The sequence below is a fragment of the Cervus elaphus genome, chromosome 32 (assembly GCF_910594005.1).
Source record: "Cervus elaphus chromosome 32, mCerEla1.1, whole genome shotgun sequence".
Classification (NCBI taxonomy): Eukaryota; Metazoa; Chordata; class Mammalia; order Artiodactyla; family Cervidae; genus Cervus; species Cervus elaphus.
Window position 1 is genome coordinate 669,406 of NC_057846.1, and position 70,778 is coordinate 740,183.

Consider the following 70,778-nt stretch of genomic DNA (forward strand, 5'->3'; position numbering starts at 1 on the left):
CAGCTGAGGCGGGAGACCAAGGGTCCCTTTCCACGTGCCACAAGAATCCTGGGACTCCTATCAAGTTTCACGAGGAGTCAGGCATCGTCTTCCTTTGGAGGCACTGATCTCCGCGTACCTCTGGAGTTTTCAAAGGATGTTAGGCTATCGGTCGCGATGAGGTGGGGAACTAAGTCTTTCTCTCTGCTTTCCCCAGGGGATTCAAACATCCTTTCGTCCTGGGAGATGCAAGACGAGCCTGCATTGAAGTCACTGCAGGGATATCCGGCCTTATTTCGAGTCAGGGCATCGCGGTGTCCATTCCACTTGAGGCCGCAAACTCAGGGTCCCTCTCACGTACCTAGAGCTGAGAGAAGCCTCCTCTTGAGGTGCTTGTGGTAAGATGGTATTCCTCTGGAGACGAATCCAGGGACTAACCTCTCTTTTCGAGTTGATTTTTGGTCCACAGAGTTCTTTCGTGTTGCTCCAGTGACCTCAGGATCCCTCTATCCTTGAAACAGTGTTCTTGGGGTTTCTCTGGAGTGCCATCAAGGAAATCAAGGCTCCTTTCATGTGTGATGTGCAAGACGGAATTGCTCTGCACGCAGTACAGGGAAATCGGGCCTCATCTCGCATCGAGGGGGAAGTCTCATGGTTTTTCTCGAGTTGCGGCGGGAACCTGGGGTATATTCTCGAGTTACGACGGGGATGGCCCTTCCACCCACGTGTTTGTTCAGCCACGTCAGGATTCCTGCCTAGTTGCGAGGGACAACTCGGGATTCTCCTCGAGGCTTGGCAGGGCAATTGGAACGCCTCTCCAGCTGAGGCGGGAGACCAAGGGTCCCTTTCCACGTGCCACAAGAATCCTGGGACTCCTATCAAGTTTCACAAGGAGTCAGGCATCGTCTCCTTTGGAGGCACTGATCTCCGCGTACCTCTGGAGTTTTTAAAGGATGTGAGGCCTCCGGTCGCGATGAGGTGGGGAACTAGGTGTTTCTCTGTGGTCTCCACAGGGGATTCAGACATCCTTTCTTCTTGGGAGATGCAAGACGAGCCTGCATTGAAGTCACTGCAGGGATATCCGGCCTTATTTCGAGTCAGGGCATCGCGTTGTCCATTCCACTTGAGGCCGCAAACTCAGGATCCCTCTCACATGCCTAGAGCTGAGAGAAGCCTCCTCTTGAGGTGCTTGTGGTAAGGTGGTATTCTTCAGGAGTCGAAGCCAGGGACTAACCTCTCATCTCGTGTTGATTCTTGGTCCACGGAGCTCTTTCGTGTTGCTACAGTGACCTCAGGATCCCTCTAGCCTTGAAACAGTGTTCTTGGGGTTTCTCTGGAGTGCCATCAAGGAAATCAAGGCTCCTTTCATGTGTGATGTGCAACACGGAATTGCTCTGCATGCAGTGCAGGGGAATCGGGCCTCATCTCGCGGCGAGGGGGAAGTCTCATGGTTTTTCTCGAGTTGCGGCGGGAACCTGGGGTATATTCTCGAGTTACGACGGGGATGGCCCTTCCACACACGTGTGTATTCAGCCATGTCAGGACTCCTGCCTAGTTGCGAGGGACAACTCGGGATTCTCCTCGAGGCTTGGCAGGGCAATTGGAACGCCTCTCCAGCTGAGACGGGAGACCAAGAGTCCCTTTCCACGTGCCACAGGAATCCTGGGTCTCCTATCAAGTTTCACGAGGAGTCAGGCATCGTCTCCTTTGGAGGCACTGATCTCCGCATACCTCTGGAGTTTTCAAAGGATTTGAGGCCTCCTGTCGCGATGAGGTGGGGAACTAGGTCTTTCTCTGTGGTCTCCACAGGGGATTCAGACACCCTTTCGTCTTGGGAGATGCAAGACGAGCCTGCATTCCAGTCACTGCAGGGATATCCGGCCTTATTTCGAGTCAGGGCATCGCGGTGTCCATTCCACTTGAGGCCGCAAACTCAGGGTCCCTCTCACATACCTAGAGCTGAGAGAAGCCTCCTCTTGAGGTGCTTGTGGTAAGGTGGTATTCCTCTGGAGTCGAAGCCAGGGACTAACCTCTCATCTCGAGTTGATTTTTGGTCCACGGAGCTCTTTCGTGTTGCTACAGTGACCTCAGGATCCCTCTAGCCTTGAAACAGTGTTCTTGGGTTTTCTCTGGAGTGCCAGGAAGGAAATCAAGGCTCCTTTCATGTGTGATGTGCAACACAGAATTGCTCTGCACGCAGTGCAGGGGAATCGGGCCTCATCTCGCGGCGAGGGGGAAGTCTCATGGTTTTTCTCGAGTTGCGGTGGGAACCTGGGGTATATTCTCGAGTTACGACGGGGATGGCCCTTCCACCCACGTGTTTGTTCAGCCACGTCAGGACTCCTGCCTAGTTGCGAGGGACAACTCGGGATTCTCCTCGAGGCTTGGCAGGGCAATTGGAACGCCTCTCCAGCTGAGGCGGGAGACCAAGGGTCCCTTTCCACGTGCCACAAGAATCCTGGGACTCCTATCAAGTTTCACGAGGAGTCAGGCATCGTCTCCTTTGGAGGCACTGATCTCCGCGTACCTCTGGAGTTTTCAAAGGATGTGAGGCCTCCGGTCGCGATGAGGTGGGGAACTAGGTGTTTCTCTGTGGTCTCCACAGGGGATTCAGACATCCTTTCTTCTTGGGAGATGCAAGATGAGCCTGCATTCAATCACTGCAGGGATATCCGGCCTTATTTCGAGTCAGGGCATCGCGGTGTCCATTCCACTTGAGGTCGCAAACTCAGGATCCGTCTCACATACCTAGAGCTGAGAGAAGCCTCCTCTTGAGGTGCTTGTGGTAAGGTGGTATTCCTCAGGAGTCGAAGCCAGGGACTAACCTCTCATCTCGTGGTGATTCTTGGTCCACGGAGCTCTTTCGTGTTGCTACAGTGACCTCAGGATCCCTCTAGCCTTGAAACAGTGTTCTTGGGGTTTCTCTGGAGTGCCATCAAGGAAATCAAGGCTCCTTTCATGTGTGATGTGCAACACGGAATTGCTCTGCACGCAGTGCAGGGGAATCGGGCCTCATCTCGCAGCGAGGGGGAAGTCTCATGGTTTTTCTCGAGTTGCGGCGGGAACCTGGGGTATATTCTCGAGTTCCGACGGGGATGGCCCTTCCACACACGTGTGTGTTCAGCCATGTCAGGACTCCTGCCTAGTTGCGAGGGACAACTCGGGATTCTCCTCGAGGCTTGGTAGGGCAATTGGGACGCCTCTCCAGCTGAGACGGGAGACCAAGGGTCCCATTCCACGTGCCACAGGAATCCTGGGTCTCCTATCAAGTTTCACGAGGAGTCAGGCATCGTCTCCTTTGGAGGCACTGATCTCCGCATACCTCTGGAGTTTTCAAAGGATGTGAGGCCTGCGGTCGCGATGAGGTGGGGAACTAGGTCTTTCTCTGTGGTCTCCACAGGGGATTCAGACATCCTTTCATCTTGGGAGATGCAAGACGAGCCTGCATTCAAGTCACTGCAGGGATATCCAGCCTTATTTCGCGTCAGGGAATCGCGGTGTCCATTGCACTTGAGGCCGCATACTCAGGATCCCTCTCACATACCTAGAGCTGAGAGAAGCCTCCTCTTGAGGTGCTTGTGGTAAGGTGGTATTCCTCTGGAGTCGAAGCCAGGGACTAACCTCTCATCTCGAGTTGATTTTTGGCCCACGGAGCTCTTTCGTGTTGCTACAGTGACCTCAGGATCCCTCTAGCCTTGAAACAGTGTTCTTGGGGTTTCTCTGGAGTGCCATCAAGGAAATCAAGGCTCCTTTCATGTGTGATGTGCAACACGGAATTGCTCTGCACACAGTGCAGGGGAATCGGGCCTCATCTCGCGGCGAGGGGGAAGTCTCATGGTTTTTCTCGAGTTGCGGCGGGAACCTGGGGTATATTCTCGAGTTACGACGGGGATGGCCCTTCCACCCACGTGTTTCTTCAGCGACGTCAGGACTCCTGCCTAGTTGAGAGGGACAACTCGGGATTCTCCTCGAGGCTTTGCAGGGCAATTGGGACGCCTCTCCAGCTGAGACGGGAGACCAAGGGTCCCTTTCCACGTGCCACAGGAATCCTGGGTCTCCTATCAAGTTTCACGAGGAGTCAGGCATCGTCTCCTTTGGAGGCACTGATCTCCGCATACCTCTGGAGTTTTCAAAGGATGTGAGGCCTCCGGTCTCGATGAGGTGGGGAACTAGGGCTTTCTCTGTGGTCTGCACAGGGGATTCAGACACCCTTTCGTCTTGGGAGATGCAAGACGAGCCTGCATTCCAGTCACTGCAGGGATATCCGGCTTTATTTCGAGTCAGGGCATCGCGGTGTCCATTCCAATTGAGGCCGCAAACTCAGGGTCCCTCTCACATACCTAGAGCTGAGAGAAGCCTCCTCTTGAGGTGCTTGTGGTAAGGTGGTATTCCTCTGGAGTCGAAGCCAGGGACTAACCTCTCATCTCGAGTTGATTTTTGGTTCACGGAGCTCTTTCGTGTTGCTACAGTGACCTCAGGATCCCTCTAGCCTTGAAACAGTGTTCTTGGGGTTTCTCTGGAGTGCCATCAAGGAAATCAAGGCTCCTTTCATGTGTGATGTGCAAGACGGAATTGCTCTGCACGCAGTACAGGGGAATCGGGCCTCATCTCGCGGCGAGGGGGAAGTCTCATGGTTTTTCTCGAGTTGCGGCGGGAACCTGGGGTATATTCTCGAGTTCCGACGGGGATGGCCCTTCCACACACGTGTGTGTTCAGCCACGTCAGGACTCCTGCCTAGTTGCGAGGGACAACTCGGGATTCTCCTCGAGGATTTGCAGGGCAATTGGGACGCCTCTCCAGCTGAGGCGGGAGACCAAGGGTCCCTTTCCACGTGCCACAGGAATCCTGGGACGCCTATCAAGTTTCACGAGGAGTCAGGCATCGTCTCCTTTGGAGGCACTGATCTCCGCGTACCTCTGGAGTTTTCAAAGGATGTGAGGCCTCCGGTCGCGATGAGGTGGGGAACTATGTCTTTCTCTGTGGTCTCCACAGGGGATTCAGACATCCTTTCATCTTGGGAGATGCAAGACGAGCCTGCATTCAAGTCACTGCAGGGATATCCAGCCTTATTTCGCGTCAGGGCATCGCGGAGTCCATTCCACTTGAGGCCGCAAACTCAGGGTCCCTCTCACATACCTAGAGCTGAGAGAAGCCTCCTCTTGAGGTGCTTGTGGTAAGGTGGTATTCCTCTGGAGTCGAAGCCAGGGACTAACCTCTCATCTCGAGTTGATTTTTGGCCCACGGAGCTCTTTCGTGTTGCTACAGTGACCTCAGGATCCCTCTAGCCTTGAAACAGTGTTCTTGGGGTTTCTCTGGAGTGCCATCAAGGAAATCAAGGCTCCTTTCATGTGTGATGTGCAACACGGAATTGCTCTGCACGCAGTGCAGGGGAATCGGGCCTCATCTCGCGGCGAGGGGGAAGTCTCATGGTTTTTCTCGAGTTGCGGCGGGAACCTGGGGTATATTCTCGAGTTATGACGGGGATGGCCCTTCCACACACGTGTTTGTTCAGCCACGTTAGGACTCTTGCCTAGTTGCGAGACACAACTCGGGATTCTCCTCGAGGCTTGGCAAGGCAATTGGCACGCCTCTCCAGCTGAGGCGGGAGACCAAGGGTCCCTTTCCACGTGCCACAGGAATCCTGGGACTCCTATCAAGTTTCACGAGGAGTCAGGCATCGTCTCCTTTGGAGGCACTGATCTCCGCGTACCTCTGGAGTTTTCAAAGGATGTGAGGCCTCCGGTCGCGAAGAGGTGGGGAACTAGGTCTTTCTCTGTGGACTCCACAGGGGATTCAGACATCCTTTCATCTTGGGAGATGCAAGACGAGCCTGCATTCAAGTCACTGCAGGGATATCCAGCCTTATTTCGCGTCAGGGCATCGCGGTGTCCATTCCACTTGAGGCCGCAAACTCAGGGTCCCTCTCACATACCTAGAGCTGAGAGAAGCCTCCTCTTGAGGTGCTTGTGGTAAGGTGGTATTCCTCAGGAGTCGAAGTCAGGGACTAACCTCTCATCTGGTGTTGATTCTTGGTCCACGGAGCTCTTTCGTGTTGCTACAGTGACCTCAGGATCCCTCTAGCCTTGAAACAGTGTTCTTGGGGTTTCTCTGGAGTGCCATCAAGGAAATCAAGGCTCCTTTCATGTGTGATGTGCAACACGGAATTGCTCTGCACGCAGTGCAGGGGAATCGGGCCTCATCTCGCGGCGAGGGGGAAGTCTCATGGTTTTTCTCGAGTTGCGGCGGGAACCTGGGGTATATTCTCGAGTTCCGACGGGGATGGCCCTTCCACACACGTGTGTGTTCAGCCATGTCAGGACTCCTGCCTAGTTGCGAGGGACAACTCTGGATTCTCCTCGAGGCTTGGCAGGGCAATTGGGACGCCTCTCCAGCTGAGACGGGAGACCAAGGGTCCCATTCCACGTGCCACAGGAATCCTGGGTCTCCTATCAAGTTTCACGAGGAGTCAGGCATCGTCTCCTTTGGAGGCACTGATCTCCTCATACCTCTGGAGTTTTCAAAGGATGTGAGGCCTGCGGTCGCGATGAGGTGGGGAACTAGGTCTTTCTCTGTGGTCTCCACAGGGGATTCAGACATCCTTTCATCTTGAGAGATGCAAGACGAGCCTGCATTCAAGTCACTGCAGGGATATCCAGCCTTATTTCGCGTCAGGGAATCGCGGTGTCCATTCCACTTGAGGACGCATACTCAGGATCCCTCTCACATACCTAGAGCTGAGAGAAGCCTCCTCTTGAGGTGCTTGTGGTAAGGTGGTATTCCTCTGGAGTCGAAGCCAGGGACTAACCTCTCATCTCGAGTTGATTTTTGGCCCACGGAGCTCTTTCGTGTTGCTACAGTGACCTCAGGATCCCTCTAGCCTTGAAACAGTGTTCTTGGGGTTTCTCTGGAGTGCCATCAAGGAAATCAAGGCTCCTTTCATGTGTGATGTGCAAGACGGAATTGCTCTGCACGCAGTGCAGGGTAATCGGGCCTCATCTCGCGGCGAGGGGGAAGTCTCATGGTTTTTCTCGAGTTGCGGCGGGAACCTGGGGTATATTCTCGAGTTACGACGGGGATGGCCCTTCCACCCACGTGTTTCTTCAGCGACGTCAGGACTCCTGCCTAGTTGCGAGGGACAACTCGGGATTCTCCTCGAGGCTTTGCAGGGCAATTGGGACGCCTCTCCAGCTGAGACGGGAGACCAAGGGTCCCTTTCCACGTGCCACAGGAATCCTGGGTCTCCTATCAAGTTTCACGAGGAGTCAGGCATCGTCTCCTTTGGAGGCACTGATCTCCGCATACCTCTGGAGTTTTCAAAGGATGTGAGGCCTCCGGTCTCGATGAGGTGGGGAACTAGGGCTTTCTCTGTGGTCTGCACAGGGGATTCAGACACCCTTTCGTCTTGGGAGATGCAAGACGAGCCTGCATTCCAGTCACTGCAGGGATATCCGGCTTTATTTCGAGTCAGGGCATCGCGGTGTCCATTCCAATTGAGGCCGCAAACTCAGGGTCCCTCTCACATACCTAGAGCTGAGAGAAGCCTCCTCTTGAGGTGCTTGTGGTAAGGTGGTATTCCTCTGGAGTCGAAGCCAGGGACTAACCTCTCATCTCGAGTTGATTTTTGGTTCACGGAGCTCTTTCGTGTTGCTACAGTGACCTCAGGATCCCTCTAGCCTTGAAACAGTGTTCTTGGGGTTTCTCTGGAGTGCCATGAAGGAAATCAAGGCTCCTTTCATGTGTGATGTGCAAGACGGAATTGCTCTGCACGCAGTACAGGGGAATCGGGCCTCATCTCGCGGCGAGGGGGAAGTCTCATGGTTTTTCTCGAGTTGCGGCGGGAACCTGGGGTATATTCTCGACTTCCGACGGGGATGGCCCTTCCACACACGTGTGTGTTCAGCCACGTCAGGACTCCTGCCTAGTTGCGAGGGACAACTCGGGATTCTCCTCGAGGCTTTGCAGGGCAATTGGGAACCCTCTCCAGCTGAGGCGGGAGACCAAGGGTCCCTTTCCACGTGCCACAGGAATCCTGGGACGCCTATCAAGTTTCACGAGGAGTCAGGCATCGTCTCCTTTGGAGGCACTGATCTCCGCGTACCTCTGGAGTTTTCAAAGGATGTGAGGCCTCCGGTCGCGATGAGGTGGGGAACTAGGTCTTTCTCTGTGGACTCCACAGGGGATTCAGACATCCTTTCATCTTGGGAGATGCAAGACGAGCCTGCATTCAAGTCACTGCAGGGATATCCAGCCTTATTTCGCGTCAGGGCATCGCGGTGTCCATTCCACTTGAGGCCGCAAACTCAGGGTCCCTCTCACATACCTAGAGCTGAGAGAAGCCTCCTCTTGAGGTGCTTGTGGTAAGGTGGTATTCCTCAGGAGTCGAAGTCAGGGACTAACCTCTCATCTCGTGTTGATTCTTGGTCCACGGAGCTCTTTCGTGTTGCTACAGTGACCTCAGGATCCCTCTAGCCTTGAAACAGTGTTCTTGGGGTTTCTCTGGAGTGCCATCAAGGAAATCAAGGCTCCTTTCATGTGTGATGTGCAACACGGAATTGCTCTGCACGCAGTGCAGGGGAATCGGGCCTCATCTCGCGGCGAGGGGGAAGTCTCATGGTGTTTCTCGAGTTGCGGCGGGAACCTGGGGTATATTCTCGAGTTCCGACGGGGATGGCCCTTCCACACACGTGTGTGTTCAGCCATGTCAGGACTCCTGCCTAGTTGCGAGGGACAACTCTGGATTCTCCTCGAGGCTTGGCAGGGCAATTGGGACGCCTCTCCAGCTGAGACGGGAGACCAAGGGTCCCATTCCACGTGCCACAGGAATCCTGGGTCTCCTATCAAGTTTCACGAGGAGTCAGGCATCGTCTCCTTTGGAGGCACTGATCTCCTCATACCTCTGGAGTTTTCAAAGGATGTGAGGCCTGCGGTCGCGATGAGGTGGGGAACTAGGTCTTTCTCTGTGGTCTCCACAGGGGATTCAGACATCCTTTCATCTTGGGAGATGCAAGACGAGCCTGCATTCAAGTCACTGCAGGGATATCCAGCCTTATTTCGTGTCAGGGAATCGCGGTGTCCATTCCACTTGAGGCCGCATACTCAGGATCCCTCTCACATACCTAGAGCTGAGAGAAGCCTCCTCTTGAGGTGCTTGTGGTAAGGTGGTATTCCTCTGGAGTCGAAGCCAGGGACTAACCTCTCAACTCGAGTTGATTTTTGGCCCACGGAGCTCTTTCGTGTTGCTACAGTGACCTCAGGATCCCTCTAGCCTTGAAACAGTGTTCTTGGGGTTTCTCTGGAGTGCCATCAAGGAAATTAAGGCTCCTTTCATGTGTGATGTGCAACACGGAATTGCTCTGCACGCAGTGCAGGGAAATCGGGCCTCATCTCGCGGCGAGGGGGAAGTCTCATGGTTTTTCTCGAGTTGCGGCGGGAACCTGGGGTATATTCTCGAGTTACGACGGGGATGGCCCTTCCACCCACGTGTTTCTTCAGCGACGTCAGGACTCCTGCCTAGTTGCGAGGGACAACTCGGGATTCTCCTCGAGGCTTTGCAGGGCAATTGGGACGCCTCTCCAGCTGAGACGGGAGACCAAGGGTCCCTTTCCACGTGCCACAGGAATCCTGGGTCTCCTATCAAGTTTCACGAGGAGTCAGGCATCGTCTCCTTTGGAGGCACTGATCTCCGCATACCTCTGGAGTTTTCAAAGGATGTGAGGCCTCCGGTCTCGATGAGGTGGGGAACTAGGGCTTTCTCTGTGGTCTGCACAGGGGATTCAGACACCCTTTCGTCTTGGGAGATGCAAGACGAGCCTGCATTCCAGTCACTGCAGGGATATCCGGCCTTATTTCGAGTCAGGGCATCGCGGTGTCCATTCCAATTGAGGCCGCAAACTCAGCGTCCCTCTCACATACCTAGAGCTGAGAGAAGCCTCCTCTTGAGGTGCTTGTGGTAAGGTGGTATTCCTCTGGAGTCGAAGCCAGGGACTAACCTCTCATCTCGAGTTGATTTTTGGTCCACGGAGCTCTTTCGTGTTGCTACAGTGACCTCAGGATCCCTCTAGCCTTGAAACAGTGTTCTTGGGGTTTCTCTGGAGTGCCATCAAGAAAATCAAGGCTCCTTTCATGTGTGATGTGCAACACGGAATTGCTCTGCACGCAGTACAGGGGAATCGGGCCTCATCTCGCGGCGAGGGGGAAGTCTCATGGTTTTTCTCGAGTTGCGGCGGGAACCTGGGGTATATTCTCGAGTTCCGACGGGGATGGCCCTTCCACACACGTGTGTGTTCAGCCACGTCAGGACTCCTGCCTAGTTGCGAGGGACAACTCGGGATTCTCCTCGAGGCTTTGCAGGGCAATTGGGACGCCTCTCCAGCTGAGGCGGGAGACCAAGGGTCCCTTTCCACGTGCCACAGGAATCCTGGGACGCCTATCAAGTTTCACGAGGAGTCAGGCATCGTCTCCTTTGGAGGCACTGATCTCCGCGTACCTCTGGAGTTTTCAAAGGATGTGAGGCCTCCGGTCGCGATGAGGTGGGGAACTATGTCTTTCTCTGTGGTCTCCACAGGGGATTCAGACATCCTTTCATCTTGGGAGATGCAAGACGAGCCTGCATTCAAGTCACTGCAGGGATATCCAGCCTTATTTCGCATCAGGGCATCGCGGAGTCCATTCCACTTGAGGCCGCAAACTCAGGGTCCCTCTCACATACCTAGAGCTGAGAGAAGCCTCCTCTTGAGGTGCTTGTGGTAAGGTGGTATTCCTCTGGAGTCGAAGCCAGGGACTAACCTCTCATCTCGAGTTGATTTTTGGCCCACGGAGCTCTTTCGTGTTGCTACAGTGACCTCAGGATCCCTCTAGCCTTGAAACAGTGTTCTTGGGGTTTCTCTGGAGTGCCATCAAGGAAATCAAGGCTCCTTTCATGTGTGATGTGCAACACGGAATTGCTCTGCATGCAGTGCAGGGGAATCGGGCCTCATCTCGCGGCGAGTGGGTAGTCTCATGGTTTTTCTCGAGTTGCGGCGGGAACCTGGGGTATATTCTCGAGTTATGACGGGGATGGCCCTTCCACACACGTGTTTGTTCAGCCACGTCAGGACTCTTGCCTAGTTGCGAGACACAACTCGGGATTCTCCTCGAGGCTTGGCAAGGCAATTGGCACGCCTCTCCAGCTGAGGCGGGAGACCAAGTGTCCCTTTCCACGTGCCACAGGAATCCTGGGACTCCTATCAAGTTTCACGAGGAGTCAGGCATCGTCTCCTTTGGAGGCACTGATCTCCGCGTACCTCTGGAGTTTTCAAAGGATGTGAGGCCTCCGGTCGCGATGAGGTGGGGAACTAGGTCTTTCTCTGTGGACTCCACGGGGGATTCAGACATCCTTTCATCTTGGGAGATGCAAGACGAGCCTGCATTCAAGTCACTGCAGGGATATCCAGCCTTATTTCGCGTCAGGGCATCGCGGTGTCCATTCCACTTAAGGCCGCAAACTCAGGGTCCCTCTCACATACCTAGAGCTGAGAGAAGCCTCCTCTTGAGGTGCTTGTGGTAAGGTGGTATTACTCAGGAGTCGAAGTCAGGGACTAACCTCTCATCTCGTGTTGATTCTTGGTCCACGGAGCTCTTTCGTGTTGCTACAGTGACCTCAGGATCCCTCTAGCCTTGAAACAGTGTTCTTGGGGTTTCTCTGGAGTGCCATCAAGGAAATCAAGGCTCCTTTCATGTGTGATGTGCAACACGGAATTGCTCTGCACGCAGTGCAGGGGAATCGGGCCTCATCTCGCGGCGAGGGGGAAGTCTCATGGTTTTTCTCGAGTTGCGGCAGGAACCTGGGGTATATTCTCGAGTTCCGACGGGGATGGCCCTTCCACACACGTGTGTGTTCAGCCATGTCAGGACTCCTGCCTAGTTGCGAGGGACAACTCTGGATTCTCCTCGAGGCTTGGCAGGGCAATTGGGACGCCTCTCCAGCTGAGACGGGAGACCAAGGGTCCCATTCCACGTGCCACAGGAATCCTGGGTCTCCTATCAAGTTTCACGAGGAGTCAGGCATCGTCTCCTTTGGAGGCACTGATCTCCTCATACCTCTGGAGTTTTCAAAGGATGTGAGGCCTGCGGTCGCGATGAGGTGGGGAACTAGGTCTTTCTCTGTGGTCTCCACAGGGGATTCAGACATCCTTTCATCTTGGGAGATGCAAGACGAGCCTGCATTCAAGTCACTGCAGGGATATCCAGCCTTATTTCGTGTCAGGGAATCGCGGTGTCCATTCCACTTGAGGCCGCATACTCAGGATCCCTCTCACATACCTAGAGCTGAGAGAAGCCTCCTCTTGAGGTGCTTGTGGTAAGGTGGTATTCCTCTGGAGTCGAAGCCAGGGACTAACCTCTCAACTCGAGTTGATTTTTGGCCCACGGAGCTCTTTCGTGTTGCTACAGTGACCTCAGGATCCCTCTAGCCTTGAAACAGTGTTCTTGGGGTTTCTCTGGAGTGCCATCAAGGAAATTAAGGCTCCTTTCATGTGTGATGTGCAACACGGAATTGCTCTGCACGCAGTGCAGGGAAATCGGGCCTCATCTCGCGGCGAGGGGGAAGTCTCATGGTTTTTCTCGAGTTGCGGCGGGAACCTGGGGTATATTCTCGAGTTACGACGGGGATGGCCCTTCCACCCACGTGTTTCTTCAGCGACGTCAGGACTCCTGCCTAGTTGCGAGGGACAACTCGGGATTCTCCTCGAGGCTTTGCAGGGCAATTGGGACGCCTCTCCAGCTGAGACGGGAGACCAAGGGTCCCTTTCCACGTGCCACAGGAATCCTGGGTCTCCTATCAAGTTTCACGAGGAGTCAGGCATCGTCTCCTTTGGAGGCACTGATCTCCGCATACCTCTGGAGTTTTCAAAGGATGTGAGGCCTCCGGTCTCCATGAGGTGGGGAACTAGGGCTTTCTCTGTGGTCTGCACAGGGGATTCAGACACCCTTTCGTCTTGGGAGATGCAAGACGAGCCTGCATTCCAGTCACTGCAGGGATATCCGGCCTTATTTCGAGTCAGGGCATCGCGGTGTCCATTCCAATTGAGGCCGCAAACTCAGCGTCCCTCTCACATACCTAGAGCTGAGAGAAGCCTCCTCTTGAGGTGCTTGTGGTAAGGTGGTATTCCTCTGGAGTCGAAGCCAGGGACTAACCTCTCATCTCGAGTTGATTTTTGGTCCACGGAGCTCTTTCGTGTTGCTACAGTGACCTCAGGATCCCTCTAGCCTTGAAACAGTGTTCTTGGGGTTTCTCTGGAGTGCCATCAAGAAAATCAAGGCTCCTTTCATGTGTGATGTGCAACACGGAATTGCTCTGCACGCAGTACAGGGGAATCGGGCCTCATCTCGCGGCGAGGGGGAAGTCTCATGGTTTTTCTCGAGTTGCGGCGGGAACCTGGGGTATATTCTCGAGTTCCGACGGGGATGGCCCTTCCACACACGTGTGTGTTCAGCCACGTCAGGACTCCTGCCTAGTTGCGAGGGACAACTCGGGATTCTCCTCGAGGCTTTGCAGGGCAATTGGGAACCCTCTCCAGCTGAGGCGGGAGACCAAGGGTCCCTTTCCACGTGCCACAGGAATCCTGGGACGCCTATCAAGTTTCACGAGGAGTCAGGCATCGTCTCCTTTGGAGGCACTGATCTCCGCGTACCTCTGGAGTTTTCAAAGGATGTGAGGCCTCCGGTCGCGATGAGGTGGGGAACTATGTCTTTCTCTGTGGTCTCCACAGGGGATTCAGACATCCTTTCATCTTGGGAGATGCAAGACGAGCCTGCATTCAAGTCACTGCAGGGATATCCAGCCTTATTTCGCATCAGGGCATCGCGGAGTCCATTCCACTTGAGGCCGCAAACTCAGGGTCCCTCTCACATACCTAGAGCTGAGAGAAGCCTCCTCTTGAGGTGCTTGTGGTAAGGTGGTATTCCTCTGGAGTCGAAGCCAGGGACTAACCTCTCATCTCGAGTTGATTTTTGGCCCACGGAGCTCTTTCGTGTTGCTACAGTGACCTCAGGATCCCTCTAGCCTTGAAACAGTGTTCTTGGGGTTTCTCTGGAGTGCCATCAAGGAAATCAAGGCTCCTTTCATGTGTGATGTGCAACACGGAATTGCTCTGCATGCAGTGCAGGGGAATCGGGCCTCATCTCGCGGCGAGTGGGTAGTCTCATGGTTTTTCTCGAGTTGCGGCGGGAACCTGGGGTATATTCTCGAGTTATGACGGGGATGGCCCTTCCACACACGTGTTTGTTCAGCCACGTCAGGACTCTTGCCTAGTTGCGAGACACAACTCGGGATTCTCCTCGAGGCTTGGCAAGGCAATTGGCACGCCTCTCCAGCTGAGGCGGGAGACCAAGTGTCCCTTTCCACGTGCCACAGGAATCCTGGGACTCCTATCAAGTTTCACGAGGAGTCAGGCATCGTCTCCTTTGGAGGCACTGATCTCCGCGTACCTCTGGAGTTTTCAAAGGATGTGAGGCCTCCGGTCGCGATGAGGTGGGGAACTAGGTCTTTCTCTGTGGACTCCACGGGGGATTCAGACATCCTTTCATCTTGGGAGATGCAAGACGAGCCTGCATTCAAGTCACTGCAGGGATATCCAGCCTTATTTCGCGTCAGGGCATCGCGGTGTCCATTCCACTTAAGGCCGCAAACTCAGGGTCCCTCTCACATACCTAGAGCTGAGAGAAGCCTCCTCTTGAGGTGCTTGTGGTAAGGTGGTATTACTCAGGAGTCGAAGTCAGGGACTAACCTCTCATCTCGTGTTGATTCTTGGTCCACGGAGCTCTTTCGTGTTGCTACAGTGACCTCAGGATCCCTCTAGCCTTGAAACAGTGTTCTTGGGGTTTCTCTGGAGTGCCATCAAGGAAATCAAGGCTCCTTTCATGTGTGATGTGCAACACGGAATTGCTCTGCACGCAGTGCAGGGGAATCGGGCCTCATCTCGCGGCGAGGGGGAAGTCTCATGGTTTTTCTCGAGTTGCGGCAGGAACCTGGGGTATATTCTCGAGTTCCGACGGGGATGGCCCTTCCACACACGTGTGTGTTCAGCCATGTCAGGACTCCTGCCTAGTTGCGAGGGACAACTCTGGATTCTCCTCGAGGCTTGGCAGGGCAATTGGGACGCCTCTCCAGCTGAGACGGGAGACCAAGGGTCCCATTCCACGTGCCACAGGAATCCTGGGTCTCCTATCAAGTTTCACGAGGAGTCAGGCATCGTCTCCTTTGGAGGCACTGATCTCCGCATACCTCTGGAGTTTTCAAAGGATGTGAGGCCTGCGGTCGCGATGAGGTGGGAAACTAGGTCTTTCTCTGTGGTCTCCACAGGGGATTCAGACATCCTTTCATCTTGGGAGATGCAAGACGAGCCTGCATTCAAGTCACTGCAGGGATATCCAGCCTTATTTCGCGTCAGGGAATCGCGGTGTCCATTCCACTTGAGGCCGCATACTCAGGATTCCTCTCACATACCTAGAGCTGAGAGAAGCCTCCTCTTGAGGTGCTTGTGGTAAGGTGGTATTCCTCTGGAGTCGAAGCCAGGGACTAACCTCTCATCTCGAGTTGATTTTTGGCCCACGGAGCTCTTTCGTGTTGCTACAGTGACCTCAGGATCCCTCTAGCCTTGAAACAGTGTTCTTGGGGTTTCTCTGGAGTGCCATCAAGGAAATCAAGGCTCCTTTCATGTGTGATGTGCAACACGGAATTGCTCTGCACGCAGTGCAGGGGAATCGGGCCTCATCTCGCGGCGAGGGGGTAGTCTCATGGTTTTTCTCGAGTTGCGGCGGGAACCTGGGGTATATTCTCGAGTTCCGACGGGGATGGCCCTTCCACCCACGTGTTTGTTCAGCCACGTCAGGACTCCTGCCTAGTTTCGAGGGACAACTCTGGATTCTCCTCGAGGCTTGGCAGGGCAATTGGGACGCCTCTCCAGCTGAGACGGGAGACCAAGGGTCCCATTCCACATGCCACAGGAATCCTGGGTCTCCTATCAAGTTTCACGAGGAGTCAGGCATCGTCTCCTTTGGAGGCACTGATCTCCGCATACCTCTGGAGTTTTCAAAGGATGTGAGGCTATCGGTCGCGATGAGGTGGGGAACTAAGTCTTTCCCTGTGCTTTCCACAGGGGATTCAGACATCCTTTCGTCCTGGGAGATGCAAGACGAGCCTGCATTGAAGTCACTGCAGGGATATCCGGCCTTATTTCGAGTCAGGGCATCGCGGTGTCCATTCCACTTGAGGCCGCAAACTCAGGGTCCCTCTCACATACCTAGAGCTGAGAGAAGCCTCCTCTTGAGGTGCTTGTGGTAAGGTGGTATTCCTCAGGAGTCGAAGCCAGGGACTAACCTCTCATCTCGAGTTGATTCTTGGTCCACGGAGCTCTTTCTTGTTGCTACAGTGACCTCAGGATCCCTCTAGCCTTGAAACAGTGTTCTTGGGGTTTCTCTGGAGTGCCATCAAGGAAATCAAGGCTCCTTTCATGTGTGATGTGCAACACGGAATTGCTCTGCACGCAGTGCAGGGGAATCGGGCCTCATCTCGCGGCGAGGGGGAAGTCTCATGGTTTTTCTCGAGTTGCGGCGGGAACCTGGGGTATATTCTCGAGTTACGACGGGGATGGCCCTTCCACCCACGTGTGTGTTCAACCATGTCAGGACTCCTGCCTAGTTGCGAGGGACAACTCGGGATTCTCCTCGAGGCTTTGCAGGGCAATTGGGACGCCTCTCCAGCTGAGACGGGAGACCAAGTGTCCCTTTCCACGTGCCACAGGAATCCGGGGTCTCCTATCAAGTTTCACGAGGAGTCAGGCATCGTCTCCTTTGGAGGCACTGATCTCCGCATACCTCTGGAGTTTTCAAAGGATTTGAGGCCTCCTGTCGCGATGAGGTGGGGAACTAGGTCTTTCTCTGTGGTCTCCACAGGGGATTCAGACACCCTTTCGTCTTGGGAGATGCAAGACGAGCCTGCATTCCAGTCACTGCAGGGATATCCGGCCTTATTTCGAGTCAGGGCATCACGGTGTCCATTCCACTTGAGGCCGCAAACTCAGGGTCCCTCTCACATACCTAGAGCTGAGAGAAGCCTCCTCTTGAGGTGCTTGTGGTAAGGTGGTATTCCTCAGGAGTCGAAGCCAGGGACTAACCTCTCATCTCGAGTTGATTTTTGGTCCTCGGAGCTCTTTCGTGTTGCTACAGTTACCTCAGGATCCCTCTAGCCTTGAAACAGTGTTCTTGGGGATTCTCTGGAGTGCCATGAAGGAAATCAAGGCTCCTTTCATGTGTGATGTGCAACACAGAATTGCTCTGCACGCAGTGCAGGGGAATCAGGCCTCATCTCGCGGCGAGGGGGAAGTCTCATGGTTTTTCTCGAGTTGCGGCGGGAACCTGGGGTATATTCGCGAGTTACGACGGGGATGGCCCTTCCACACACGTGTTTGTTCAGCCACGTCAGGACTCTTGCCTAGTTGCGAGACACAACTCGGGATTCTCCTCGAGGCTTGGCAAGGCAATTGGGACGCCTCTCCAGCTGAGGCGGGAGACCAAGGGTCCCTTTCCACGTGCCACAGGAATCCTGGGACTCCTATCAAGTTTCACGAGGAGTCAGGCATCGTCTCCTTTGGAGGCACTGATCTCCGCGTACCTCTGGAGTTTTCAAAGGATGTGAGGCCTCAGGTCGCGATGAGGTGGGGAACTAGGTCTTTCTCTGAAGTCTCCACAGGGGATTCAGACATCCTTTCATCTTGGGAGATGCAAGACGAGCCTGCATTCAAGTCACTGCAGGGATATCCAGCCTTATTTCGCGTCAGGGCATCGCGGTGTCCATTCCACTTGAGGCCGCAAACTCAGGGTCCCTCTCACATACCTAGAGCTGAGAGAAGCCTCCTTTTGAGGTGCTTGTGGTAAGGTGGTATTCCTCTGGAGTCGAAGCCAGGGACTAACCTCTCATCTCGAGTTGATTTTTGGCCCACGGAGCTCTTTCGTGTTGCTACAGTGACCTCAGGATCCCTCTAGCCTTGAAACAGTGTTCTTGGGGTTTCTCTGGAGTGCCATCAAGGAAATCAAGGCTCCTTTCATGTGTGATGTGCAACACGGAATTGCTCTGCACGCAGTGCAGGGGAATCGGGCCTCATCTCGCGGCGAGGGGGAAGTCTCATGGTTTTTCTCGAGTTGCGGCGGGAACCTGGGGTATATTCTCGAGTTACGACGGGGATGGCCCTTCCACCCACGTGTTTCTTCAGCGACGTCAGGACTCCTGCCTAGTTGCGAGGGACAACTCTGGATTCTCCTCGAGGCTTGGCAGGGCAATTGGGACGCCTCTCCAGCTGAGGCGGGAGACCAAGGGTCCCTTTCCACGTGCCACAGGAATCCTGGGACTCCTATCAAGTTTCACGAGGAGTCAGGCATCGTCTCCTTTGGAGGCACTGATCTCCGTGTACCTCTGGAGTTTTCAAAGGATGTGAGGCTATCGGTCGCGATGAGGTGGGGAACTAAGTCTTTCTCTGTGCTTTCCACAGGGGATTCAGACATCCTTTCGTCCTGGGAGATGCAAGACGTGCCTGCATTGAAGTCACTGCAGGGATATCCGGCCTTATTTCGAGTCAGGGCATCGCGGTGTCCATTCCACTTGAGGCCGCAAACTCAGGGTCCCTCTCACATACCTAGAGCTGAGAGAAGCCTCCTCTTGAGGTGTTTGTGGTAAGGTGGTATTCCTCAGGAGTCGAAGCCAGGGACTAACCTCTCATCTCGTGTTGATTCTTGGTCCACGGAGCTCTTTCGTGTTGCTACAGTGACCTCAGGATCCCTCTAGCCTTGAAACAGTGTTCTTGGGGTTTCTCTGGAGTGCCATCAAGAAAATCAAGGCTCCTTTCATGTGTGATGTGCAACACGGAATTGCTCTGCACGCAGTACAGGGGAATCGGGCCTCATCTCGCGGAGAGGGGGAAGTCTCATGGTTTTTCTCGAGTTGCGGCGGGAACCTGGGGTATATTCTCGAGTTACGACGGGGATGGCCCTTCCACCCACGTGTTTGTTCAGCCACGTCAGGACTCCTGCCTAGTTGCGAGGGACAACTCAGGATTCTCCTCGAGGCTTGGCAGGGCAATTGGAACGCCTCTCCAGCTGAGGCGGGAGACCAAGGGTCCCTTTCCACGTGCCACAAGAATCCTGAGACTCCTATCAAGTTTCACGAGGAGTCAGGCATCGTCTCCTTCGGAGGCACTGATCTCCGCATACCTCTGGAGTTTTCAAAGGATGTGAGGCCTGCGGTCGCGATGAGGTGGGGAACTAGGTCTTTCTCTGTGGTATCCACAGGGGATTCAGACATACTTTCATCTTGGGAGATGCAAGACGAGCCTGTATTCAAGTCACTGCAGGAATATCCAGCCTTATTTCGCGTCAGGGCATCGGGGTGTCCATTCCACTTGAGGCCGCATACTCAGGATCCCTCTCACATACCTAGAGCTGAGAGAAGCCTCCTCTTGAGGTGCTTGTGGTAAGGTGGTATTCCTCTGGAGTCGAAGCCAGGGACTAACCTCTCATCTCGAGTTGATTTTTGGCCCACGGAGCTCTTTCGTGTTGCTACTGTGACCTCAGGATCCCTCTAGCCTTGAAACAGTGTTCTTGGGGTTTCTCTGGAGTGCCATCAAGGAAATCAAGGCTCCTTTCATGTGTGATGTGCAACACGGAATTGCTCTGCACGCAGTGCAGGGGAATCGGGCCTCATCTCGCGGCGAGGGGGTAGTCTCATGGTTTTTCTCGAGTTGCGGCGGGAACCTGGGGTATATTCTCGAGTTACGACGGGGATGGCCCTTCCACACACGTGTGTGTTCAGCCATGTCAGGACTCCTGCCTAATTGCGAGGGACAACTCGGGATTCTCCTCGAGGCTTTGCAGGGCAATTGGGACGCCTCTCCAGCTGAGGCGGGAGACCAAGGGTCCCTTTCCACGTGCCACAGGAATCCTGGGTCTCCTATCAAGTTTCACGAGGAGTCAGGCATCGTCTCCTTTGGAGGCACTGATTTCCGCATACCTCTGGAGTTTTGAAAGGATTTGAGGCCTCCTGTCGCGATGAGGTTGGGAACTAGGTCTTTCTCTGTTGTCTCCACAGGGGATTCAGACACCCTTTCGTCTTGGGAGATGCAAGACGAGCCTGCATTCCAGTCACTGCAGGGATATCCGGCCTTATTTCGAGTCAGGGCATCGCGGTGTCCATTCCACTTGAGGCCGCAAACTCAGGGTCCCTCTCACATACCTAGAGCTGAGAGAAGCCTCCTCTTGAGGTGCTTGTGGTAAGGTGGTATTCCTCAGGAGTCGAAGCCAGGGACTAACCTCTCATCTCGTGTTGATTCTTGGTCCACGGAGCTCTTTCGTGTTGCTACAGTGACCTCAGGATCCCTCTAGCCTTGAAACAGTGTTCTTGGGGTTTCTCTGGAGTGCCATCAAGGAAATCAAGGCTCCTTTCATGTGTGATGTGCAACACGGAATTGCTCTGCACGCAGTGCAGGGGAATCGGGCCTCATCTCGCGGCGAGGGGGAAGTCTCATGGTTTTTCTCGAGTTGCGGCGGGAACCTGGGGTATATTCTCGAGTTACGACGGGGATGGCCCTTCCACCCACTTGTTTCTTCAGCGACGTCAGGACTCCCGCCTAGTTGCCAGGGACAACTCGGGATTCTCCTCGAGGCTTTGCAGGGCAATTGGGACGCCTCTCCAGCTGAGACGGGAGACCAAGTGTACGTTTCCACGTGCCACAGGAATCCTGGGTCTCCTATCAAGTTTCACGAGGAGTCAGGCATCGTCTCCTTTGGAGGCACTGATCTCCGCATACCTCTGGAGTTTTCAAAGGATTTGAGGCCTCCTGTCGCGATGAGGTGGGGAACTAGGTCTTTCTCTGTGGTCTCCACAGGGGATTCAGACACCATTTCGTCTTGGGAGATGCAAGACGAGCCTGCATTCCAGTCACTGCAGGGATATCCGGCCTTATTTCGAGTCAGGGCATCGCGGTGTCCATTCCACTTGAGGCCGCAAACTCAGGGTTCCTCTCACATACCTAGAGCTGAGAGAAGCCTCCTCTTGAGGTGCTTGTGGTAAGGTGGTATTCCTCTGGAGTCGAAGCCAGGGACTAACCTCGCATCTCGAGTTGATTTTTGGCCCACGGAGCTCTTTCGTGTTGCTACAGTGACCTCAGGATCCCTCTAGCCTTGAAACAGTGTTCTTGGGGTTTCTCTGGAGTGCCATCAAGGAAATCAAGGCTCCTTTCATGTGTGATGTGCAACACAGAATTGCTCTGCACGCAGTGCAGGGGAATCGGGCCTCATCTCGTGGCGAGGGGGAAGTCTCATGGTTTTTCTCGAGTTGCGGCGGGAACCTGGGGTATATTCTCGAGTTACGACGGGGATGGCCCTTCCACCCACGTGTTTCTTCAGCGACGTCAGGACTCCTGCCTAGTTGCGAGGGACAACTCTGGATTCTCCTCGAGGCTTGGCAGGGCAATTGGGACGCCTCTCCAGCTGAGGCGGGAGACCAAGTGTCCCTTTCCAAGTGCCACAGGAATCCTGGGACTCCTATCAAGTTTTACGAGGAGTCAGGCATCGTCTCCTTTGGAGGCACTGATCTCCGCGTACCTCTGGAGTTTTCAAAGGATGTGAGGCTATCGGTCGCGATGAGGTGGGAAACTAAGTCTTTCTCTGTGCTTTCCACAGGGGATTCAGACATCCTTTCTTCCTGGGAGATGCAAGACGAGCCTGCATTGAAGTCACTGCAGTGATATCCGGCCTTATTTCGAGTCAGGGCATCGCGGTGTCCATTCCACTTGAGGCCGCAAACTCAGGGTCCCTCTCACATACCTAGAGCTGAGAGAAGCCTCCTCTTGAGGTGCTTGTGGTAAGGTGGTATTCCTCTGGAGACGAATCCAGGGACTAACCTCTCTTTTCGAGTTGATTTTTGGTCCACAGAGTTCTTTCGTGTTGCTACAGTGACCTCAGGATCCCTCTATCCTTGAAACAGTGTTCTTGGGGTTTCTCTGGAGTGCAATCAAGGAAATCAAGGCTCCTTTCATGTGTGATGTGCAAGACGGAATTGCTCTGCACGCAGTACAGGGGAATCGGGCCTCATCTCGCATCGAGGGGGAAGTCTCATGGTTTTTCTCGAGTTGCGGCGGGAACCTGGGGTATATTCTCGAGTTACCACGGGGATGGCCCTTCCACCCACGTGTTTGTTCAGCCACGTCAGGACTCCTGCCTAGTTGCGAGGGACAACTCGGGATTCTCCTCGAGGCTTGGCAGGGCAATTGGAACGCCTCTCCAGCTGAGGCGGGAGACCAAGGGTCCCTTTCCACGTGCCACAAGAATCCTGGGACTCCTATCAAGTTTCACGAGGAGTCAGGCATCGTCTCCTTTGGAGGCACTTATCTCCGCGTACCTCTGGACTTTTCAAAGGATGTGAGGCCTCCGGTCGCGATGAGGTGGGGAACTAGGTGTTTCTCTGTGGCCTCCACAGGGGATTCAGACATCCTTTCTTCTTGGGAGATGCAAGACGAGCCTGCATTCAAGTCACTGCAGGGATATCCGGCCTTATTTCGAGTCAGGGCATCGCGGTGTCCATTCCACTTGAGCCCGCAAACTCAGGATCCCTCTCACATACCTAGAGCTGAGAGAAGCCTCCTCTTGAGGTGCTTGTGGTAAGGTGGTATTCCTCAGGAGTCGAAGCCAGGGACAAACCTCTCATCTCGTGTTGATTCTTGGTCCACGGAGCTCTTTCGTGTTGCTACAGTGACCTCAGGATCCCTCTAGCCTTGAAACAGTGTTCTTGGGGTTTCTCTGGAGTGCCATCAAGGAAATCAAGGCTCCTTTCATGTGTGATGTGCAACACGGAATTGCTCTGCACGCAGTGCAGGGGAATCGGGCCTCATCTCGCGGCGAGGGGGAAGTCTCATGGTTTTTCTCGAGTTGCGGCGGGAACCTGGGGTATATTCTCGAGTTACGACGTGGATGGCCCTTCCACCCACGTGTTTCTTCAGCGACGTCAGGACTCCTGCCTAGTTGCGAGGGACAACTCTGGATTCTCCTCGAGGCTTGGCAGGGCAATTGGGACGCCTCTCCAGCTGAGGCGGGAGACCAAGTGTCCCTTTCCAAGTGCCACAGGAATCCTGGGACTCCTATCAAGTTTCACGAGGAGTCAGGCATCGTCTCCTTTGGAGGCACTGATCTCCGCGTACCTCTGGAGTTTTCAAAGGATGTTAGGCTATCGGTCGCGATGAGGTGGGGAACTAAGTCTTTCTCTGTGCTTTCCCCAGGGGATTCAAACATCCTTTCGTCCTGGGAGATGCAAGACGAGCCTGCATTGAAGTCACTGCAGGGATATCCGGCCTTATTTCGAGTCAGGGCATCGCGGTGTCCATTCCACTTGAGGCCGCAAACTCAGGGTCCCTCTCACGTACCTAGAGCTGAGAGAAGCCTCCTCTTGAGGTGCTTGTGGTAAGGTGGTATTCCTCTGGAGACGAATCCAGGGACTAACCTCTCTTTTCGAGTTGATTTTTGGTCCACAGAGTTCTTTCGTGTTGCTACAGTGACCTCAGGATCCCTCTATCCTTGAAACAGTGTTCTTGGGGTTTCTCTGGAGTGCCATCAAGGAAATCAAGGCTCCTTTCATGTGTGATGTGCAAGACGGAATTGCTCTGCACGCAGTACAGGGAAATTGGGCCTCATCTCGCATCGAGGGGGAAGTCTCATGGTTTTTCTCGAGTTGCGGCGGGAACCTGGGGTATATTCTCGAGTTACGACGGGGATGGCCCTTCCACCCACGTGTTTGTTCAGCCACGTCAGGATTCCTGCCTAGTTGCGAGGGACAACTCGGGATTCTCCTCGAGGCTTGGCAGGGCAATTGGAACGCCTCTCCAGCTGAGGCGGGAGACCAAGGGTCCCTTTCCACGTGCCACAAGAATCCTGGGACTCCTATCAAGTTTCACAAGGAGTCAGGCATCGTCTCCTTTGGAGGCACTGATCTCCGCGTACCTCTGGAGTTTTTAAAGGATGTGAGGCCTCCGGTCGCGATGAGGTGGGGAACTAGGTGTTTCTCTGTGGTCTCCACAGGGGATTCAGACATCCTTTCTTCTTGGGAGATGCAAGACGAGCCTGCATTGAAGTCACTGCAGGGATATCCGGCCTTATTTCGAGTCAGGGCATCGCGTTGTCCATTCCACTTGAGGCCGCAAACTCAGGATCCCTCTCACATGCCTAGAGCTGAGAGAAGCCTCCTCTTGAGGTGCTTGTGGTAAGGTGGTATTCTTCAGGAGTCGAAGCCAGGGACTAACCTCTCATCTCGTGGTGATTCTTGGTCCACGGAGCTCTTTAGTGTTGCTACAGTGACCTCAGGATCCCTCTAGCCTTGAAACAGTGTTCTTGGGGTTTCTCTGGAGTGCCATCAAGGAAATCAAGGCTCCTTTCATGTGTGATGTGCAACACGGAATTGCTCTGCATGCAGTGCAGGGGAATCGGGCCTCATCTCGCGGCGAGGGGGAAGTCTCATGGTTTTTCTCGAGTTGCGGCGGGAACCTGGGGTATATTCTCGAGTTACGACGGGGATGGCCCTTCCACACACGTGTGTATTCAGCCATGTCAGGACTCCTGCCTAGTTGCGAGGGACAACTCGGGATTCTCCTCGAGGCTTTGCAGGGCAATTGGGACGCCTCTCCAGCTGAGACGGGAGACCAAGAGTCCCTTTCCACGTGCCACAGGAATCCTGGGTCTCCTATCAAGTTTCACGAGGAGTCAGGCATCGTCTCCTTTGGAGGCACTGATCTCCGCATACCTCTGGAGTTTTCAAAGGATTTGAGGCCTCCTGTCGCGATGAGGTGGGGAACTAGGTCTTTCTCTGTGGTCTCCACAGGGGATTCAGACACCCTTTCGTCTTGGGAGATGCAAGACGAGCCTGCATTCCAGTCACTGCAGGGATATCCGGCCTTATTTCGAGTCAGGGCATCGCGGTGTCCATTCCACTTGAGGCCGCAAACTCAGGGTCCCTCTCACATACCTAGAGCTGAGAGAAGCCTCCTCTTGAGGTGCTTGTGGTAAGGTGGTATTCCTCTGGAGTCGAAGCCAGGGACTAACCTCTCATCTCGAGTTGATTTTTGGTCCACGGAGCACTTTCGTGTTGCTACAGTGACCTCAGGATCCCTCTAGCCTTGAAACAGTGTTCTTGGGTTTTCTCTGGAGTGCCAGGAAGGAAATCAAGGCTCCTTTCATGTGTGATGTGCAACACAGAATTGCTCTGCACGCAGTGCAGGGGAATCGGGCCTCATCTCGCGGCGAGGGGGAAGTCTCATGGTTTTTCTCGAGTTGCGGCGGGAACCTGGGGTATATTCTCGAGTTACGACGGGGATGGCCCTTCCACCCACGTGTTTGTTCAGCCACGTCAGGACTCCTGCCTAGTTGCGAGGGACAACTCGGGATTCTCCTCGAGGCTTAGCAGGGCAATTGGAACGCCTCTCCAGCTGAGGCGGGAGACCAAGGGTCCCTTTCCACGTGCCACAAGAATCCTGGGACTCCTATCAAGTTTCACGAGGAGTCAGGCATCGTCTTCCTTTGGAGGCACTGATCTCCGCGTACCTCTGGAGTTTTCAAAGGATGTTAGGCTATCGGTCGCGATGAGGTGGGGAACTAATTCTTTCTCTCTGCTTTCCCCAGGGGATTCAAACATCCTTTCGTCCTGGGAGATGCAAGACGAGCCTGCATTGAAGTCACTGCAGGGATATCCGGCCTTATTTCGAGTCAGGGCATCGCGGTGTCCATTCCACTTGAGGCCGCAAACTCAGGGTCCCTCTCACGTACCTAGAGCTGAGAGAAGCCTCCTCTTGAGGTGCTTGTGGTAAGATGGTATTCCTCTGGAGACGAATCCAGGGACTAACCTCTCTTTTCGAGTTGATTTTTGGTCCACAGAGTTCTTTCGTGTTGCTACAGTGACCTCAGGATCCCTCTATCCTTGAAACAGTGTTCTTGGGGTTTCTCTGGAGTGCCATCAAGGAAATCAAGGCTCCTTTCATGTGTGATGTGCAACACGGAATTGCTCTGCACGCAGTACAGGGAAATCGGGCCTCATCTCGCATCGAGGGGGAAGTCTCATGGTTTTTCTCGAGTTGCGGCGGGAACCTGGGGTATATTCTCGAGTTACGACGGGGATGGCCCTTCCACCCACGTGTTTGTTCAGCCACGTCAGGATTCCTGCCTAGTTGCGAGGGACAACTCGGGATTCTCCTCGAGGCTTGGCAGGGCAATTGGAACGCCTCTCCAGCTGAGGCGGGAGACCAAGGGTCCCTTTCCACGTGCCACAAGAATCCTGGGACTCCTATCAAGTTTCACAAGGAGTCAGGCATCGTCTCCTTTGGAGGCACTGATCTCCGCGTACCTCTGGAGTTTTTAAAGGATGTGAGGCCTCCGGTCGCGATGAGGTGGGGAACTAGGTGTTTCTCTGTGGTCTCCACAGGGGATTCAGACATCCTTTCTTCTTGGGAGATGCAAGACGAGCCTGCATTGAAGTCACTGCAGGGATATCCGGCCTTATTTCGAGTCAGGGCATCGCGTTGTCCATTCCACTTGAGGCCGCAAACTCAGGATCCCTCTCACATGCCTAGAGCTGAGAGAAGCCTCCTCTTGAGGTGCTTGTGGTAAGGTGGTATTCTTCAGGAGTCGAAGCCAGGGACTAACCTCTCATCTCGTGTTGATTCTTGGTCCACGGAGCTCTTTCGTGTTGCTACAGTGACCTCAGGATCCCTCTAGCCTTGAAACAGTGTTCTTGGGGTTTCTCTGGAGTGCCATCAAGGAAATCAAGGCTCCTTTCATGTGTGATGTGCAACACGGAATTGCTCTGCATGCAGTGCAGGGGAATCGGGCCTCATCTCGCGGCGAGGGGGAAGTCTCATGGTTTTTCTCGAGTTGCGGCGGGAACCTGGGGTATATTCTCGAGTTACGACGGGGATGGCCCTTCCACACACGTGTGTATTCAGCCATGTCAGGACTCCTGCCTAGTTGCGAGGGACAACTCGGGATTCTCCTCGAGGCTTGGCAGGGCAATTGGAACGCCTCTCCAGCTGAGACGGGAGACCAAGAGTCCCTTTCCACGTGCCACAGGAATCCTGGGTCTCCTATCAAGTTTCACGAGGAGTCAGGCATCGTCTCCTTTGGAGGCACTGATCTCCGCATACCTCTGGAGTTTTCAAAGGATTTGAGGCCTCCTGTCGCGATGAGGTGGGGAACTAGGTGTTTCTCTGTGGTCTCCACAGGGGATTCAGACACCCTTTCGTCTTGGGAGATGCAAGACGAGCCTGCATTCCAGTCACTGCAGGGATATCCGGCCTTATTTCGAGTCAGGGCATCGCGGTGTCCATTCCACTTGAGGCCGCAAACTCAGGGTCCCTCTCACATACCTAGAGCTGAGAGAAGCCTCCTCTTGAGGTGCTTGTGGTAAGGTGGTATTCCTCTGGAGTCGAAGCCAGGGACTAACCTCTCATCTCGAGTTGATTTTTGGTCCACGGAGCTCTTTCGTGTTGCTACAGTGACCTCAGGATCCCTCTAGCCTTGAAACAGTGTTCTTGGGTTTTCTCTGGAGTGCCAGGAAGGAAATCAAGGCTCCTTTCATGTGTGATGTGCAACACAGAATTGCTCTGCACGCAGTGCAGGGGAATCGGGCCTCATCTCGCGGCGAGGGGGAAGTCTCATGGTTTTTCTCGAGTTGCGGCGGGAACCTGGGGTATATTCTCGAGTTACGACGGGGATGGCCCTTCCACCCACGTGTTTGTTCAGCCACGTCAGGACTCCTGCCTAGTTGCGAGGGACAACTCGGGATTCTCCTCGAGGCTTGGCAGGGCAATTGGAACGCCTCTCCAGCTGAGGCGGGAGACCAAGGGTCCCTTTCCACGTGCCACAAGAATCCTGGGACTCCTATCAAGTTTCACGAGGAGTCAGGCATCGTCTCCTTTGGAGGCACTGATCTCCGCGTACCTCTGGAGTTTTCAAAGGATGTGAGGCCTCCGGTCGCGATGAGGTGGGGAACTAGGTGTTTCTCTGTGGTCTCCACAGGGGATTCAGACATCCTTTCTTCTTGGGAGATGCAAGATGAGCCTGCATTCAATCACTGCAGGGATATCCGGCCTTATTTCGAGTCAGGGCATCGCGGTGTCCATTCCACTTGAGGTCGCAAACTCAGGATCCTTCTCACATACCTAGAGCTGAGAGAAGCCTCCTCTTGAGGTGCTTGTGGTAAGGTGGTATTCCTCAGGAGTCGAAGCCAGGGACTAACCTCTCATCTCGTGTTGATTCTTGGTCCACGGAGCTCTTTCGTGTTGCTACAGTGACCTCAGGATCCCTCTAGCCTTGAAACAGTGTTCTTGGGGTTTCTCTGGAGTGCCATCAAGGAAATCAAGGCTCCTTTCATGTGTGATGTGCAACACGGAATTGCTCTGCACGCAGTGCAGGGGAATCGGGCCTCATCTCGCAGCGAGGGGGAAGTCTCATGGTTTTTCTCGAGTTGCGGCGGGAACCTGGGGTATATTCTCGAGTTACGACGGGGATGGCCCTTCCACCCACGTGTTTCTTCAGCGACGTCAGGACTCCTGCCTAGTTGCGAGGGACAACTCGGGATTCTCCTCGAGGCTTTGCAGGGCAATTGGGACGCCTCTCCAGCTGAGACGGGAGACCAAGGGTCCCTTTCCACGTGCCACAGGAATCCTGGGTCTCCTATCAAGTTTCACGACGAGTCAGGCATCGTCTCCTTTGGAGGCACTGATCTCCGCATACCTCTGGAGTTTTCAAAGGATTTGAGGCCTCCTGTCGCGATGAGGTGGGGAACTAGGTCTTTCTCTGTGGTCTCCACAGGGGATTCAGACACCCTTTCGTCTTGGGAGATGCAAGACGAGCCTGCATTGAAGTCACTGCAGGGATATCCGGCCTTATTTCGAGTCAGGGCATCGCGGTGTCCATTCCCCTTGAGGCCGCAAACTCAGGGTCCCTCTCACATACCTAGAGCTGAGAGAAGCCTCCTCTTGAGGTGCTTGTGGTAAGGTGGTATTCCTCTGGAGTCGAAGCCAGGGACTAACCTCTCATCTCGAGTTGATTTTTGGTCCACGGAGCTCTTTCGTGTTGCTACAGTGACCTCAGGATCCCTCTAGCCTTGAAACAGTGTTCTTGGGGTTTCTCTGGAGTGCCATCAAGGAAATCAAGGCTCCTTTCATGTGTGATGTGCAACACGGAATTGCTCTGCACGCAGTGCAGGGGAATCGGGCCTCATCTCGCGGCGACGGGGAAGTCTCATGGTTTTTCTCGAGTTGCGGCGGGAACCTGGGGTATATTCTCGAGTTACGACGGGGATGGCCCTTCCACACATGTGTTTGTTCAACCACGTCAGGACTCTTGCTAGTTGCGAGACACAACTCGGGATTCTCCTCGAGGCTTGGCAAGGCAATTGGGACGCCTCTCCAGCTGAGGCGGGAGACCAAGTGTCCCTTTCCACGTGCCACAGGAATCCTGGGACTCCTATCAAGTTTCACGAGGAGTCAGGCATCGTCTCCTTTGGAGGCACTGATCTTCGCGTACCTCTGGAGTTTTCAAAGGATGTGAGGCCTCCGGTTGCGATGAGGTGGGGAACTAGGTCTTTCTCTGTGGTCTCCACAGGGGATTCAGACACCCTTTCATCTTGGGAGATGCAAGACGAGCCTGCATTCAAGTCACTGCAGGGATATCCAGCCTTATTTCGCGTCAGGGCATCGCGGTGTCCATTGCACTTGAGGCCGCAAACTCAGGGTCCCTCTCACATACCTAGAGCTGAGAGAAGCCTCCTCTTGAGGTGCTTGTGGTAAGGTGGTATTCCTCAGGAGACGAATCCAGGGACTAACCTCTCTTTTCGAGTTGATTTTTGGTCCACAGAGTTCTTTCGTGTTGTTACAGTGACCTCAGGATCCCTCTATCCTTGAAACAGTGTTCTTGGGGTTTCTCTGGAGTGCCATCAAGGAAATCAAGGCTCCTTTCATGTGTGATGTGCAAGACGGAATTGCTCTGCACGCAGTACAGGGGAATCGGGCCTCATCTCGCATCGAGGGGGAAGTCTCATGGTTTTTCTCGAGTTGCGGCGGGAACCTGGGGTATATTCTCGAGTTACGACGGGGATGGCCCTTCCACCCACGTGTTTGTTCAGCCACGTCAGGACTCCTGCCTAGTTGCGAGGGACAACTCGGGATTCTCCTCGAGGCTTGGCAGGGCAATTGGAACGCCTCTCCAGGTGAGGCGGGAGACCAAGGGTCCCTTTCCACGTGCCACAAGAATCCTGGGACTCCTATCAAGTTTCACGAGGAGTCAGGCATCGTCTCCTTTGGAGGCACTGATCTCCGCGTACCTCTGGAGTTTTCAAAGGATGTGAGGCCTCCGGTCGCGATGAGGTGGGGAACTAGGTGTTTCTCTGTGGTCTCCACAGGGGATTCAGACACCCTTTCTTCTTGGGAGATGCAAGACGAGCCTGCATTCAAGTCACTGCAGGGATATCCGGCCTTATTTCGAGTCAGGGCATCGCGGTGTCCATTCCACTTGAGGCCGCAAACTCAGGATCCCTCTCACATACCTAGAGCTGAGAGAAGCCTCCTCTTGAGGTGCTTGTGGTAAGGTGGTATTCCTCAGGAGTCGAAGCCAGGGACTAACCTCTCATCTCGTGTTGATTTTTGGTCCACGGAGCTCTTTCGTGTTGCTACAGTGACCTCAGGATCCCTCTAGCCTTGAAACAGTGTTCTTGGGGTTTCTCTGGAGTGCCATCAAGGAAATCAAGGCTCCTTTCATGTGTGATGTGCAACACGGAATTGCTCTGCACGCAGTGCAGGGGAATCGGGCCTCATCTCGCGGCGAGGGGGAAGTCTCATGGTTTTTCTCGAGTTGCGGCGGGAACCTGGGGTATATTCTCGAGTTACGACGGGGATGGCCCTTCCACACACGTGTGTGTTCAGCCATGTCAGGACTCCTGCCTAGTTGCGAGGGACAACTCGGGATTCTCCTCGAGGCTTTGCAGGGCAATTGGGACGCCTCTCCAGCTGAGGCGGGAGACCAAGGGTCCCTTTCCACGTGCCACAGGAATCCTGGGTCTCCTATCAAGTTTCACGAGGAGTCAGGCATCCTTTCCTTTGCAGGCACTGATTTCCGCATACCTCTGGAGTTTTGAAAGGATTTGAGGCCTCCTGTCGCGATGAGGTTGGGAACTGGGTCTTTCTCTGTTGTCTCCACAGGGGATTCAGACACCCTTTCGTCTTGGGAGATGCAAGACGAGCCTGCATTCCAGTCACTGCAGGGATATCCGGCCTTTTTTCGAGTCAGGGCATCGCGGTGTCCATTCCACTTGAGGCCGCAAACTCAGGGTCCCTCTCACATACCTAGAGCTGAGAGAAGCCTCCTCTTGAGGTGCTTGTGGTAAGGTGGTATTCCTCTGGAGTCGAAGCCAGGGACTAACCTCTCATCTCGAGTTGATTTTTGGTCCACGGAGCTCTTTCGTGTTGCTACAGTGACCTCAGGATCCCTCTAGCCTTGAAACAGTGTTCTTGGGTTTTCTCTGGAGTGCCATGAAGGAAATCAAGGCTCCTTTCATGTGTGATGTGCAACACAGAATTGCTCTGCACGCAGTGCAGGGGAATCGGGCCTCATCTCGCGGCGAGGGGGAAGTCTCATGGTTTTTCTCGAGTTGCGGCGGGAACCTGGGGTATATTCTCGAGTTACGACGGGGATGGCCCTTCCACCCATGTGTTTGTTCAGCCACGTCAGGACTCCTGCCTAGTTGCGAGGGACAACTCGGGATTCTCCTCGAGGCTTGGCAGGGCAATTGGAACGCCTCTCCAGCTGAGGCGGGAAACCAAGGGTCCCTTTCCACGTGCCACAAGAATCCTGGGACTCCTATCAAGTTTCACGAGGAGTCAGGCATCGTCTCCTTTGGAGGCACTGATCTCCGCGTACCTCTGGAGTTTGCAAAGAATGTGAGGCCTCCGGTCGCGATGAGGTGGGGAACTAGGTGTTTCTCTGTGGTCTCCACAGGGGATTCAGACATCCTTTCTTCTTGGGAGATGCAAGACGAGCCTGCATTCAATCACTGCAGGGATATCCGCCCTTATTTCCAGTCAGGGCATCGCGGTGTCCATTCCACTTGAGGCCCCAAACTCAGGATCCCTCTCACATACCTAGAGCTGAGAGAAGCCTCCTCTTGAGGTGCTTGTGGTAAGGTGGTATTCCTCAGGAGTCGAAGCCAGGGACTAACCTCTCATCTCGTGTTGATTCTTGGTCCACGGAGCTCTTTCGTGTTGCTACAGTGACCTCAGGATCCCTCTAGCCTTGAAACAGTGTTCTTGGGGTTTCTCTGGAGTGCCATCAAGGAAATCAAGGCTCCTTTCATGTGTGATGTGCAACACGGAATTGCTCTGCACGCAGTGCAGGGGAATCGGGCCTCATCTCGCGGCGAGGGGGAAGTCTCATGGTTTTTCTCGAGTTGCGGTGGGAACCTGGGGTATATTCTCGAGTTCCGACGGGGATGGCCCTTCCACACACGTGTGTGTTCAGCCATGTCAGGACTCCTGCCTAGTTGCGAGGGACAACTCGGGATTCTCCTCGATGCTTTGCAGAGCAATTGGGACGCCTCTCCAGCTGAGACGGGAGACCAAGGGTCCCTTTCCACGTGCCACAGGAATCCTGGGTCTCCTATCAAGTTTCACGAGGAGTCAGGCATCGTCTCCTTTGGAGGCACTGATCTCCGCATACCTCTGGAGTTTTCAAAGGATTTGAGGCCTCCTGTCGCGATGAGGTGGGGAACTAGGTCTTTCTCTGTGGTCTCCACAGGGGATTCAGACACCCTTTCGTCTTGGGATATGCAAGACGAGCCTGCATTCCAGTCACTGCAGGGATATCCGGCCTTATTGCGAGTCAGGGCATCGCGGTGTCCATTCCACTTGAGGCCGCAAACTCAGGGTCCCTCTCACATACCTAGAGCTGAGAGAAGCCTCCTCTTGAGGTGCTTGTGGTAAGGTGGTATTCCTCTGGAGTCGAAGCCAGGGACTAACCTCTCATCTCGAGTTGATTTTTGGTCCACGGAGCTCTTTCGTGTTGCTACAGTGACCTCAGGATCCCTCTAGCCTTGAAACAGTGTTCTTGGGGTTTCTCTGGAGTGCCATGAAGGAAATCAAGGCTCCTTTCATGTGTGATGTGCAACACAGAATTGCTCTGCACGCAGTGCAGGGGAATCGGGCCTCATCTCGCGGCGAGGGGGAAGTCTCATGGTTTTTCTCGAGTTGCGGCGGGAACCTGGGGTATATTCTCGAGTTACGACGGGGATGGCCCTTCCACCCACGTGTTTCTTCAGCCACGTCAGGACTCCTGCGTAGTTGGGAGGGTCAACTCGGGATTCTCCTCGAGGCTTGGCAGGGCAATTGGAACGCCTCTCCAGCTGAGGCGGGAGACCAAGTGTCCCTTTCCACGTGCCACAAGAATCCTGGGACTCCTATCAAGTTTCACGAGGAGTCAGGCATCGTCTCCTTTGGAGGCACTGATCTCCGCGTACCTCTGGAGTTTTCAAAGGATGTGAGGCCTCCGGTCGCGATGAGGTAGGGAACTAGGTGTTTCTCTGTGGTCTCCACAGGGGATTCAGACATCCTTTCTTCTTGGGAGATGCAAGACGAGCCTGCATTCAAGTCACTGCAGGGATATCCGGCCTTATTTCGAGTCAGGGCATCGCGGTGTCCATTCCTCTTGAGGCCGCAAACTCAGGGTACCTCTTACGTACCTAGAGCTGAGAGAAGCCTCCTCTTGAGGTGCTTGTGGTAAGGTGGTATTCCTCTGGAGTCGAAGCCAGGGACTAACCTCTCATCTCGAGTTGATTTTTGGTCCACGGAGCTCTTTCGTGTTGCTACAGTGACCTCAGGATCCCTCTAGCCTTGAAACAGTGTTCTTGGGGTTTCTCTGGAGTGCCATGAAGGAAATCAAGGCTCCTTTCATGTGTGATGTGCAACACAGAATTGCTCTGCACGCAGTGCAGGGGAATCGGGCCTCATCTCGCGGCGAGGGGGAAGTCTCATGGTTTTTCTCGAGTTGCGGTGGGAACCTGGGGTATATTCTCGAGTTACGACGGGGATGGCCCTTCCACACATGTGTTTGTTCAGCCACGTCAGGACTCCTGCCTAATTGCGAGGGACAACTCGGGATTCTCCTCGAGGCTTGGCAAGGCAATTGGGATGCCTCTCCAGCTGAGGCGGGAGACCAAGGGTCCCTTTCCACGTGCCCCAGGAATCCTGGGACTCCTATCAAGTTTCACGAGGAGTCAGGCATCGTCTCCTTTGGAGGCACTGATCTCCGCGTACCTCTGGAGTTTTCAAAGGATGTGAGGCCTCCGGTCGCGATGAGCTGGGGAACTAGGTTTTTCTCTGTGGTCTCCACAGGGGATTCAGACATCCTTTCATCTTGGGAGATGCAAGACGAGCCTGCATTCAAGTCACTGCAGGGATATCCAGCCTTATTTCGCGTCAGGGCATCGCGGTGTCCATTCCACTTGAGGCCGCAAACTCAGGGTCCCTCTCACATACCTAGAGCTGAGAGAAGCCTCCTCTTGAGGTGCTTGTGGTAAGGTGGTATTCCTCTGGAGTCGAAGCCAGGGACTAACCTCTCATCTCGAGTTGATTTTTGGCCCACGGAGCTCTTTCGTGTTGCTACAGTGACCTCAGGATCCCTCTAGCCTTGAAACAGTGTTCTTGGGGTTTCTCTGGAGTGCCATGAAGGAAATCAAGGCTCCTTTCATGTGTGATGTGCAACACGGAATTGCTCTGCACGCAGTGCAGGGGAATCGGGCCTCATCTCGCGGCGAGGGGGAAGTCTCATGGTTTTTCTCGAGTTGCGGCGGGAACCTGGGGTATATTCTCGAGTTACGACGGGGATGGCCCTTCCACCCACGTGTTTCTTCAGCGACGTCAGGACTCCTGCCTAGTTGCGAGGGACAACTCTGGATTCTCCTCGAGGCTTGGCAGGGCAATTGGGACGCCTCTCCAGCTGAGGCGGGAAACCAAGTGTCCCTTTCCAAGTGCCACAGGAATCCTGGGACTCCTATCAAGTTTCACGAGGAGTCAGGCATCGTCTCTTTTGGAGGCAGTGATCTCTGCGTACCTCTGGAGTTTTCAAAGGATGTGAGGCTATCGGTCGCGATGAGGTGGGGAACTAAGTCTTTCTCTGTGCTTTCCACAGGGGATTCAGACATCCTTTCGTCCTGGGAGATGCAAGACGAGCCTACATTGAAGTCACTGCAGGGATATCCGGCCTTATTTCGAGTCAGGGCATCGCGGTGTCCATTCCACTTGAGGCCACAAACTCAGGGTCCCTCTCACATACCTAGAGCTGAGAGAAGCCTCCTCTTGAGGTGCTTGTGGTAAGGTGGTATTCCTCTGGAGACGAATGCAGGGACTAACCTCTCTTTTCGAGTTGATTTTTGGCTCACAGAGTTCTTTCGTGTTGCTACAGTGACCTCAGGATCCCTCTAGCCTTGAAACAGTGTTCTTGGGGTTTCTCTGGAGTGCCATGAAGGAAATCAAGGCTCCTTTCATGTGTGATGTGCAACACAGAATTGCTCTGCACGCAGTGCAGGGGAATCGGGCCTCATCTCGCGGCGAGGGGGAAGTCTCATGGTTTTTCTCGAGTTGCGGCGGGAACCTGGGGTATATTCTCCAGTTACGACGGGGATGGCCCTTCCACACACGTGTTTGTTCAGCCACGTCAGGACTCTTGCCTAGTTGCGAGACACAACTCGGGATTCTCCTCGAGGCTTGGCAAGGCAATTGGGACGCCTCTCCAGCTGAGGCGGGAGACCAAGGGTCCCTTTCCACGTGCCACAGGAATCCTGGGACTCCTATCAAGTTTCACGAGGAGTCAGGCATCGTCTCCTTTGGAGGCACTGATCTCCGCGTACCTCTGGAGTTTTCAAAGGATGTGAGGCCTCCGGTCGCGATGAGGTGGGGAACTAGGTCTTTCTCTGTGGTCTCCACAGGGGATTCAGACATCCTTTCATCTTGGGAGATGCAAGACGAGCCTGCATTCAAGTCACTGCAGGGATATCCAGCCTTATTTCGCGTCAGGGCATCGCGGTGTCCATTCCACTTGAGGCCGCAAACTCAGGGTCCCTCTCACATACCTAGAGCTGAGAGAAGCCTCCTCTTGAGGTGCTTGTGGTAAGGTGGTATTCCTCTGGAGTCGAAGCCAGGGACTAACCTCTCATCTCGAGTTGATTTTTGGCCCACGGAGCTCTTTCGTGTTGCTACAGTGACCTCAGGATCCCTCTAGCCTTGAAACAGTGTTCTTGGGGTTTCTCTGGAGTGCCATCAAGGAAATCAAGGCTCCTTTCATGTGTGATGTGCAACACGGAATTGCTCTGCACGCAGTGCAGGGGAATCGGGCCTCATCTCGCGGCGAGGGGGAAGTCTCATGGTTTTTCTCGAGTTGCGGCGGGAACCTGGGGTATATTCTCGAGTTACGACGGGGATGGCCCTTCCACCCACGTGTTTGTTCAGCCATGTCAGGACTCCTGCCTAGTTGCGAGGGACAACTCTGGATTCTCCACGAGGCTTGGCAGGGCAATTGGGACGCCTCTCCAGCTGAGGCGGGAGACCAAGTGTCCCTTTCCAAGTGCCACAGGAATCCTGGGACTCCTATCAAGTTTCACGAGGAGTCAGGCATCGTCTCCTTTGGAGGCACTGATCTCCGCGTACCTCTGGAGTTTTCAAAGGATGTGAGGCCTCCGGTCGCGATGAGGTGGGGAACTAGGTGTTTCTCTGTGGTCTCCACAGGGGATTCAGACATCCTTTCATCTTGGGAGATGCAAGACGAGCCTGCATTCAAGTCACTGCAGGGATATCCGGCCTTATTTCGAGTCAGGGCATCGCGGTGTCCATTCCACTTGAGGCGGCAAACTCAGGATCCCTCTCACATACCTAGAGCTGAGAGAAGCATCCTCTTGAGGTGCTTGTGGTAAGGTGGTATTCCTCAGGAGTCGAAGCCAGGGACTAACCTCTCATCTCGTGTTGATTTTTGGTCCACGGAGCTCTTTCGTGTTGCTACAGTGACCTCAGGATCCCTCTAGCCTTGAAACAGTGTTCTTGGGGTTTCTCTGGAGTGCCATCAAGGAAATCAAGGCTCCTTTCATGTGTGATGTGCAACACGGAATTGCTCTGCACGCAGTGCAGGGGAATCGGGCCTCATCTCGCGGCGAGGGGGAAGTCTCATGGTTTTTCTCGAGTTGCGGCGGGAACCTGGGGTATATTCTCGGGTTACGACGGGGATGGCCCTTCCACACGCGTCTGTGTTCAGCCATGTCAGGACTCCTGCCTAGTTGCGAGGGACAACTCGGGATTCTCCTCGAGGCTTTGCAGAGCAATTGGGACGCCTCTCCAGCTGAGACGGGAGACCAAGGGTCCCTTTCCACGTGCCACAGGAATCCTGGGTCTCCTATCAAGTTTCATGAGGAGGCAGGCATCGTCTCCTTTGGAGGCACTGATCTCCGCATACCTCTGGAGTTTTCAAAGGATTTGAGGCCTCCTGTCGCGATGAGGTGGGGAACTAGGTCTTTCTCTGTGGTCTCCACAGGGGATTCAGACACCCTTTCGTCTTGGGAGATGCAAGACAAGCCTGCATTCCAGTCACTGCAGGGATATCCGGCCTTATTTCGTGTCAGGGCATCGCGGTGTCCATTCCACTTGAGGCCGCAAACTCAGGGTCCCTCTCACATACCTAGAGCTGAGAGAAGCCTCCTCTTGAAGTGCTTGTGGTAAGGTTGTATTCCTCTGGAGTCGAAGCCAGGGACTAACCTCTCATCTCGAGTTGATTTTTGGTCCACGGAGCTCTTTCTTGTTGCTACAGTGACCTCAGGATCCCTCTAGCATTGAAACAGTGTTCTTGGGGTTTCTCTGGAGTGCCATGAAGGAAATTAAGGCTCCTTTCATGTGTGATGTGCAACACAGAATTGCTCTGCACGCAGTGCAGGGGAATCGGGCCTCATCTCGCGGCGAGGGGGAAGTCTCATGGTTTTTCTCGAGTTGCGGCGGGAACCTGGGGTATATTCTCGAGTTACGACGGGGATGGCCCTTCCACACACGTGTTTGTTCAGCCACGTCAGGACTCTTGCCTAGTTGTGAGACACAACTCGGGATTCTCCTCGAGGCTTGGCAAGGCAATTGGGACGCCTCTCCAGCTGAGGCGGGAGACCAAGGGTCCCTTTCCACGTGCCACAGGAATCCTGGGACTCCTATCAAGTTTCACGAGGAGTCAGGCATCGTCTCCTTTGGAGGCACTGATCTCCGCGTACCTCTGGAGTTTTCAAAGGATGTGAGGCCTCCGGTCACGATGAGGTGAGGAACTAGGTGTTTCTCTGTGGTCTCCACAGGGGATTCAGACATCCTTTCTTCTTGGGAGATGCAAGACGAGCCTGCATTCAAGTCACTGCAGGGATATCCGGCCTTATTTCGAGTCAGGGCATCGCGGTGTCCATTCCACTTGAGGCCGCAAACTCAGGGTCCCTCTCACATACCTAGAGCTGAGAGAAGCCTCCTCTTGAGGTGCTTGTGGTAAGGTGGTATTCCTCAGGAGTCGAAGCCAGGGACTAACCTCTCATCTCGTGTTGATTCTTGGTCCATGGAGCTCTTTCGTGTTGCTACAGTGACCTCAGGATCCCTCTAGCCTTGAAACAGTGTTCTTGGGGTTTCTCTGGAGTGCCATCAAGGAAATCAAGGCTCCTTTCATGTGTGATGTGCAACACGGAATTGCTCTGCACGCAGTGCAGGGGAATCGGGCCTCATCTCGCTGGGAGGGGGAAGTCTCATGGTTTTTCTCGAGTTGCGGCGGGAACCTGGGGTATATTCTCGAGTTACGACGGGGATGGCCCTTCCACACACGTGTGTGTTCAGCCATGTCAGGACTCCTGCCTAGTTGTGAGGGACAACTCTGGATTCTCCTCGAGGCTTTGCAGGGCAATTGGGACGCCTCTCCAGCTGAGACAGGAGACGAAGGGTCCCTTTCCACGTGCCACAGGAATCCTGGGTCTCCTCTCAAGTTTCACGAGGAGTCAGGCATCGTCTCCTTTGGAGGCACTGATCTCCGCATACCTCTGGAGTTTTCAAAGGATTTGAGGCCTCCTGTCGCGATGAGGTGGGGAACTAGGTCTTTCTCTGTGGTCTCCACAGGGGATTCAGACACCCTTTCGTCTTGGGAGATGCAAGACGAGCCTGCATTCCAGTCACTGCAGGGATATCCAGCCTTATTTCGAGTCAGGGCATCTCGGTGTCCATTCCACTTGAGGCCGCAAACTCAGGGTCCCTCTCACATAGCTAGAGCTGAGAGAAGCCTCCTCTTGAGGTGCTTGTGGTAAGGTGGTATTCCTCTGGAGTCGAAGCCAGGGACTAACCTCTCATCTCGAGTTGATTTTTGGTCCACGGAGCTCTTTCGTGTTGCTACAGTGACCTCAGGATCCCTCTAGCCTTGAAACAGTGTTCTTGGGGTTTCTCTGGAGTGCCATGAAGGAAATCAAGTCTCCTTTCATGTGTGATGTGCAAAACAGAATTGCTCTGCACGCAGTGCAGGGGAATCGGGCCTCATCTCGCGGCGAGGGGGAAGTCTCATGGTTTTTCTCGAGTTGCGGCGGGAACCTGGGGTATATTCTCGAGTTACGACGGGGATGGCCCTTCCACACACGTGTTTGTTCAGCCACGTCAGGACTCTTGCCTAGTTGCGAGACACAACTCGGGATTCTCCTCGAGGCTTGGCAAGGCAATTGGGACGCCTCTCCAGCTGAGGCGGGAGACCAAGGGTCCCTTTCCACGTGCCACAGGAATCCTGGGACTCCTATCAAGTTTCACGAGGAGTCAGGCATCGTCTCCTTTGGAGGCACTGATCTCCGCGTACCTCTGGAGTTTTCAAAGGATGTGAGGCCTGCGGTCGCGATGAGGTGGGGAACTAGGTCTTTCTCTGTGGTCTCCACAGGGGATTCAGACATCCTTTCATCTTGGGAGATGCAAGACGAGCCTGCATTCAAGTCACTGCAGGGATATCCAGCCTTATTTCGCGTCAGGGCATCGCGGTGTCCATTCCACTTGAGGCCGCAAACTCAGGGTCCCTCTCACATACCTAGAGCTGAGAGAAGCCTCCTCTTGAGGTGCTTGTGGTAAGGTGGTATTCCTCTGGAGTCGAAGCCAGGGACTAACCTCTCATCTCGAGTTGATTTTTGGCCCACGGAGCTCTTTCGTGTTGCTACAGTGACCTCAGGATCCCTCTAGCCTTGAAACAGTGTTCTTGGGGTTTCTCTGGAGTGCCATCAAGGAAATCAAGGCTCCTTTCATGTGTGATGTGCAACACGGAATTGCTCTGCACGCAGTGCAGGGGAATCGGGCCTCATCTCGCGGCGAGGGGGAAGTCTCATGGTTTTTCTCGAGTTGCGGCGGGAACCTGGGGTATATTCTCGAGTTACGACGGGGATGGCCCTTCCACCCACGTGTTTCTTCAGCGACGTCAGGACTCCTGCCTAGTTGCGAGGGACAACTCTGGATTCTCCACGAGGCTTGGCAGGGCAATTGGGACGCCTCTCCAGCTGAGGCGGGAGACCAAGGGTCCCTTTCCAAGTGCCACAGGAATCCTGGGACTCCTATCAAGTTTCACGAGGAGTCAGGCATCGTCTCCTTTGGAGGCACTGATCTCCGCGTACCTCTGGAGTTTTCAAAGGATGTGAGGCCTCCGGTCGCGATGAGGTGGGGAACTAGGTGTTTCTCTGTGGTCTCCACAGGGGATTCAGACATCCTTTCATCTTGGGAGATGCAAGACGAGCCAGCATTCAAGTCACTGCAGGGATATCCGGCATTATTTCGAGTCAGGGCATCGCGGTGTCCATTCCACTTGAGGCGGCAAACTCAGGATCCCTCTCACATACCTAGAGCTGAGAGAAGCATCCTCTTGAGGTGCTTGTGGTAAGGTGGTATTCCTCAGGAGTCGAAGCCAGGGACTAACCTCTCATCTCGTGTTGATTTTTGGTCCACGGAGCTCTTTCGTGTTGCTACAGTGACCTCAGGATCCCTCTAGCCTTGAAACAGTGTTCTTGGGGTTTCGCTGGAGTGCCATCAAGGAAATCAAGGCTCCTTTCATGTGTGATGTGCAACACGGAATTGCTCTGCACGCAGTGCAGGGGAATCGGGCCTCATCTCGCGGCGAGGGGGAAGTCTCATGGTTTTTCTCGAGTTGCGGCGGGAACCTGGGGTATATTCTCGGGTTACGACGGGGATGGCCCTTCCACACACGTGTGTGTTCAGCCATGTCAGGACTCCTGCCTAGTTGCGAGGGACAACTCGGGATTCTCCTCGAGGCTTTGCAGAGCAATTGGGACGCCTCTCCAGCTGAGACGGGAGACCAAGGGTCCCTTTCCACGTGCCACAGGAATCCTGGGTCTCCTATCAAGTTTCACGAGGAGGCAGGCATCGTCTCCTTTGGAGGCACTGATCTCCGCATACCTCTGGAGTTTTCAAAGGATTTGAGGCCTCCTGTCGCGATGAGGTGGGGAACTAGGTCTTTCTCTGTGGTCTCCACAGGGGATTCAGACACCCTTTCGTCTTGGGAGATGCAAGACAAGCCTGCATTCCAGTCACTGCAGGGACATCTGGCCTTATTTCGTGTCAGGGCATCGCGGTGTCCATTCCATTTGAGGCCGCAAACTCAGGGTCCCTCTCACATACCTAGAGCTGAGAGAAGCCTCCTCTTGAAGTGCTTGTGGTAAGGTTGTATTCCTCTGGAGTCGAAGCCAGGGACTAACCTCTCATCTCGAGTTGATTTTTGGTCCACGGAGCTCTTTCTTGTTGCTACAGTGACCTCAGGATCCCTCTAGCCTTGAAACAGTGTTCTTGGGGTTTCTCTGGAGTGCCATGAAGGAAATTAAGGCTCCTTTCATGTGTGATGTGCAACACAGAATTGCTCTGCACGCAGTGCAGGGGAATCGGGCCTCATCTCGCGGCGAGGGGGAAGTCTCATGGTTTTTCTCGAGTTGCGGCGGGAACCTGGGGTATATTCTCGAGTTACGACGGGGATGGCCCTTCCACACACGTGTTTGTTCAGCCAAGTCAGGACTCTTGCCTAGTTGTGAGACACAACTCGGGATTCTCCTCGAGGCTTGGCAAGGCAATTGGGACGCCTCTCCAGCTGAGGCGGGAGACCAAGGGTCCCTTTCCACGTGCCACAGGAATCCTGGGACTCCTATCAAGTTTCACGAGGAGTCAGGCATCGTCTCCTTTGGAGGCACTGATCTCCGCGTACCTCTGGAGTTTTCAAAGGATGTGAGGCCTCCGGTCACGATGAGGTGAGGAACTAGGTGTTTCTCTGTGGTCTCCTCAGGGGATTCAGACATCCTTTCTTCTTGGGAGATGCAAGACGAGCCTGCATTCAAGTCACTGCAGGGATATCCGGCCTTATTTCGAGTCAGGGCATCGCGGTGTCCATTCCACTTGAGGCCGCAAACTCAGGGTCCCTCTCACATACCTAGAGCTGAGAGAAGCCTCCTCTTGAGGTGCTTGTGGTAAGGTGGTATTCCTCAGGAGTCGAAGCCAGGGACTAACCTCTCATCTCGTGTTGATTCTTGGTCCACGGAGCTCTTTCGTGTTGCTACAGTGACCTCAGGATCCCTCTAGCCTTGAAACAGTGTTCTTGGGGTTTCTCTGGAGTGCCATCAAGGAAATCAAGGCTCCTTTCATGTGTGATGTGCAACACGGAATTGCTCTGCACGCAGTGCAGGGGAATCGGGCCTCATCTCGCGGCGAGGGGGAAGTCTCATGGTTTTTCTCGAGTTGCGGCGGGAACCTGGGGTATATTCTCGAGTTACGACGGGGATGGCCCTTCCACACACGTGTGTGTTCAGCCATGTCAGGACTCCTGCCTAGTTGCGAGGGACAACTCTGGATTCTCCTCGAGGCTTTGCAGGGCAATTGGGACGCCTCTCCAGCTGAGACAGGAGACCAAGGGTCCCTTTCCACGTGCCACAGGAATCCTGGGTCTCCTCTCAAGTTTCACGAGGAGTCAGGCATCGTCTCCTTTGGAGGCACTGATCTCCGCATACCTCTGGAGTTTTCAAAGGATTTGAGGCCTCCTGTCGCGATGAGGTGGGGAACTAGGTCTTTCTCTGTGGTCTCCACAGGGGATTCAGACACCCTTTCGTCTTGGGAGATGCAAGACGAGCCTGCATTCCAGTCACTGCAGGGATATCCGGCCTTATTTCGAGTCAGGGCATCTCGGTGTCCATTCCACTTGAGGCCGCAAACTCAGGGTCCCTCTCACATAGCTAGAGCTGAGAGAAGCCTCCTCTTGAGGTGCTTGTGGTAAGGTGGTATTCCTCTGGAGTCGAAGCCAGGGACTAACCTCTCATCTCGAGTTGATTTTTGGTCCACGGAGCACTTTCGTGTTGCTACAGTGACCTCAGGATCCCTCTAGCCTTGAAACAGTGTTCTTGGGGTTTCTCTGGAGTGCCATGAAGGAAATCAAGGCTCCTTTCATGTGTGATATGCAACACAGAATTGCTCTGCACGCAGTGCAGGGGAATCGGGCCTCATCTCGCGGCGAGGGGGAAGTCTCATGGTTTTTCTCGAGTTGCGGCGGGAACCTGGGGTATATTCTCGAGTTACGACGGGGATGGCCCTTCCACACACGTGTTTGTTCAGCCACGTCAGGACTCCTGCCTAGTTGCGAGACACAACTCGGGATTCTCCTCGAGGCTTGGCAAGGCAATTGGGACGCCTCTCCAGCTGAGGCGGGAGACCAAGGGTCCCTTTCCACGTGCCACAGGAATCCTGGGACTCCTATCAAGTTTCACGAGGAGTCAGGCATCGTCTCCTTTGGAGGCACTGATCTCCGCGTACCTCTGGAGTTTTCAAAGGATGTGAGGCCTGCGGTCGCGATGAGGTGGGGAACTAGGTCTTTCTCTGTGGTCTCCACAGGGGATTCAGACATCCTTTCATCTTGGGAGATGCAAGACGAGCCTGCATTCAAGTCACTGCAGGGATATCCAGCCTTATTTCGCGTCAGGGCATCGCGGTGTCCATTCCACTTGAGGCCGCAAACTCAGGGTCCCTCTCACATACCTAGAGCTGAAAGAAGCCTCCTCTTGAGGTGCTTGTGGTAAGGTGGTATTCCTCTGGAGTCGAAGCCAGGGACTAACCTCTCATCTCGAGTTGATTTTTGGCCCACGGAGCTCTTTCGTGTTGCTACAGTGACCTCAGGATCCCTCTAGCCTTGAAACAGTGTTCTTGGGGTTTCTCTGGAGTGCCATCAAGGAAATCAAGGCTCCTTTCATGTGTGATGTGCAACACGGAATTGCTCTGCATGCAGTGCAGGGGAATCGGGCCTCATCTCGCGGCGAGGGGGAAGTCTCATGGTTTTTCTCGAGTTGCGGCGGGAACCTGGGGTATATTCTCGAGTTACGACGGGGATGGCCCTTCCACCCACGTGTTTCTTCAGCGACGTCAGGACTCCTGCCTAGTTGCGAGGGACAACTCTGGATTCTCCACGAGGCTTGGCAGGGCAATTGGGACGCCTCTCCAGCTGAGGCGGGAGACAAAGTGTCCCTTTCCAAGTGCCACAGGAATCCTGGGACTCCTATCAAGTTTCACGAGGAGTCAGGCATTGTCTCCTTTGGAGGCACTGATCTCCGCGTACCTCTGGAGTTTTCAAAGGATGTGAGGCTATCGGTCGCGATGAGGTGGGGAACTAAGTCTTTCTCTGTGCTTTCCACAGGGGATTCAGACATCCTTTCGTCCTGGGAGATGCAAGACGAGCCTGCATTGAAGTCACTGCAGGGATATCCGGCCTTATTTCGAGTCAGGGCATCGCGGTGTCCATTCCACTTGAGGCCGCAATCTCAGGGTCCCTCTCACATACCTAGAGCTGAGAGAAGCCTCCTCTTGAGGTGCTTGTGGTAAGGTGGTATTCCTCTGGAGACGAATCCAGGGACTAACCTCTCTTTTCGAGTTGATTTTTGGTCCACAGAGTTCTTTCGTGTTGCTACAGTGACCTCAGGATCCCTCTATCCTTGAAACAGTGTTCTTGGGGTTTCTCTGGAGTGCCATTAAGGAAATCAAGGCTCCTTTCATGTGTGATGTGCAACACGGAATTGCTCTGCACGCAGTACAGGGGAATCAGGCCTCATCTCGCATCGAAGGGGAAGTCTCATGGTTTTTCTCGAGTTGCGGCGGGAACCTGGGGTATATTCTCGAGTTACGACGGGGATGGCCCTTCCACCCACGTGTTTGTTCAGCCACGTCAGGACTCCTGCCTAGTTGCGAGGGACAACTCGGGATTCTCCTCGAGGCTTGGCAGGGCAATTGGAACGCCTCTCCAGCTGAGGCGGGAAACCAAGGGTCCCTTTCCACGTGCCACAAGAATCCTGGGACTCCTATCAAGTTTCACGAGGAGTCAGGCATCGTCTCCTTTGGAGGCACTGATCTCCGCGTACCTCTGGAGTTTTCAAAGGATGTGAGGCCTCCGGTCGCGATGAGGTGGGGAACTAGGTGTTTCTCTGTGGTCTCCACAGGGGATTCAGACATCCTTTCATCTTGGGAGATGCAAGACGAGCCTGCATTCAAGTCACTGCAGGGATATCCGACCTTATTTCGAGTCAGGGCATCGCGGTGTCCATTCCACTTGAGGCGGCAAACTCAGGATCCCTCTCACATACCTAGAGCTGAGAGAAGCATCCTCTTGAGGTGCTTGTGGTAAGGTGGTATTCCTCAGGAGTCGAAGCCAGGGACTAACCTCTCATCTCGTGTTGATTCTTGGTCCACGGAGCTCTTTCGTGTTGCTACAGTGACCTCAGGATCCCTCTAGCCTTGAAACAGTGTTCTTGGGGTTTCTCTGGAGTGCCATCAAGGAAATCAAGGCTCCTTTCATGTGTGATGTGCAACACGGAATTGCTCTGCACGCAGTGCAGGGGAATCTGGCCTCATCTCGCGGCGAGGGGGAAGTCTCATGGTTTTTCTCGAGTTGCGGCGGGAACCTGGGGTATATTCTCGAGTTACGACGGGGATGGCCCTTCCACACACGTGTGTGTTCAGCCATGTCAGGACTCCTGCCTAGTTGCGAGGGACAACTCGGGATTCTCCTCGAGGCTTTGCAGAGCAATTGGGACGCCTCTCCAGCTGAGACGGGAGACCAAGGGTCCCTTTCCACGTGCCACAGGAATCCTGGGTCTCCTATCAAGTTTCACGAGGAGTCAGGCATCGTCTCCTTTGGAGGCACTGATCTCCGCATACCTCTGGAGTTTTCAAAGGATTTGAGGCCTCCTGTCGCGATGAGGTGGGGAACTAGGTCTTTCTCTGTGGTCTCCACAGGGGATTCAGACACCCTTTCGTCTTGGGAGATGCAAGACAAGCCTGCATTCCAGTCACTGCAGGGATATCCGGGCTTATTTCGAGTCAGGGCATCGCGGTGTCCATTCCACTTGAGGCCGCAAACTCAGGGTCCCTCTCACATACCTAGAGCTGAGAGAAGCCTCCTCTTGAAGTGCTTGTGGTAAGGTGGTATTCCTCTGGAGTCGAAGCCAGGGACTAACCTCTCATCTCGAGTTGATTTTTGGTCCACGGAGCTCTTTCGTGTTGCTACAGTGACCTCAGGATCCCTCTAGCCTTGAAACAGTGTTCTTGGGGTTTCTCTGGAGTGCCATGAAGGAAATCAAGGCTCCTTTCATGTGTGATGTGCAACACAGAATTGCTCTGCACGCAGTGCAGGGGAATCGGGCCTCATCTCGCGGCGAGGGGGAAGTCTCATGGTTTTTGTCGAGTTGCGGCGGGAACATGGGGTATATTCTCGAGTTACGACGGCGATGGCCCTTCCACACACGTGTTTGTTCAGCCACGTCAGGACTCTTGCCTAGTTGTGAGACACAACTCGGGATTCTCCTCGAGGCTTGGCAGGGCAATTGGGACGCCTCTCCAGCTGAGGCGGGAGACCAAGGGTCCCTTTCCACGTGCCACAGGAATCCTGGGACTCCTATCAAGTTTCACGAGGAGTCAGGCATCGTCTCCTTTGGAGGCACTGATCTCCGCGTACCTCTGGAGTTTTCAAAGGATGTGAGGCCTCCGGTCACGATGAGGTGAGGAACTAGGTGTTTCTCTGTGGTCTCCACAGGGGATTCAGACATCCTTTCTTCTTGGGAGATGCAAGAGGAGCCTGCATTCAAGTCACTGCAGGGATATCCGGCTTTATTTCGAGTCAGGGCATCGCGGTGTCCATTCCACTTGAGGCCGCAAACTCAGGGTCCCTCTCACATACCTAGAGCTGAGAGAAGCCTCCTCTTGAGGTGCTTGTGGTAAGGTGGTATTCCTCAGGAGTCGAAGCCAGGGACTAACCTCTCATCTCGTGTTGATTCTTGGTCCACGGAGCTCTTTCGTGTTGCTACAGTGACCTCAGGATCCCTCTATCCTTGAAACAGTGTTCTTGGGGTTTCTCTGGAGTGCCATCAAGGAAATCAAGGCTCCTTTCATGTGTGATGTGCAACACGGAATTGCTCTGCACGCAGTGCAGGGGAATCGGGCCTCATCTCGCGGCGAGGGGGAAGTCTCATGGTTTTTCTCGAGTTGCGGCGGGAACCTGGGGTATATTCTCGAGTTACGACGGGGATGGCCCTTCCACCCACGTGTTTCTTCAGCGACGTCAGGACTCCTGCCTAGTTGCGAGGGACAACTCTGGATTCTCCTCGAGGCTTGGCAGGGCAATTGGGACGCCTCTCCAGCTGAGGCGGGAGACCAAGTGTCCCTTTCCAAGTGCCACAGGAATCCTGGGACTCCTATCAAGTTTCACGAGGAGTCAGGCATTGTCTCCTTTGGAGGCACTGATCTCCGCGTACCTCTGGAGTTTTCAAAGGATGTGAGGCTATCGGTCGCGATGAGGTGGGGAACTAAGTCTTTCTCTGTGCTTTCCACAGGGGATTCAGACATCCTTTCGTCCTGGGAGATGCAAGACGAGCCTGCATTGAAGTCACTGCAGGGATATCCGGCCTTATTTCGAGTCAGGGCATCGCGGTGTCCATTCCACTTGAGGCCGCAATCTCAGGGTCCCTCTCACATACCTAGAGCTGAGAGAAGCCTCCTCTTGAGGTTCTTGTGGTAAGGTGGTATTCCTCTGGAGACGAATCCAGGGACTAACCTCTCTTTTCGAGTTGATTTTTGGTCCACAGAGTTCTTTCGTGTTGCTACAGTGACCTCAGGATCCCTCTATCCTTGAAACAGTGTTCTTGGGGTTTCTCTGGAGTGCCATTAAGGAAATCAAGGCTCCTTTCATGTGTGATGTGCAACACGGAATTGCTCTGCACGCAGTACAGGGGAATCAGGCCTCATCTCGCATCGAAGGGGAAGTCTCATGGTTTTTCTCGAGTTGCGGCGGGAACCTGGGGTATATTCTCGAGTTACGACGGGGATGGCCCTTCCACCCACGTGTTTGTTCAGCCACGTCAGGACTCCTGCCTAGTTGCGAGGGACAACTCGGGATTCTCCTCGAGGCTTGGCAGGGCAATTGGAACGCCTCTCCAGCTGAGGCGGGAGACCAAGTGTCCCTTTCCACGTGCCACAAGAATCCTGGGACTCCTATCAAGTTTCACGAGGAGTCAGGCATCGTCTCCTTTGGAGGCACTGATCTCCGCGTACCTCTGGAGTTTTCAAAGGATGTGAGGCCTCCGGTCGCGATGAGGTGGGGAACTAGGTGTTTCTCTGTGGTCTCCACAGGGGATTCAGACATCCTTTCATCTTGGGAGATGCAAGACGAGCCTGCATTCAAGTCACTGCAGGGATATCCGACCTTATTTCGAGTCACGGCATCGCGGTGTCCATTCCACTTGAGGCGGCAAACTCAGGATCCCTCTCACATACCTAGAGCTGAGAGAAGCATCCTCTTGAGGTGCTTGTGGTAAGGTGGTATTCCTCAGGAGTCGAAGCCAGGGACTAACCTCTCATCTCGTGTTGATTCTTGGTCCACGGAGCTCTTTCGTGTTGCTACAGTGACCTCAGGATCCCTCTAGCCTTGAAACAGTGTTCTTGGGGTTTCTCTGGAGTGCCATCAAGGAAATCAAGGCTCCTTTCATGTGTGATGTGCAACACGGAATTGCTCTGCACGCAGTGCAGGGGAATCGGGCCTCATCTCGCGGCGAGGGGGAAGTCTCATGGTTTTTCTCGAGTTGCGGCGGGAACCTGGGGTATATTCTCGAGTTACGACGGGGATGGCCCTTCCACACACGTGTGTGTTCAGCCATGTCAGGACTCCTGCCTAGTTGCGAGGGACAACTCGGGATTCTCCTCGAGGCTTTGCACAGCAATTGGGACGCCTCTCCAGCTGAGACGGGAGACCAAGGGTCCCTTTCCACGTGCCACAGGAATCCTGGGTCTCCTATCAAGTTTCACGAGGAGTCAGGCATCGTCTCCTTTGGAGGCACTGATCTCCGCATACCTCTGGAGTTTTCAAAGGATTTGAGGCCTCCTGTCGCGATGAGGTGGGGAACTAGGTCTTTCTCTGTGGTCTCCACAGGGGATTCAGACACCCTTTCGTCTTGGGAGATGTAAGACAAGCCTGCATTTCAGTCACTGCAGGGATATCCGGCCTTATTTCGAGTCAGGGCATCGCGGTGTCCATTCCACTTGAGGCCGCAAACTCAGGGTCCCTCTCACATACCTAGAGCTGAGAGAAGCCTCCTCTTGAAGTGCTTGTGGTAAGGTGGTATTCCTCTGGAGTCGAAGCCAGGGACTAACCTCTCATCTCGAGTTGATTTTTGGTCCACGGAGCTCTTTCGTGTTGCTACAGTGACCTCAGGATCCCTCTAGCCTTGAAACAGTGTTCTTGGGGTTTCTCTGGAGTGCCATGAAGGAAATCAAGGCTCCTTTCATGTGTGATGTGCAACACAGAATTGCTCTGCACGCAGTGCAGGGGAATCGGGCCTCATCTCGCCGCGAGGGGGAAGTCTCATGGTTTTTGTCGAGTTGCGGCGGGAACATGGGGTATATTCTCGAGTTACGACGGGGATGGCCCTTCCACACACGTGTTTGTTCAGCCACGTCAGGACTCTTGCCTAGTTGTGAGACACAACTCGGGATTCTCCTCGAGGCTTGGCAAGGCAATTGGGACGCCTCTCCAGCTGAGGCGGGAGACCAAGGGTCCCTTTCCACGTGCCACAGGAATCCTGGGACTCCTATCAAGTTTCACGAGGAGTCAGGCATCGTCTCCTTTGGAGGCACTGATCTCCGCGTACCTCTGGAGTTTTCAAAGGATGTGAGGCCTCCGGTCACGATGAGGTGAGGAACTAGGTGTTTCTCTGTGGTCTCCACAGGGGATTCAGACATCCTTTCTTCTTGGGAGATGCAAGACGAGCCTGCATTCAAGTCACTGCAGGGATATCCGGCTTTATTTCGAGTCAGGGCATCGCGGTGTCCATTCCACTTGAGGCCGCAAACTCAGAATCCCTCTCACATACCTAGAGCTGAGAGAAGCCTCCTCTTGAGGTGCTTGTGGTAAGGTGGTATTCCTCAGGAGTCGAAGCCAGGGACTAACCTCTCATCTCGTGTTGATTCTTGGTCCACGGAGCTCTTTCGTGTTGCTACAGTGACCTCAGGATCCCTCTAGCCTTGAAACAGTGTTCTTGGGGTTTCTCTGGAGTGCCATCAAGGAAATCAAGGCTCCTTTCATGTGTGATGTGCAACACGGAATTGCTCTGCACGCAGTGCAGGGGAATCGGGCCTCATCTCGCGGCGAGGGGGAAGTCTCATGGTTTTTCTCGAGTTGCGGCGGGAACCTGGGGTATATTCTCGAGTTACGACGGGGATGGCCCTTCCACACACGTGTGTGTTCAGCCATGTCAGCACTCCTGCCTAGTTGCGAGGGACAACTCGGGATTCTCCTCGAGGCTTTGCAGGGCAATTGGGACGCCTCTCCAGCTGAGACAGGAGACCAAGGTTCCCTTTCCACGTGCCACAGGAATCCTGGGTCTTCTCTCAAGTTTCACGAGGAGTCAGGCATCGTCTCCTTTGGAGGCACTGATCTCCGCGTACCTCTGGAGTTTTCAAAGGATGTGAGGCCTCCTGTCGCGATGAGGTGGGGAACTAGGTCTTTCTCTGTGGTCTCCACAGGGGATTCAGACATCCTTTCATCTTGGGAGATGCAAGACGAGCCTGCATTCAAGTCACTGCAGGGATATCCAGCCTTATTTCGCGTCAGGGCATCGCGGTGTCCATTCCACTTGAGGCCGCAAACTCAGGGTCCCTCTCACATACCTAGAGCTGAGAGAAGCCTCCTCTTGAGGTGCTTGTGGTAAGGTGGTATTCCTCTGGAGTCGAAGCCAGGGACTAACCTCTCATCTCGAGTTGATTTTTGGCCCACGGAGCTCTTTCGTGTTGCTACAGTGACCTCAGGATCCCTCTATCCTTGAAACAGTGTTCTTGGGGTTTCTCTGGAGTGCCATGAAGGAAATCAAGGCTCCTTTCATGTGTGATGTGCAACACGGAATTGCTCTGCACGCAGTGCAGGGGAATCGGGCCTCATCTCGCGGCGAGGGGGAAGTCTCATGGTTTTTCTCGAGTTGCGGCGGGAACCTGGGGTATATTCTCGAGTTACGACGGGGATGGCCCTTCCACCCACGTGTTTCTTCAGCGACGTCAGGACTCCTGCCTAGTTGCGAGGGACAACTCTGGATTCTCCACGAGGCTTGGCAGGGCAATTGGGACGCCTCTCCAGCTGAGGCGGGAGACCAAGGGTCCCTTTCCAAGTGCCACAGGAATCCTGGGACTCCTATCAAGTTTCACGAGGAGTCAGGCATTGTCTCATTTGGAGGCACTGATCTCCGCGTACCTCTGGAGTTTTCAAAGGATGTGAGGCTATCGGTCGCGATGAGGTGGGGAACTAAGTCTTTCTCTGTGCTTTCCACAGGGGATTCAGACATCCTTTCGTCCTGGGAGATGCAAGACAAGCCTGCATTCCAGTCACTGCAGGGATATCGGGCCTTATTTCGAGTCAGGGCATCGCAGTGTCCATTCCACTTGAGGCCGCAAACTCAGGGTCCCTCTCACATACCTAGAGCTGAGAGAAGCCTCCTCTTGAGGTGCTTGTGGTAAGGTGGTATTCCTCTGGAGTCGAAGCCAGGGACTAACCTCTCATCTCGAGTTGATTTTTGGTCCACGGAGCTCTTTCGTGTTGCTACAGTGACCTCAGGATCCCTCTAGCCTTGAAACAGTGTTCTTGGGGTTTCTCTTGAGTGCCATGAAGGAAATCAAGGCTCCTTTCATGTGTGATGTGCAACACAGAATTGCTCTGCACGCAGTGCAGGGGAATCGGGCCTCATCTCGCGGCGAGGGGGAAGTCTCATGGTTTTTCTCGAGTTGCGGCGGGAACCTGGGGTATATTCTCGAGTTACGACGGGGATGGCCCTTCCACACACGTGTTTGTTCAGCCACGTCAGGACTCTTGCCTAGTTGTGAGACACAACTCGGAATTCTCCTCGAGGCTTGGCAAGGCAATTGGGACGCCTCTCCAGCTGAGGCGGGAGACCAAGGGTCCCTTTCCACGTGCCACAGGAATCGTGGGACTCCTATCAAGTTTCACGAGGAGTCAGGCATCATCTCCTTTGGAGGCACTGATCTCCGCGTACCTCTGGAGTTTTCAAAGGATGTGAGGCCTCCGGTCGCGATGAGGTGGGGAACTAGGTCTTTCTCCGTGGTCTCCACAGGGGATTCAGACATCCTTTCATCTTGGGAGATGCAAGACGAGCCTGCATTGAAGTCACTGCAGGGATATCTGGCCTTATTTCGAGTCAGGGCATCGCGGTGTCCATTCCACTTGAGGCGGCAAAATCAGGATCCCTCTCACATACCTAGAGCTGAGAGAAGCATCCTCTTGAGGTGCTTGTGGTAAGGTGGTATTCCTCAGGAGTCGAAGCCAGGGACTAACCTCTCATCTCGTGTTGATTCTTGGTCCACGGAGCTCTTTCGTGTTGCTACAGTGACCTCAGGATCCCTCTAGCCTTGAAACAGTGTTCTTGGGGTTTCTCTGGAGTGCCATCAAGGAAATCAAGGCTCCTTTCATGTGTGATGTGCAACACGGAATTGCTCTGCACGCAGTGCAGGGGAATCGGGCCTCATCTCGCGGCGAGGGGGAAGTCTCATGGTTTTTCTCGAGTTGCGGCGGGAACCTGGGGTATATTCTCGAGTTCCGACGGGGATGGCCCTTCCACACACGTGTGTGTTCAGCCATGTCAGGACTCCTGCCTAGTTGCGAGGGACAACTCGGGATTCTCCTCGAGGCTTTGCAGAGCAATTGGGACGCCTCTCCAGCTGAGACGGGAGACCAAGGGTCCCTTTCCACGTGCCACAGGAATCCTGGGTCTCCTATCAAGTTTCACGAGGAGTCAGGCATCGTCTCCTTTGGAGGCACTGATCTCCGCATACCTCTGGAGTTTTCAAAGGATTTGAGGCCTCCTGTCGCGATGAGGTGGGGAACTAGGTCTTTCTCTGTGGTCTCCACAGGGGATTCAGACACCCTTTCGCCTTGGGAGATGCAAGACAAGCCTGCATTCCAGTCACTGCAGGGATATCCGGCCTTATTTCGAGTCAGGGCATCGCGGTGTCCATTCCACTTGAGGCCGCAAACTCAGGGTCCCTCTCACATACCTAGAGCTGAGAGAAGCCTCCTCTTGAAGTGCTTGTGGTAAGGTGGTATTCCTCTGGAGTCGAAGCCAGGGACTAACCTCTCATCTCGAGTTGATTTTTGGTCCACGGAGCTGTTTCGTGTTGCTACAGTGACCTCAGGATCCCTCTAGCCTTGAAACAGTGTTCTTGGGGTTTCTCTGGAGTGCCATGAAGGAAATCAAGGCTCCTTTCATGTGTGATGTGCAACACAGAATTGCTCTGCACGCAGTGCAGGGGAATCGGGCCTCATCTCGCGGCGAGGGGGAAGTCTCATGGTTTTTGTCGAGTTGCGGCGGGAACATGGGGTATATTCTCGAGTTACGACGGGGATGGCCCTTCCACACACGTGTTTGTTCAGCCACGTCAGGACTCTTGCCTAGTTGTGAGACACAACTCGGGATTCTCCTCGAGGCTTGGCAAGGCAATTGGGACGCCTCTCCAGCTGAGGCGGGAGACCAAGGGTCCCTTTCCACGTGCCACAGGAATCCTGGGACTCCTATCAAGTTTCACGAGGAGTCAGGCATCGTCTCCTTTGGAGGCACTGATCTCCGCGTACCTCTGGAGTTTTCAAAGGATGTGAGGCCTCCGGTCACGATGAGGTGAGGAACTAGGTGTTTCTCTGTGGTCTCCACAGGGGATTCAGACATCCTTTCTTCTTGGGAGATGCAAGACGAGCCTGCATTCAAGTCACTGCAGGGATATCCGGCTTTATTTCGAGTCAGGGCATCGCGGTGTCCATTCCACTTGAGGCCGCAAACTCAGGGTCCCTCTCACATACCTAGAGCTGAGAGAAGCCTCCTCTTGAGGTGCTTGTGGTAAGGTGGTATTCCTCAGGAGTCGAAGCCAGTGACTAACCTCTCATCTCGTGTTGATTCTTGGTCCACGGAGCTCTTTCGTGTTGCTACAGTGACCTCAGGATCCCTCTAGCCTTGAAACAGTGTTCTTGGGGTTTCTCTGGAGTGCCATCAAGGAAATCAAGGCTCCTTTCATGTGTGATGTGCAACACGGAATTGCTCTGCACGCAGTGCAGGGGAATCGGGCCTCATCTCGTGGCGAGGGGGAAGTCTCATGGTTTTTCTCGAGTTGCGGCGGGAACCTGGGGTATATTCTCGAGTTACGACGGGGATGGCCCTTCCACACACGTGTGTGTTCAGCCATGTCAGGACTCCTGCCTAGTTGCGAGGGACAACTCGGGATTCTCCTCGAGGCTTTGCAGAGCAATTGGGACGCCTCTCCAGCTGAGACGGGAGACCAAGGGTCCCTTTCCACGTGCCACAGGAATCCTGGGTCTCCTATCAAGTTTCACGAGGAGTCAGGCATCGTCTCCTTTGGAGGCACTGATCTCCGCATACCTCTGGAGTTTTCAAAGGATTTGAGGCCTCCTGTCGCGATGAGGTGGGGAACTAGGTCTTTCTCTGTGGTCTCCACAGGGGATTCAGACACCCTTTCGTCTTGGGAGATGTAAGACAAGCCTGCATTTCAGTCACTGCAGGGATATCCGGCCTTATTTCGAGTCAGGGCATCGCGGTGTCCATTCCACTTGAGGCCGCAAACTCAGGGTCCCTCTCACATACCTAGAGCTGAGAGAAGCCTCCTCTTGAGGTGCTTGTGGTAAGGTGGTATTCCTCTGGAGTCGAAGCCAGGGACTAACCTCTCATCTCGAGTTGATTTTTGGCCCACGGAGCTCTTTCGTGTTGCTACAGTGACCTCAGGATCCCTCTAGCCTTGAAACAGTGTTCTTGGGGTTTCTCTGGAGTGCCATCAAGGAAATCAAGGCTCCTTTCATGTGTGATGTGCAACACGGAATTGCTCTGCACGCAGTGCAGGGGAATCGGGCCTCATCTCGCGGCGAGGGGGAAGTCTCATGGTTTTTCTCGAGTTGCGGCGGGAACCTGGGGTATATTCTCGAGTTACGACGGGGATGGCCCTTCCACCCACGTGTTTCTTCAGCGACGTCAGGACTCCTGCCTAGTTGCGAGGGACAACTCTGGATTCTCCACGAGGCTTGGCAGGGCAATTGGGACGCCTCTCCAGCTGAGGCGGGAGACCAAGGGTCCCTTTCCAAGTGCCACAGGAATCCTGGGACTCCTATCAAGTTTCACGAGGAGTCAGGCATTGTCTCCTTTGGAGGCACTGATCTCCGCGTACCTCTGGAGTTTTCAAAGGATGTGAGGCTATCGGTCGCGATGAGGTGGGGAACTAAGTCTTTCTCTGTGCTTTCCACAGGGGATTCAGACATCCTTTCGTCCTGGGAGATGCAAGACGAGCCTGCATTGAAGTCACTGCAGGGATATCCGGCCTTATTTCGAGTCAGGGCATCGCGGTGTCCATTCCACTTGAGGCCGCAATCTCAGGGTCCCTCTCACATACCTAGAGCTGAGAGAAGCATCCTCTTGAGGTGCTTGTGGTAAGGTGGTATTCCTCAGGAGTCGAAGCCAGGGACTAACCTCTCATCTCGTGTTGATTCTTGGTCCACGGAGCTCTTTCGTGTTGCTACAGTGACCTCAGGATCCCTCTAGCCTTGAAACAGTGTTTTTGGGGTTTCTCTGGAGTGCCATCAAGGAAATCAAGGCTCCTTTCATGTGTGATGTGCAACACGGAATTGCTCTGCACGCAGTGCAGGGGAATCGGGCCTCATCTCGCGGCGAGGGGGAAGTCTCATGGTTTTTCTCGAGTTGCGGCGGGAACCTGGGGTATATTCTCGAGTTACGACGGGGATGGCCCTTCCACACACGTGTGTGTTCAGCCATGTCAGGACTCCTGCCTAGTTGCGAGGGACAACTCGGGATTCTCCTCGAGGCTTTGCAGAGCAATTGGGACGCCTCTCCAGCTGAGACGGGAGACCAAGGGTCCCTTTCCACGTGCCACAGGAATCCTGGGTCTCCTATCAAGTTTCACGAGGAGTCAGGCATCGTCTCCTTTGGAGGCACTGATCTCCGCACACCTCTGGAGTTTTCAAAGGATTTGAGGCCTCCTGTCGCGATGAGGTGGGGAACTAGGTCTTTCTCTGTGGTCTCCACAGGGGATTCAGACACCCTTTCGCCTTGGGAGATGCAAGACAAGCCTGCATTCCAGTCACTGCAGGGATATCCGGCCTTATTTCGAGTCAGGGCATCGCAGTGTCCATTCCACTTGAGGCCGCAAACTCAGGGTCCCTCTCACATACCTAGAGCTGAGAGAAGCCTCCTCTTGAGGTGCTTGTGGTAAGGTGGTATTCCTCTGGAGTCGAAGCCAGGGACTAACCTCTCATCTCGAGTTGATTTTTGGTCCACGGAGCTCTTTCGTGTTGCTACAGTGACCTCAGGATCCCTCTAGCCTTGAAACAGTGTTCTTGGGGTTTCTCTTGAGTGCCATGAAGGAAATCAAGGCTCCTTTCATGTGTGATGTGCAACACAGAATTGCTCTGCACGCAGTGCAGGGGAATCGGGCCTCATCTCGCGGCGAGGGGGAAGTCTCATGGTTTTTCTCGAGTTGCGGCGGGAACCTGGGGTATATTCTCGAGTTACGACGGGGATGGCCCTTCCACACACGTGTTTGTTCAGCCACGTCAGGACTCTTGCCTAGTTGTGAGACACAACTCGGAATTCTCCTCGAGGCTTGGCAAGGCAATTGGGACGCCTCTCCAGCTGAGGCGGGAGACCAAGGGTCCCTTTCCACGTGCCACAGGAATCCTGGGACTCCTATCAAGTTTCACGAGGAGTCAGGCATCGTCTCCTTTGGAGGCACTGATCTCCGCGTACCTCTGGAGTTTTCAAAGGATGTGAGGCCTCCGGTCGCGATGAGGTGGGGAACTAGGTCTTTCTCCGTGGTCTCCACAGGGGATTCAGACATCCTTTCATCTTGGGAGATGCAAGACGAGCCTGCATTCAAGTCACTGCAGGGATATCCGGCCTTATTTCGAGTCAGGGCATCGCGGTGTCCATTCCACTTGAGGCGGCAAAATCAGGATCCCTCTCACATACCTAGAGCTGAGAGAAGCATCCTCTTGAGGTGCTTGTGGTAAGGTGGTATTCCTCAGGAGTCGAAGCCAGGGACTAACCTCTCATCTCGTGTTGATTCTTGGTCCACGGAGCTCTTTCGTGTTGCTACAGTGACCTCAGGATCCCTCTAGCCTTGAAACAGTGTTCTTGGGGTTTCTCTGGAGTGCCATCAAGGAAATCAAGGCTCCTTTCATGTGTGATGTGCAACACGGAATTGCTCTGCACGCAGTGCAGGGGAATCGGGCCTCATCTCGCGGCGAGGGGGAAGTCTCATGGTTTTTCTCGAGTTGCGGCGGGAACCTGGGGTATATTCTCGAGTTCCGACGGGGATGGCCCTTCCACACACGTGTGTGTTCAGCCATGTCAGGACTCCTGCCTAGTTGCGAGGGACAACTCGGGATTCTCCTCGAGGCTTTGCAGAGCAATTGGGACGCCTCTCCAGCTGAGACGGGAGACCAAGGGTCCCTTTCCACGTGCCACAGGAATCCTGGGTCTCCTATCAAGTTTCACGAGGAGTCAGGCATCGTCTCCTTTGGAGGCACTGATCTCCGCATACCTCTGGAGTTTTCAAAGGATTTGAGGCCTCCTGTCGCGATGAGGTGGGGAACTAGGTCTTTCTCTGTGGTCTCCACAGGGGATTCAGACACCCTTTCGTCTTGGGAGATGCAAGACAAGCCTGCATTCCAGTCACTGCAGGGATATCCGGCCTTATTTCGAGTCAGGGCATCGCGGTGTCCATTCCACTTGAGGCCGCAAACTCAGGGTCCCTCTCACATACCTAGAGCTGAGAGAAGCCTCCTCTTGAGGTGCTTGTGGTAAGGTGGTATTCCTCAGGAGTCGAAGCCAGTGACTAACCTCTCATCTCGTGTTGATTCTTGGTCCACGGAGCTCTTTCGTGTTGCTACAGTGACCTCAGGATCCCTCTAGCCTTGAAACAGTGTTCTTGGGGTTTCTCTGGAGTGCCATCAAGGAAATCAAGGCTCCTTTCATGTGTGATGAGAAACACGGAATTGCTCTGCACGCAGTGCAGGGGAATCGGGCCTCATCTCGCGGCGAGGGGGAAGTCTCATGGTTTTTCTCGAGTTGCGGCGGGAACCTGGGGTATATTCTCGAGTTACGACGGGGATGGCCCTTCCACACACGTGTGTGTTCAGCCATGTCAGCACTCCTGCCTAGTTGCGAGGGACAACTCGGGATTCTCCTCGAGGCTTTGCAGGGCAATTGGGACGCCTCTCCAGCTGAGACAGGAGACCTAGGGTCCCTTTCCACGTGCCACAGGAATCCTGGGTCTCCTCTCAAGTTTCACGAGGAGTCAGGCATCGTCTCCTTTGGAGGCACTGATCTCCGCATTCCTCTGGAGTTTTCAAAGGATTTGAGGCCTCCTGTCGCGATGAGGTGGGGAACTAGGTCTTTCTCTGTGGTCTCCACAGGGGATTCAGACACCCTTTCGTCTTGGGAGATGCAAGACGAGCATGCATTCCAGTCACTGCAGGGATATCCGGCCTAATTTCGAGTCAGGGCATCTCGGTGTCCATTCCACTTGAGGCCGCAAACTCAGGGTCCCTCTCACATAGCTAGAGCTGAGAGAAGCCTCCTCTTGAGGTGCTTGTGGTAAGGTGGTATTCCTCTGGAGTCGAAGCCAGGGACTAACCTCTCATCTCGAGTTGATTTTTGGCCCACGGAGCTCTTTCGTGTTGCTACAGTGACCTCAGGATCCCTCTAGCCTTGAAACAGTGTTCTTGGGGTTTCTCTGGAGTGCCATGAAGGAAATCAAGGCTCCTTTCATGTGTGATGTGCAACACAGAATTGCTCTGCACACAGTGCAGGGGAATCGGGCCTCATCTCGCGGCGAGGGGGAAGTCTCATGGTTTTTCTCGAGTTGCGGCGGGAACCTGGGGTATATTCTCGAGTTACGACGGGGATGGCCCTTCCACACACGTGTTTGTTCAGCCACGTCAGGACTCTTGCCTAGTTGCTAGACACAACTCGGGATTCTCCTCGAGGCTTGGCAAGGCAATTGGGACGCCTCTCCAGCTGAGGCGGGAGACCAAGGGTCCCTTTCCACGTGCCACAGGAATCCTGGGACTCCTATCAAGTTTCACTAGGAGTCAGGCATCGTCTCCTTTGGAGGCACTGATCTCCGCGTACCTCTGGAGTTTTCAAAGGATGTGAGGCCTCCGGTCGCGATGAGGTGGGGAACTAGGTCTTTCTCTGTGGTCTCCACAGGGGATTCAGACATCCTTTCATCTTGGGAGATGCAAGACGAGCCTGCATTCAAGTCACTGCAGGGATATCCAGCCTTATTTCGCGTCAGGGCATCGCGGTGTCCATTCCACTTGAGGCCGCAAACTCAGGGTCCCTCTCACATAACTAGAGCTGAGAGAAGCCTCCTCTTGAGGTGCTTGTGGTAAGGTGGTATTCCTCTGGAGTCGAAGCCAGGGACTAACCTCTCATCTCGAGTTGATTTTTGGCCCTCGGAGCTCTTTCGTGTTGCTACAGTTACCTCAGGATCCCTCAAGCCTTGAAACAGTGTTCTTGGTATTTCTCTGGAGTGCCATCAAGGAAATCAAGGCTCCTTTCATGTGTGATGTGCAACACGGAATTGCTCTGCACGCAGTGCAGGGGAATCGGGCCTCATCTCGCGGCGAGGGGGAAGTCTCATGGTTTTTCTCGAGTTGCGGCGGGAACCTGGGGTATATTCTCGAGTTACGACGGGGATGGCCCTTCCACCCACGTGTTTCTTCAGCGACGTCAGGACTCCTGCCTAGTTGCGAGGGACAACTCTGGATTCTCCACGAGGCTTGGCAGGGCAATTGGGACGCCTCTCCAGCTGAGGCGGGAGACCAAGTGTCCCTTTCCAAGTGCCACAGGAATCCTGGGACTCCTATCAAGTTTCACGAGGAGTCAGGCATTGTCTCCTTTGGAGGAACTGATCTCCGCGTACCTCTGGAGTTTTCAAAGGATGTGAGGCTATCGGTCGCGATGAGGTGGGAAACTAAGTCTTTCTCTGTGCTTTCCACAGGGGATTCAGACATCCTTTCGTCCTGGGAGATGCAAGACGAGCCTGCATTCAAGTCACTGCAGGGATATCCGGCCTTATTTCGAGTCAGGGCATCGCGGTGTCCATTCCACTTGAGGCCGCAATCTCAGGGTCCCTCTCACATACCTAGAGCTGAGAGAAGCATCCTCTTGAGGTGCTTGTGGTAAGGTGGTATTCCTCAGGAGTCGAAGCCAGGGACTAACCTCTCATCTCGTGTTGATTCTTGGTCCACGGAGCTCTTTCGTGTTGCTACAGTGACCTCAGGATCCCTCTAGCCTTGAAACAGTGTTCTTGGGGTTTCTCTGGAGTGCCATCAAGGAAATCAAGGCTCCTTTCATGTGTGATGTGCAACACGGAATTGCTCTGCACGCAGTGCAGGGGAATCGGGCCTCATCTCGCGGCGAGGGGGAAGTCTCATGGTTTTTCTCGAGTTGCGGCGGGAACCTGGGGTATATTCTCGAGTTACGACGGGGATGGCCCTTCCACCCACGTGTTTCTTCAGCCACATCAGGACTCCTGCCTAGTTGCGAGGGACAACTCGGGATTCTCCTCGAGGCTTGGCAGGGCAATTGGAACGCCTCTCCAGCTGAGGCGGGAGACCAAGAGTCCCTTTCCACGTGCCACAAGAATCCTGGGACTCCTATCAAGTTTCACGAGGAGTCAGGCATCGTCTCCTTTGGAGGCACTGATCTCCGCGTACCTCTGGAGTTTTCAAAGGATTTGAGGCCTCCTGTCGCGATGAGGTGGGGAACTAGGTCTTTCTCTGTGGTCTCCACAGGGGATTTAGACACCCTTTCGTCTTGGGAGATGGAAGACGAGCCTGCATTCCAGTCACTGCAGGGATATCCGGCCTTATTTCGAGTCAGGGCATCGCGGTGTCCATTCCACTTGAGGCCGCAAACTAATGGTCCCTCTCACATACCTAGAGCTGAGAGAAGCCTCCTCTTGAGGTGCTTGTGGCAAGGTGGTATTCCTCTGGAGTCGAAGCCAGGGACTAACCTCTCATCTCGAGTTGATTTTTGGTCCACGGAGCTCTTTCGTGTTGCTACAGTGACCTCAGGATCCCTCTAGCCTTGAAACAGTGTTCTTGGGGTTTCTCTGGAGGGCCATGAAGGAAATCAAGGCTCCTTTCATGTGTGATGTGGAACACAGAATTGCTCTGCACGCAGTGCAGGGGAATCGGGCCTCATCTCGCGGCGAGGGGGAAGTCTCATGGTTTTTCTCGAGTTGCGGCGGGAACCTGGGGTATATTCTCGAGTTACGACGGGGATGGCCCTTCCACACACGTGTTTGTTCAGCCACGTCAGGACTCTTGCCTAGTTGCGAGACACAACTCGGGATTCTCCTCGAGGCTTGGCAAGGCAATTGGGACGCCTCTCCAGCTGAGGCGGGAGACCAAGTGTCCCTTTCCACGTGCCACAGGAATCCTGGGTCTCCTATCAAGTTTCACGAGGAGTCAGGCATCGTCTCCTTTGGAGGCACTGATCTCCGCATACCTCTGGAGTTTTCAAAGGATCTGAGGCCTCCTGTCGCGATGAGGTGGGGAACTAGGTCTTTCTCTGTGGTCTCCACAGGGGATTCAGACACCCTTTCGTCTTGGGAGATGCAAGACGAGCCTGCATTCAAGTCACTGCAGGGATATCCAGCCTTATTTCGCGTCAGGGCATCGCGGTGTCCATTCCACTTGAGGCCGCAAACTCAGGGTCCCTCTCACATACCTAGAGCTGAGAGAAGCCTCCTCTTGAGGTGCTTGTGGTAAGGTGGTATTCCTCTGGAGACGAAGCCAGGGACTAACCTCTCATCTCGAGTTGATTTTTGGCCCACGGAGCTTTTTCTTGTTGCTACAGTGACCTCAGGATCCCTCTAGCCTTGAAACAGTGTTCTTGGGGTTTCTCTGGAGTGCCATCAAGGAAATCAAGGCTCCTTTCATGTGTGATGTGCAACACGGAATTGCTCTGCACGCAGTGCAGGGGAATCGGGCCTCATCTCGCGGCGAGGGGGAAGTCTCATGGTTTTTCTCGAGTTGCGGCGGGAACCTGGGGTATATTCTCGAGTTACGACGGGGATGGCCCTTCCACCCACGTGTTTCTTCAGCGACGTCAGGACTCCTGCCTAGTTGCGAGGGACAACTCTGGATTCTCCACGAGGCTTGGCAGGGCAATTGGGACGCCTCTCCAGCTGAGGCGGGAGACCAAGTGTCCCTTTCCAAGTGCCACAGGAATCCTGGGACTCCTATCAAGTTTCACGAGGAGTCAGGCATCGTCTCCTTTGGAGGCACTGATCTCCGCGTACCTCTGGAGTTTTCAAAGGATGTGAGGCCTCCGGTCACGATGAGGTGAGGAACTAGGTGTTTCTCTGTGGTCTCCACAGGGGATTCAGACATCCTTTCTTCTTGGGAGATGCAAGACGAGCCTGCATTCAAGTCACTGCAGGGATATCCGGCTTTATTTCGAGTCAGGTCATCGCGGTGTCCATTCCACTTGAGGCCGCAAACTCAGGGTCCCTCTCACATACCTAGAGCTGAGAGAAGCCTCCTCTTGAGGTGCTTGTGGTAAGGTGGTATTCCTCAGGAGTCGAAGCCAGGGACTAACCTCTCATCTCGTGTTGATTCTTGGTCCACGGAGCTCTTTCGTGTTGCTACAGTGACCTCAGGATCCCTCTAGCCTTGAAACAGTGTTCTTGGGGTTTCTCTGGAGTGCCATCAAGGAAATCAAGGCTCCTTTCATGTGTGATGTGCAACACGGAATTGCTCTGCACGCAGTGCAGGGGAATCGGGCCTCATCTCGTGGCGAGGGGGAAGTCTCATGGTTTTTCTCGAGTTGCGGCGGGAACCTGGGGTATATTCTCGAGTTCCGACGGGGATGGCCCTTCCACACACGTGTGTGTTCAGCCATGTCAGCACTCCTGCCTAGTTGCGAGGGACAACTCGGGATTCTCCTCGAGGCTTTGCAGGGCAATTGGGACGCCTCTCCAGCTGAGACAGGAGACCAAGGGTCCCTTTCCACGTGCCACAGGAATCCTGGGTCTCCTCTCAAGTTTCACGAGGAGTCAGGCATCGTCTCCTTTGGAGGCACTGATCTCCGCATACCTCTGGAGTTTTCAAAGGATTTGAGGCCTCCTGTCGCGATGAGGTGGGGAACTAGGTCTTTCTCTGTGGTCTCCACAGGGGATTCAGACACCCTTTCGTCTTGGGAGATGCAAGACGAGCCTGCATTCCAGTCACTGCAGGGATATCCGGCCTAATTTCGAGTCAGGGCATCTCGGTGTCCATTCCACTTGAGGCCGCAAACTCAGGGTCCCTCTCACATAGCTAGAGCTGAGAGAAGCCTCCTCTTGAGGTGCTTGTGGTAAGGTGGTATTCCTCAGGAGTCAACGCCAGGGACTAACCTCTCATCTCGTGTTGATTCTTGGTCCACGGAGCTCTTTCGTGTTGCTACAGTGACCTCAGGATCCCTCTAGCCTTGAAACAGTGTTCTTGGGGTTTCTCTGGAGTGCCATGAAGGAAATCAAGGCTCCTTTCATGTGTGATGTGCAACACAGAATTGCTCTGCACGCAGTGCAGGGGAATCGGGCCTCATCTCGCGGCGAGGGGGAAGTCTCATGGTTTTTCTCGAGTTGCGGCGGGAACCTGGGGTATATTCTCGAGTTACGACGGGGATGGCCCTTCCACACATGTGTTTGTTCAGCCACGTCAGGACTCTTGCCTAGTTGCTAGACACAACTCGGGATTCTCCTCGAGGCTTGGCAAGGCAATTGGGACGCCTCTCCAGCTGAGGCGGGAGACCAAGGGTCCCTTTCCACGTGCCACAGGAATCCTGGGACTCCTATCAAGTTTCACGAGGAGTCAGGCATCGTCTCCTTTGGAGGCACTGATCTCCGCGTACCTCTGGAGTTTTCAAAGGATGTGAGGCCTCCGGTCGCGATGAGGTGGGGAACTAGGTCTTTCTCTGTGGTCTCCACAGGGGATTCAGACATCCTTTCATCTTGGGAGATGCAAGACGAGCCTGCATTCAAGTCACTGCAGGGATATCCAGCCTTATTTCGCGTCAGGGCATCGCGGTGTCCATTCCACTTGAGGCCGCAAACTCAGGGTCCCTCTCACATAACTAGAGCTGAGAGAAGCCTCCTCTTGAGGAGCTTGTGGTAAGGTGGTATTCCTCTGGAGTCGAAGCCAGGGACTAACCTCTCATCTCGAGTTGATTTTTGGCCCACGGAGCTTTTTCGTGTTGCTACAGTGACCTCAGGATCCCTCAAGCCTTGAAACAGTGTTCTTGGGGTTTCTCTGGAGTGCCATCAAGGAAATCAAGGCTCCTTTCATGTGTGATGTGCAACACGGAATTGCTCTGCACGCAGTGCAGGGGAATCGGGCCTCATCTCGCGGCGAGGGGGAAGTCTCATGGTTTTTCTCGAGTTGCGGCGGGAACCTGGGGTATATTCTCGAGTTACGACGGGGATGGCCCTTCCACCCACGTGTTTCTTCAGCGACGTCAGGACTCCTGCCTAGTTGCGAGGGACAACTCTGGATTCTCCACGAGGCTTGGCAGGGCAATTGGGATGCCTCTCCAGCTGAGGCGGGAGACCAAGTGTCCCTTTCCAAGTGCCACAGGAATCCTGGGACTCCTATCAAGTTTCACGAGGAGTCAGGCATTGTCTCCTTTGGAGGCACTGATCTCCGCGTACCTCTGGAGTTTTCAAAGGATGTGAGGCTATCGGTCGCGATGAGGTGGGGAACTAAGTCTTTCTCTGTGCTTTCCATAGGGGATTCAGACATCCTTTCGTCCTGGGAGATGCAAGACGAGCCTGCATTGAAGTCACTGCAGGGATATCCGGCCTTATTTCGAGTCAGGGCATCGCGGTGTCCATTCCACTTGAGGCCGCAATCTCAGGGTCCCTCTCACATACCTAGAGCTGAGAGAAGCATCCTCTTGAGGTGCTTGTGGTAAGGTGGTATTCCTCAGGAGTCGAAGCCAGGGACTAACCTCTCATCTCGTGTTGATTCTTGGTCCACGGAGCTCTTTCGTGTTGCTACAGTGACCTCAGGATCCCTCTAGCCTTGAAACAGTGTTCTTGGGGTTTCTCTGGAGTGCCATCAAGGAAATCAAGGCTCCTTTCATGTGTGATGTGCAACACGGAATTGCTCTGCACGCAGTGCAGGGGAATCGGGCCTCATCTCGCGGCGAGGGGGAAGTCTCATGGTTTTTCTCGAGTTGCGGCGGGAACCTGGGGTACATTCTCGAGTTACGACGGGGATGGCCCTTCCACCCACGTGTTTCTTCAGCCACGTCAGGACTCCTGCCTAGTTGCGAGGGACAACTCTGGATTCTCCTCGAGGCTTGGCAGGGCAATTGGAACGCCTCTCCAGCTGAGGTGGGAGACCAAGAGTCCCTTTCCACGTGCCACAAGAATCCTGGGACTCCTATCAAGTTTCACGAGGAGTCAGGCATCGTCTCCTTTGGAGGCACTGATCTCCGCGTACCTCTGGAGTTTTCAAAGGATTTGAGGCCTCCTGTCGCGATGAGGTGGGGAACTAGGTCTTTCTCTGTGGTCTCCACAGGGGATTCAGACACCCTTTCGTCTTGGGAGATGCAAGACGAGCCTGCATTCCAGTCACTGCAGGGATATCCGGCCTTATTTCGAGTCAGGGCATCGCGGTGTCCATTCCACTTGAGGCCGCAAACTCATGGTCCCTCTCACATACCTAGAGCTGAGAGAAGCCTCCTCTTGAGGTGCTTGTGGTAAGGTGGTATTCCTCTGGAGTCGAAGCCAGGGACTAACCTCTCATCTCGAGTTGATTTTTGGCCCACGGAGCTCTTTCGTGTTGCTACAGTGACCTCAGGATCCCTCTAGCCTTGAAACAGTGTTCTTGGGGTTTCTCTGGAGGGCCATGAAGGAAATCAAGGCTCCTTTCATGTGTGATGTGGAACACAGAATTGCTCTGCACGCAGTGCAGGGGAATCGGGCCTCATCTCGCGGCGAGGGGGAAGTCTCATGGTTTTTCTCGAGTTGCGGCGGGAACCTGGGGTATATTCTCGAGTTACGACGGGGATGGCCCTTCCACACACGTGTTTGTTCAGCCACGTCAGGACTCTTGCCTAGTTGCGAGACACAACTCGGGATTCTCCTCGAGGTTTGGCAAGGCAATTGGGACGCCTCTCCAGCTGAGGCGGGAGACCAAGTGTCCCTTTCCACGTGCCACAGGAATCCTGGGTCTCCTATCAAGTTTCACGAGGAGTCAGGCATCGTCTCCTTTGGAGGCACTGATCTCCGCGTACCTCTGGAGTTTTCAAAGGATGTGAGGCCTCCGGTCGCGATGAGGTGGGGATCTAGGTCTTTCTCTGTGGTCTCCACAGGGGATTCAGACATCCTTTCATCTTGGGAGATGCAAGACGAGCCTGCATTCAAGTCACTGCAGGGATATCCGGCCTTATTTCGCGTCAGGGCATCGCGGTGTCCATTCCACTTGAGGCCGCAAACTCAGGGTCCCTCTCACATACCTAGAGCTGAGAGAAGCCTCCTCTTGAGGTGCTTGTGGTAAGGTGGTATTCCTCTGGAGACGAAGCCAGGGACTAACCTCTCATCTCGAGTTGATTTTTGGCCCACGGAGCTTTTTCGTGTTGCTACAGTGACCTCAGGATCCCTCTAGCCTTGAAACAGTGTTCTTGGGGTTTCTCTGGAGTGCCATCAAGGAAATCAAGGCTCCTTTCATGTGTGATGTGCAACACGGAATTGCTCTGCACGCAGTGCAGGGGAATCGGGCCTCATCTCGCTGGGAGGGGGAAGTCTCATGGTTTTTCTCGAGTTGCGGCGGGAACCTGGGGTATATTCTCGAGTTACGACGGGGATGGCCCTTCCACCCACGTGTTTCTTCAGCGACGTAAGGATTCCTGCCTAGTTGCGAGGGACAACTCTGGATTCTCCTCGAGGCTTGGCAGGGCAATTGGGACGCCTCTCCAGCTGAGGCGGGAGACCAAGTATCCCTTTCCAAGTGCCACAGGAATCCTGGGACTCCTATCAAGTTTCACGAGGAGTCAGGCATCGTCTCCTTTGGAGGCACTGATCTCCGCGTACCTCTGGAGTTTTCAAAGGGTGTGAGGCTATCGGTCGAGATGAGGTGGGGAACTAAGTCTTTCTCTGTGCTTTCCACAGGGGATTCAGACATCCTTTCGTCCTGGGAGATGCAAGACGAGCCTGCATTGAAGTCACTGCAGGGATATCCGGCCTTATTTCGAGTCAGGGCATCGCGGTGTCCATTCCACTTGAGGCCGCAAACTCAGGGTCCCTCTCACATACCTAGAGCTGAGAGAAGCCTCCTCTTGAGGTGCTTGTGGTAAGGTGGTATTCCTCTGGAGACGAATCCAGGGACTAACCTCTCTTTTCGAGTTGATTTTTGGTCCACAGAGTTCTTTCGTGTTGCTACAGTGACCTCAGGATCCCTCTATCCTTGAAACAGTGTTCTTGGGGTTTCTCTGGAGTGCCATCAAGGAAATCAAGGCTCCTTTCATGTGTGATGTGCAAGACGGAATTGCTCTGCACGCAGTACAGGGGAATCAGGCCTCATCTCGCATCGAGGGGGAAGTCTCATGGTTTTTCTCGAGTTGCGGCGGGAACCTGGGGTATATTCACGAGTTACGACGGGGATGGCCCTTCCACCCACGTGTTTGTTCAGCCACGTCAGGACTCCTGCCTAGTTTCGAGGGACAACTCTGGATTCTCCTCGAGGCTTGGCAGGGCAATTGGGACGCCTCTCCAGCTGAGACGGGAGACCAAGGGTCCCTTTCCACGTGCCACAGGAATCCTGGGTCTCCTATCAAGTTTCACGAGGAGTCAGGCATCGTCTCCTTTGGAGGCACTGATCTCCGCATACCTCTGGAGTTTTCAAAGGATTTGAGGCCTCCTGTCGCGATGAGGTGGTTAACTAGGTCTTTCTCTGTGGTCTCCACAGGGGATTCAGACACCCTTTCGTCTTGGGAGATGCAAGACGAGCCTGCATTGAAGTCACTGCAGGGATATCTGGCCTTATTTCGAGTCAGGGCATCGCGGTGTCCATTCCACTTGAGGCCGCAAACTCAGGGTCCCTTTCACATACCTAGAGCTGAGAGAAGCCTCCTGTTGAGGTGCTTGTGGTAAGGTGGTATTCCTCTGGAGTCGAAGCCAGGGACTAACCTCTCATCTCGAGTTGATTTTTGGTCCACGGAGCTCTTTCGTGTTGCTACAGTGACCTCAGGATCCCTCTAGCCTTGAAACAGTGTTCTTGGGGTTTCTCTGGAGTGCCATCAAGGAAATCAAGGCTCCTTTCATGTGTGATGTGCAACACAGGATTGCTCTGCACCCAGTGCAGGGGAATCGGGCCTCATCTCGCGGCGAGGGGGAAGTCTCATGGTTTTTCTCGAGTTGCGGCGGGAACCTGGGGTATATTCTCGAGTTACGACGGGGATGGCCCTTCCACCCACGTGTTTCTTCAGCGACGTCAGGACTCCTGCCTAGTTGCGAGGGACAACTCTGGATTCTCCTCGAGGCTTGGCAGGGCAATTGAGACGCCACTCCAGCTGAGGCGGGAGACCAAGTGTCCCTTTCCAAGTGCCACAGGAATCCTGGGACTCCTATCAAGTTTCACGAGGAGTCAGGCATCGTCTCCTGTGGAGGCACTGATCTCCGCGTACCTCTGGAGTTTTCAAAGGATGTGAGGCTATCGGTCGCGATGAGGTGGGGAACTAAGTCTTTCTCTGTGCTTTCCACAGGGGATTCAGACATCCTTTCGTCCTGGGAGATGCAAGACGAGCCTGCATTGAAGTCACTGCAGGGATATCCGGCCTTATTTCGAGTCAGGGCATCGCGGTGTCCATTCCACTTGAGGCCGCAAACTCAGGGTCCCTCTCACATACCTAGAGCTGAGAGAAGCCTCCTCTTGAGGTGCTTGTGCTAAGGTGGTATTCCTCTGGAGACGAATCCAGGGACTAACCTCTCTTTTCGAGTTGATTTTTGGTCCACAGAGTTCTTTCGTGTTGCTACAGTGACCTCAGGATCCCTCTATCCTTGAAACAGTGTTCTTGGGGTTTCTCTGGAGTGCCATCAAGGAAATCAAGGCTCCTTTCATGTGTGATGTGCAAGACGGAATTGCTCTGCACGCAGTACAGGGAAATCAGGCCTCATCTCGCATCGAGGGGGAAGTCTCATGGTTGTTCTCGAGTTGCGGCGGGAACCTGGGGTATATTCTCGAGTTACGACGGGGATGGCCCTTCCACCCACGTGTTTGTTCAGCCACGTCAGGACTCCTGCCTAGTTGCCAGGGACAACTCTGGATTCTCCTCGAGGCTTGGCAGGGCAATTGTGACGCCTCTCCAGCTGAGACGGGAGACCAAGGGTCCCTTTCCACGTGCCACAGGAATCCTGGGTCTCCTATCAAGTTTCACGAGGAGTCAGGCATCGTCTCCTTTGGAGGCACTGATCTCCGCATACCTCTGGAGTTTTCAAAGGATTTGAGGCCTCCTGTCGCGATGAGGTGGGGAACTAGGTCTTTCTCTGTGGTCTCCACAGGGGATTCAGACACCCTTTCGTCTTGGGAGATGCAAGACGAGCCTGCATTCCAGTCACTGCAGGGATATCTGGCCTTATTTCGAGTCAGGGCATCGCGGTGTCCATTCCACTTGAGGCCGCAAACTCAGGGTCCCTCTCACATACCTAGAGCTGAGAGAAGCCTCCTCTTGAGGTGCTTGTGGTAAGGTGGTATTCCTCTGGAGTCGAAGCCAGGGACTAACCTCTCATCTCGAGTTGATTTTTGGCCCACGGAGCTCTTTCGTGTTGCTACAGTGACCTCAGGATCCCTCTACCCTTGAAACAGTGTTTTTGGGTTTCTCTGGAGTGCCATGAAGGAAATCAAGGCTCCTTTCATGTGTGATGTGCAACACAGAATTGCTCTGCACCCAGTGCAGGGGAATCGGGCCTCATCTCGCGGCGAGGGGGAAGTCTCATGGTTTTTCTCGAGTTGCAGCGGAAACCTGGGATATATTCTCGAGTTACGACGGGTATGGCCCTTCCACACACGTGTTTGTTCAGCCACGTCAGGACTCTTGC